The sequence below is a fragment of the Tetrao urogallus genome, assembly GCF_951394365.1.
Source record: "Tetrao urogallus genome assembly, chromosome: 36".
Taxonomy (NCBI): domain Eukaryota; kingdom Metazoa; phylum Chordata; class Aves; order Galliformes; family Phasianidae; genus Tetrao; species Tetrao urogallus.
The window spans coordinates 223,307-293,482 of NC_136849.1; the positions used below are offsets into that span (position 1 = coordinate 223,307).

Genomic DNA, 70,176 nt, shown 5'->3' on the forward strand with positions numbered 1-70,176 from the left:
CTGGCTGGAGGGCAGGGCTCAGAGAGTGGTGGTGAATGGAGTCAAATCCAGCTGGCGACCGGTCGTGAGCGGTGTGCCCCAGGGCTCGGTGCTGGGCCTGTCCTCCTCAAGATCTTTATTGATGGCCTGGAGGAGGGCATCGAGTGCACCCTCAGTACATTCGCAGATGGCACCAAATGGGCTGGAAGTGTGGATCTGCCTGGGGGTGGCGAGGCCCTACAGAGGGATCTGGACAGGCTGGAGAGCTGGGCTGAAGCCCATGGAATGGGTTTCAACAAGGCCAAATGCCGGGTCCTGCACTTTGGCTACAACAACCCCAGGCGACGCTGCAGGCTTGGGGCGGTGTGGCTGGAGGACGGCGTAGAGGAAATGGACCTGGGGGTATGGATGGATGCTCGGCTGAACATGAGCCGACAGTGTGCCCAGGTGGCCAGGAAGGCCAAGGGCAGCCTGGCCTGCATCAGAAACAGCGCTGCCAGCAAGAGAAGAGAGGTGACTGTGCCCCTGTACTCAGCTCTAGTAAGGCCGCACCTCGAGTGCTGTGTCCAGTTTTGGGCCCCTCAGTGCAAGAAAGACGTTGAGGCCCTGGAACGTGTTCAAAGGAGGGCGACAAAGCTGGTGAGGGGTCTGGAGCACAGGGCTGATGAGGAGAGGCTGAAGGAGCTGGGAATGTTCAGCCTGGAGAAGAGGAGCTCAGGGGAGACCTCACTGCTCTCTATGACTGCCTGAAGGGAGGCTGTAGTGAGCTGGGGGTCGGCCTCTGCTCTCGTGTCATCAGGGGTAGGACCAGAGGGAATGGCTTCAAGCTACGGCAGGGGAGTGTCACGGAGTTGACCAGATCAATTGATGTCCGTGACAGGGGCGACAGGCCTCTGCCCTCCCCACCCCCACCGCAGTCCCACAAAAATGGGAAGGAAGGAAGGGAGGAAAAGAGCAGCGGCAACAATCTATGGAGGAAAACTTATTTTACTATAATATTAGAATACAAGATAACACAATATATACAATTTAATTGAAATTGAGATTAATAAATCAGACGAGATAAGAGAGAGAGAGTTCCCGGGACCGAGTCCAACCTGAAAAGCTTGGAACGGCCAGGAAAGCACCTCCAGCACCCACTGCAAGGCAGCAAGAGAGCGCCCCCCCACCCGGAAGGGCCAGATCCCGTGACTGCTGTAATGTACAGGGATAGGTACCTGGGATTGGGCATTAACACTTTAATACCCCGTACACTACATGATGTTTTGATGTGGAATACTGAAACCCAAAGTAAAAACAAACAAACAAACAAACAAGAAACATAGAACCACGACATTCCACCCCTTATTCTACATCGTTACATCATGCTTAATATATATATATACATATATACAAACAAACAACAACAACAACAAAAAAATGATTACAATGCATTACACACACATGGCTATATATATATATATACATATATATATACATAGAGTTAGTAACTGCACTCCCCCGGCATCAAGTTTCCCTGTGGTACACACTGGACATCCCCATTCTTTTGCATTACCCACCAAGTGCATCCTGGTCCCTGGGCAAAAACTGTACCACGGAGAGGTTTGCCCTTTCCAGAAGCTGGAAGAACCCAAACTGCCTTTCCTAACATGTTCTTTACATGTACAACGGGGACTTTATCTCCCTCTACGGTATGTAGGGAACTGGATTGGTTAGGACCATCACGATTAATAGATCCTCTGGTATTGACTAACCAGGTGGCTTCTGCCAAATGCTTCTCCCAGTGCTTAAATGTTCCGCCACCCAATGCTTTTAGCATCGTTTTTAACAATCCATTGTATCGTTCTATTTTACCAGAGGCTGGTGCATGATAGGGAATATGGTAAATCCACTCAATGCCATGATCTTTGGCCCAAGTATTTACAAGAGAATTTTTGAAATGAGTCCCATTATCTGACTCAATTCTTTCCGGGGTGCCATGTCGCCACAGGACTTGTTTCTCGAGACCCAGTATGGTGTTTCGGGCAGTAGCATGGGGTACTGCATATGTTTCAAGCCACCCAGTGGTAAGCACATAATGCTTGCCATTGCGAGATCGTGGCAAGGTGATATAATCAACCTGCCATGCCTCCCCATATTTGTACTTTTGCCATCGCCCTTCTTCCCAGAGAGGTTTCATCCTCTTGGCTTGTTTGATGATGGCACATGTTTCACAGTTATGAATAACCTGTGCAATGGCATCCATAGTTAAGTCCACCCCTCGGTCTCTGGCCCATTTGTATGTTGCATCTCTCCCTTGATGACCTGAGGTCTCATGGGCCCACCGAGCTAGAAATAATTCACCTTTGTTCTGCCAGTCCAGGTCTATTTGAGCCACCTCAATTCTTGCAGCTCGGTCTACCTGATGGTTATTTTGCTGTTCTTCAGTAGCCCGACTCTTGGGCACATGAGCATCTACATGACGCACCTTTACGACTATAGTCTTTGTTCGGGCAGCAATGTCTTTCCACAGTTCAGCAGCCCAAATAGGTTTACCCCTTCTTTGCCAGTTATTTTTCTCCCACTGCTGTAACCACCCCCATAAGGCATTTGCTACCATCCATGAGTCAGTGTAAAGATAGAGCACTGGCCACCTCTCCCCTTCAGCGACATCTAAGGCCAGTTGGACGGCCTTTACCTCTGCAAATTGGCTTGATTCTCCTTTTCCTTCAGTGGCCTCTGCAACTTGTCGTGTGGGGCTCCACACAGCAGATTTCCATCTGCGATGCTTTCCCACAATACGACACGATCCGTCTGTGAACAGGGCATATTTCTTTTCATTCTCTGGTAGTTCATTGTATGGTGGGGCTTCTTTAGCACGTGATACTTCTTCTCCTGGTGGTGTTCCAAACTTTTTACCTTCAGGCCAGTCCATGATGACCTCTAGGATTCCTGGACGGCTGAGGTTCCCCATCCACGCTCGCTGTGTAATCAACGCAATCCACTTACTCCAAGTGGCATCAGTAGCATGATGGGTGGAGGGAACCTTTCCTTTAAACATCCAGTTCAGCACTGGCAGTCGAGGTGCCAGAAGAAGCTGTGTGTCAGTACCGACTACTTTGGAAGCAGCCCGAACCCCCTCATATGCAGCTAAGATCTCCTTTTCAGTTGGAGTGTAATGCTCTTCAGACCCTCTGTACGCCCGACTCCAGAATCCCAGGGGTCGGCCTCGGGTCTCTCCTGAGGCTCTTTGCCACAAACTCCAAGTGGGACCGTTCTCTCCAGCAGCGGTATAGAGGATGTTCTTTATACCCTGTCCTGTCCGTACTGGCCCTAGGGCCACGGCACGGGCTATCTCCTATTTAATCTGTTCAAAAGCTTGCTGCTGCTCAGGGCCCCATATAAACTCATTTCTCATTCGCGTCACATGATAAAGGGGGCTTACGATGAGGCTGTAGTTTGGAACGTGCATTCTCCAAAAGCCCACTGCACCCAGAAAAGATTGTGTCTCTCTTTTGCTAGTGGGTGGAGACATAGCAGTGATTTTGTCGATCACATCTGTCGGGATGTGACGACGGCCATCTTGCCACTTTATACCTAGGAACTGAATCTCCTGGGCAGGTCCTTTCACTTTGCTTCACTTAATAGCAAAACCGGCACTCAGAAGAATTTGGATCATTCGCTCTCCTTTTGTGAAGACTTCTTCTGCTGTATCGCCCCACACAATGATGTCATCAATGTACTGCAGGTGCTCAGGAGCACTGCCCTGTTCCAGTACAGTTTGGATCAACCCATGGCAAATGGTTGGGCTGTGTTTCCACCCCTGGGGCAAACGGTTCCAGGTATACTGAATGCCCCTCCATGTGAAAGCAAATTGTGCCTTACATTCTTTGGCCAAAGGAATGGAAAAGAAGGCATTAGCAATGTCAATGGCGGCATACCATTTGGCCGCTTTTGACTCCAGTTCATACTGGAGTTCTAACATGTCCGGCACAGCAGCACTCAGTGGGGGTGTGACTTCATTCAGGCCACGGTAGTCCACCGTCAGCCTCCATTCTCCACTGGCTTTACGCACTGGCCATATGGGGCTGTTAAAAGGCGAGTGAGTTTTGCTGATCACTCCCTGGCTCTCTAGCTGACGAATTAACTTATGAATGGGGAGCAAAGAATCCCTGTTGGTGCGGTACTGACGCCTGTGCACCACTTTTGTAGCAATCGGTACGTGTTGCTCTTTTACTTGCAGCAGCCCCACAACAGATGGATCTTCTGACAGGCCAGGCAAAACAGACAGCTGCTTAATGTTGTCTGTGTCCACAGTAGCTATTCCAAAGGCCCATCGATACCCCTTAGGATCCTTGAAATGCCCCCTTCTGAGATAATCAATACCTAGTATACATGGAGCCCCTGGGCCCGTCACAATAGGATGTTTTTGCCAGTCCTTACCAGTGAGGCTTATCTCAGCCTCCAACACAGTCAATTCTTGAGAGCCACCGGTCACTCCAGAAATATGGATTGATTCTGTCCCTTGGTGACTCGAGGGCATCAGAGTGCATTGTGCACCAGTGTCCACCAGTGCCTTATATTTCAGTGGTTCTGATGTGCCAGGCCATCAAATCCACACAGTCCAATATACTCTATTATCCCTTTCCCCCCCCTGACTGAGGGCAGGGCCCCTCTATTCATTACCTGTGGTAACTGGAGCAACTGCACTGGTGGTTGATCTGCTTTGTAATTCTTTCACCCGGGCTCGTAGTACAGGAGTAGGTTGGCCGTGCCACTTCCCCATGTCTTCTCCATGGTCACGTAGGTAATACCATAAGGTAATTCGCGGTGTGTTACCCCTTACTTGAGCCGGAGAGCGTTTGCTTCTAACAGCTGAGATCTTTGATGGTGCACGTGAGAAGGAAGGTTCATCGTCTTTAATTAGGTGGGCTCGCATAAATTTCATCATCTCCTTCATCTCCTTCATATCCTTTGCTAGACTCTTTTGATTATCCTGATCTTCATCAAGCGTCTCTGATACTGCTACAGGTTTGTCACGGTTAATCAGTTGAGACACTTGCTCCGTCATCATTCTTGATATAGCAGCAACGGCAGTATGAATTGGGGACAGCAATTGTTCGTAATTTTGGAGCGTAACAATTAATTCATAAACTAAGGGCGTTCTCTGTTGTTCGTTGAATCTGTCACACGCTGACATTAGTGTAGAGGCATATTTGTCCGGTGCTGTTGTCACGATTTTCTGCCATATCTCAGGCGTTGTCCTCACTTTTTCAGGGTTGCGGTTTTGGTGTGGGTGGTTAGGAACGAAGTCAGGGTCATACAACATTTCCACCACGCCTATTTCCCTCAAATACTGGATACCCTTTTCAACTGTATCCCATTTTTTCATCGCAATCTTCAAGCCATTTTTGAAGGGATACTTTTCCTTCACGGCTGTTAACACTCGTTCCCAGAGGGAGGCAGCCTCATCCGAACATCGACTAATTCCTCTATCAATAGCTGGATCTCTGGCAATGGCACCTAGTTGGCGAGCTTCGTTACCATCCAGAGACAAGCTATGGGCCCCACTGTCCCAACAGCGAACCAACCAGGAAACAAGAGTTTCATTCGGGCGCCGTGTAAACTCCTTTCTTGAACCTTGGATTTCAGTCATCTTTAGAGGCCGGCGAGTAGTAATAGAGACTTCCTCTTCATCACTCTCTTCTGCACGTCTCTTAGTTTTCCCTTTTGCCTTTCGCGATGGTGGTGGTTCTGAGGAGGGCCCCTCGCCTGGATCTTCCTCCTCCTCCTCCTCTTCTTCTCTTTTTCGTTCAAGACGCGAAGACACTCGTTTCCATTTCTTGCCATTCCACAGGAGCAACTGGTATTGTTACTGGTGTCTCCCTTAATTGATTAGATTTGACTTGGGGATTTTCCCCTTTGGCTTGAACCTCAGCTCGGAAACTCTCTCTCTCCAGAATGGTATTATATAGGGCACGGTAAGCACAAGCCAAACCCCCAACAAGTTGTACCTCCTTAGATTTATGTAAGCCGCATAGTCCCTGACTCAAATACTGGCTTAGTTTCTCAGGATCCCACAGGTGTTCAAGAGTAAAATCCCATGACACTGCGGGTCCCCATGCTTCTAAAACCTTTCCTAAACCTCTCCATATTCCCTGCCAGTCATCATTCTCTAGTTTTGGAAGAGACTCCTTTCCCTTAATACGAATGCATAGGAATACATTCAGGAAAATTGATGACGCGAACAACAACATGGGTATTAATTCAGGCTTCAAAAAACATTTGACAAACCGAGAAGAAAACCCAGAGACTGGTCTGAACATCGTGTAGTTTGTAAAATTAGCTACTCCATTTGGGATGTAGTTGTTTGTGAAATTAGCCATTCCTTCTGGGATGTAGATGTCAAAGTTCAAATCATACCACATTGCAAGTAGGTAAAACATAGGTGTCTCCATCAGTGCCCTTAGGTAGCTATATATGAATGCAATTCCACAACACACAAGTGTGAGATGGATTATTGGCCAGTAGGTTGTGACTAACACCATTGCTTTAAATCCTTTACCCAGCACCCCCACGATAACGAGTGGGTTCATTGCTGGTGCTTGCTAAAAAAAAGGGTTAATGAATTGAAGCTACCAAGAGGAGGGAAAAAAAAAAAAAAAAGAAAAAAGAAAAAAAGGCACTACTCAGACTAAGTAGTGCTCAAAGTTTACAAATATCCCAGAACACTGGCAGTACGCCTAATCTTTCAAGGTCAGGTTTTCCAGCACAGAAACCTGAACAGCTGATAATGCTCCTTAACGAAGCTCTCTAAGAGCAGAGAGAAAAAGAGATTCGTTCTAAAAGCTAAAAAGCAGTTGTGCCCCACGTTGGGCGCCAAAAATCTGTCACGGAGTTGACCAGATCAATCGATGTCCGTGACAGGGGCGACAGGCCTCTGCCCTCCCCCCCCCCCACCACAGTCCCACAAAAATGGGAAGGAAGGAAGGGAGGAAAAGAGCAGCGGCAACAATCTATGGAGGAAAACTTATTTTACTATAATATTAGAATACAAGATAACACAATATATACAATTTAATTGAAATTGAGATTAATAAATCAGACAAGATGAGAGAGAGAGAGAGAGAGAGTTCCCGGGACCGAGTCCAACCTGAAAAGCTTGGAACGGCTAGGAAAGCACCTCCAGCACCCACTGCAAGGCAGCAAGAGAGCGCCCCCCCACCCGGAAGGGCCAGATCCCGTGACTGCTGTAATGTACAGGGATAGGTACCTGGGATTGGGCATTAACACTTTAATACCCCGTACACTACATGATGTTTTGATGTGGAATACTGAAACCCAAAGTAAAAACAAACAAACAAACAAACAAGAAACATAGAACCATGACAGGGAGATTCAGGCTGGACATCAGGAAGTATTACTTTTTGGAAAGGGCGGTCAGGAACTGCAATGGATGCCCAGGGAGGTGGTGGAGTCACCGAGCCTGGGGGTGTTGAAGGAAAGGCTGGATGTTGTTTTGAGGGACGTGGTTTAGTGGGAGCTGTTGGGAATGGGTGAACGGTTGGGCTGGATGAGCTTTGAGGTCTTTTCCAACATTGGTGATTCTATGATTCTATGATTCAATTGCTTGTGGATGGCATCCACAACAAGCTGCTCGCCTTCCCAGGGACAGAGATGAGGCCGACTGCCCTGCCGTTTCCCAAACCCTTCTTGCCCTTTCTGTAGAACGGAGTGACGCCGATGTAAGGGAACTGTGGAGTCACAGCCTGAACCGCTGGGAAAGGACTCAGCCCTGGGAGCACAGTGAAGGCAGTTCAGCTGTGTGCCAGGACTGCATGCAAGGGCTGAGAGCACCGGGGGAAGGATCTCTGCTTGGAGAATTGTCCCCGTGGGCTCAGAGATGCTCAGAGATGGCCGAGCGCTTTCCATTTCGCTTTGCAGCCCCCTTCCCTTCTGCTAGTCCCTTTGACACCCCCTGTGTCGCCATCCCACCACCTTGGTCTTTCCCGGTGTTACAGCACTGATGCTTCCCTTCCCACCTGCGTCCTGGTGCTGCTCCAGTCCCAATCCTTGCAGCAATGCACGGCTGCTGTTCAGGGTTGAGAAATACAGAATCACAGAATCACAGAATCACAGAATCACAGAACTGTAGGGGTTGGAAGGGACCTCCAGAGATCATCGAGTCCAACCCCCCTGCCAAAGCAGGTTCCCTACACCAGGTCACACAGGTAGGCATCCAGGCAGGTCTTGAACATCTCCAGAGAAGGAGACTCCACCACCTCCCTGGGCAGCCTGTTCCAGTGCTCCGTCACCCTCACTGTAAAGAAGTTCTTGCGCATGTTTGTGCGGAACTTCCTATGCTGCAGTTTCCAGCCGTTTCCCCTTGTCCTGTCTCCACTCACCACTGAAAACAGTCTGGCCTCTCCATTCTGCCTCCCACACCTTAGATATTTATAGACCTGGATCAGGTCCCCTCTCAGTCTTCTCTTCTCAAGGCTGAACAGACCCAGTTCACTCAGCCTTTCCTCATAGCAGAGATGCTCCAGGCCCTTCACCATCTTCGTGGCCCTCCGCTGGACTCTTTCCAAGAGATCCTTGTCTTTTTTGTACTGGGGAGCCCAGAACTGGACGCAGTGCTCCAGATGAGGCCTCACCAGGGCAGAGTAGAGGGGGAGGATCACCTCCCTCGACCTGCTGGACACGCCCTTTTTAATGCACCCCAGGATGCCATTGGCCTTTTTGGCTGCAAGGGCACACTGCTGGCTCATGGCAACCTGTCATCCACCAGGACACCCAGGTCCCTTTCCGCAGAGCTCCCCTCCAGCAGCTCATCCCCCAACCTGTACTGGTGCATGCAATTATTCCTCCCCAGATGCAAGACCCTACACTTGCTTTTGTTAAACCTCATCTGGTTTTTTACTGCCCAGCTCTCCAGCCTATCCAGGTCTTGCTGAATGGCAGCACGGCCTTCAGGCGTGTCAGCCAATCCTCCCAACTTCGTATCATCAGCAAACTTGCTGAGGGTGGCCATTATCCCCTCATCAAGGTCATTGATGAAGATGTTGAACAAGACCGGACCCAGCACAGACCCCTGAGGAACACCGCTGGTTACAGGCCTCCAACCGGACTCTGCACCACCAACAACGACCCTCTGCGCTCTGCCAGTCAGCCAGTTCTCAACCCACCTCACTGTCCACTCATCTATCCCACACTTCCTCAACTTTGTTATAAGGATGTCGTGGGGGACAGTATCAAATGCCTTGCTGAAATCAAGGTAGACTACATCCACTGCTCTCCTCCCATCCACCCAGCCAGAGACAACATCATAGAAGGCTACCAGGTTGGTCAAGCACGACCTCCCCCTGGTGAACCCATGCTGACTATTCCTGATAACCTCCTCTTCTTCCAGTTGTCTGGAGATGACATCCAGTACAAGCTGTTCCATCACCTTTCCAGGGACAGAGGTGAGGCTGACTGGCCTATAATTGCCTGGGTCTTCCTTCTTGCCTCTTTTGAAGACCGGAGTGACATTGGCTATCTTCCAGTCTTCAGGCACCTCCCCCGTCCTCCAAGACTTCTCAAAGATGACAGAAAGCGGTTCAGCAACCACCTCTGCCAGCTCCCTCAGCACCCGTGGAAGAATCCCATCAGGTCCCATGGATTTGTGAACATTGGTGTTGCCAAGGCGCTCCTGGACCACCTCTTCCCTGACTGCAGGGAGGTCTTCCATTCCCCAGAGCCTCTCACTCACCTCCAGGTTCTCAGATTCCCGAGTGGGAGCTTTATCACTGAAGACAGAACCAAAGAAGGCATTCAGTATCTCCGCCTTCTCAGCATCCCCCGTTACCAGCACACCCCCGTCACTTAGCAGGGGAGCCACATTCTCCCTAGTCTTCCTTTTACTGTTAATGTACTTGAAAAAACCTTTTTTATTATCCTTTATCCCCTTTGCCAGATTTAATTCCAGGCGGGCTTTAGCCTTCCTTGTCGCATCCCTGCAGACCCTGACAACATTCCTGTATTCTTCCCAAGTAGTCAGACCCTTTTTCCACATTTCATGGGCTTTCTTCTTTCCTTTGAGTTTGTGCACGAGCTCCTTGCTCATCCACACAGGTCTCCTGCCACCCTTTCCCGATTTCTTCCTCACAGGGACACACCGATCCTGAGCTTGGAAGAAGGAAATACCCAGCCCTGCTGCTGATTTCACAGCCTCTCTCTGCACAGCCTCCCATCCCCCAGCTGCCCTTCAGCCCGGCCCCACTTTCCTTAACGCTCCCATTGCCCTCCTGACCCCCTGCTCTTTCCCACACAGTTTCGCCCCCCCTGCTCCACACAACCTCACACCCCCCTGTCGCACTCAGACCCCCCTGAGCCTCGTCGCAGCCCCCCTGAGCAGGAGCCACAGCAGGTGGGGTCAGAACAAAGCTCCCAGGCACCAAATCAGGAGCCCTGTGAGACCCCATCCGCAGTGCTGCATGCAGGCTTGGGACCCCCAGCACATGGAGCGCTTGGAAAGGGCCCAGAGGAGCCACTAAAATGATGAGAGGGCTGGAGCAGCTCTTCTATGAGCAAAGGCTGAGGGAACTGGGCTTGTTTAGCTTGGAGAAGAGAAGGATCCAGGGGGACCTCATTGAGTCCTTACAGGGCTTGAAGGGAGCGAATAAACAGGAGGGGGAACGGCTGTTTATAAGAGTGGATGGAGATGGGACAAGGGGGAATGGTTTTAAAGTGAGTCGGGGGAGATTTAGGTTAGGCATGAGGAGGAAGTCATGAGGCCTGGGAAGATCACGGGACGGATCCTCCTGGGTGACATGCTTGATCACAGAAGGAATGGACGTGTGATCAGAGACAGCCGGCACGGCTTCACCAGGACATGCCTGACCAACATGGTGGCCTGCTGTGATGGAGGGGCGGCGTTGGTGGACGAGGGAAAGGCGACCGATGTCATTCAGCTGGGCTTGAGCGAGGCCTTGGACTCGGTCCCCCACCACGTCCTTATCTCCAAATCAAAGGGACGTGGATTTGACGGGTGGAGCATGCAATGGATAAGGAACTGGTTGAAAGGCCGCAGAGGATGGTAATGAATGGGTCTACATCCAGGTGGAGGCCGGCACTGAGAGGCGTCTCCCAGGGCTCTGCCTTCGGACTGGTGCTCTTTGACATCTTTATCGATGACAGCGATGACGGAATGGAGTGCAGCCTCAGCAATTTGCTGACAACACCAAGCTGAGCGGTGGAAGGAAGGGATGCCATGCAGAGGGACCTCGAGAGGCTGGAAAGGTGGGGCTGGGTGAACCTGATGGAGTTCAGCACAGCAGAGTTCAAGGTTTTGCACTTGGGCCGGAGGAATCCCAGGCATCCGTACAGACTGGAAGGAGCAGCCCTTGAGAGCAGCCCTGCGGAGAAGGACTGAGGGGTCTTGATAGATGAAAAACTGAACGTGAGCCAGCAGCGTGCTCCTTGGAAAGCAAATGGGATCCTGGGCTCCATCAGCACAGGGGTGGCAGCAGGGACAGCGAGGTGATGGTCCCCCTCTGCTCTGCTCTTGTGAGGCCCCATCTGCAGTGCCGTGCCCAGGGCCGGAGCCCCCAATACAAGAAGGGCAGGGAGCTGTTGGAGAGGGGCCGGAGGAGCCACAAAGACGATCAGGGGCTGCAGCAGCTCCCTGTGAGGACAGGTTGAGGGAGCTGGGCTCGGTCAGCACGGAGAAGAGGAGCTGGGGGCGAGCGCATTGCAGCCTGCAGCACCCGAAGGGAGCCTGCAGCCAGGAGGGGAGTCAGCTCTTGGGAAGGGGAGACGGCAGCAGGACGGGGAACGGCTGGGAGCTGAGGGAGGGCAGCTGGAGGCTGGAAGTGCTGTGCTGTGAGAGCGGGGAGGGGCTGAACAGAGGGGCTGCGATGCCCCGTCCGTCCCTGGAGGCGTTCGGGGCCGTTGAAGGGGCCCTGGGCAGCCTGGGCTGCTGTGAAACATGGAGGTCGGTGGCCCTGCGTGTGGCTGGGGGTTGGAGCTTCGTGATCCTTGAGGTACCTCCCAACCCGGGCTGTTTTGTGACTCTGACATCATCATATCCTGTCTCTTGTGCTTACACTTTCCCTCTGACTCACCGCCATTTCCTGCAGTCGGAGGAGAAGCAGCCTCACCTCCCAGTGCTGCAGAGTCCTGCTCAGTGAGCGGCCGGGGCTGGGTGTGAGGAGGGGGCTGCAGAGGGAGGGGAGAAGGGAGCCTTGCCCGGGTGGTGGGGGGTGGCACAGCCGTGTTCGATGGGATAGGGAAGAAAAACCACCCCGAGGAAACCCTTGGGGACATGGAGGGGAATGGAGGGGGTGCAGTGGGGTGACGCTGGGGCTGTGGGGACCCAACGGGGGCTGGGAGGGTTAGGGTGCCCCTCTTTGCACAGCAGCAGAGCCGCCCTTTTGCCCTGCGGTGCTGCCGCAGGCTGAGAAGGCACGGGGGTACGGAGGGCTGAGCCGGGTTCGGTGCATTTGCAGATGGTTGGTGCCCGGTGAGGTGGGTGCGCGGAGCTCCGCTATGCATTGCTGATTGTTCAGCAGGCATCACTGGGTGATGCTCGGCAAGGCAGAAGTGCAGCTCTGTGCTCGAGGCTGCAGCACCCCTTCCTCCCCTCCCTGAATTGCCCCATCCTCTCCCCAGCCCGAGTTCCCACCAAACCGTCCCAGCAGATACTGGGGTCGGGCAGGAGCCGACCAGAGGATTTTGCCCAGGCTGGGCTCCGGGCAAACTCCTCTCCCCTCTTTGCCTTTCACTTTCACTCTGCCTCACCTACTGCTCTTTGGACGGGGGGCGGAGAGGTTGAGGTGTGAGGCAGCCACACAGGCCGGTGCTGCAGAGCTGTGGGGCTGCAGGTGGGAAGGGGGGAAAGGTCGTGGTTGTCTTTGCAGTGTGCTGCCCAGGAAGGAGCAAATGGAGAAGGAAGGGAGCTGTGCAAAGGAGCAAAGAATGCTCTGCTTGGAGACACAGAGCGGGGTGAATCGGAGCACGGCTGCCGGCGCCCCGTCACAAAGTCTCGCCGTTCCCACTGCAGGCTGTGATGGCAGCCCTGACATCCGCAGCGTCGGTGGTGGAGATGGAGGAGCCCATGTGCCTCGTCGAGAACCACGCAAGGCAGGGGCTGGCGGTGCGGCAGGACGCCCTGCAGGTGTTGGCCAACATCACGCAGCCCGTGGTGGTGGTGGCCATCGCCGGGCTGTACCGCAGCGGCAAATCCTACCTGATGAACCGGCTGGCCGGGAGGAGGACGGGTGAGGGAAGGGCTGGGATGGGCATCGCTGACGCCGTGCGCCCCTGCTTCGGGGATTCTCCTCCTCTGCGCTTCGTCCCCCACGCAGGTTTCTCCCTGGGCTCCAGCGTGCAGGCTCACACCAAAGGAATCTGGATGTGGTGCGTGCCTCACCCCCTCCAGCCCGGACACACGCTGCTGCTGCTGGACACCGAAGGGCTGGGAGACGTGGAGAAGGTCGGGGAGAAGCAGCACCTTCCCTCCACGCAGCCCCACTGCACGCAGAGCTGTGGGCAGAGCTGCCTGCTCCGCCTCCAGCACCGCAGTGCGGAGGGGTCGGGGGCTTGGGTGTCCTCGCATCCGAGCTCGTGGCCGTCGGTGCTCAGAGCGCGGGGCTTCGCTCCCCCCCTGCGCTGCTGTGCTGGAGGGGGACACACCGCGGTGTGCGTTGCAGGGAGACACCAAGAACGACACGTGGATCTTCGTGCTGGCCGTGCTGCTCTCCAGCACCCTGATCTTCAACAGCAAGGGCACCATCGACCAGCAGGCCCTGGAGAGCCTGCAGTATCCTTGGTGGCTGTGGGGGTTCCCCGCTTTGTTCCCGTGGGGCGGTGGGTTTTGCACGACAGAGCTCCTCCGAGAGCCGCCTTCTGTGGGGCATCCACACCCCTGTGGTGCACAGGAGCTGCTCGGGGTCCCGCGTTGCAGGCAGAGCCGAGCTCTCATTTTCCTTACCCAGCCCCACAGCTACGTGCTGACGCTGGCAGAGTGCGTGAAGCTGACAAAGAGCCCCGGGGAGAGCGGAGCCCAGGCACCTGCTGCCGCTGGGTTGGCCCCATTCCTCCCAACCTTTGTGTGGGCAGTGCGGGATTTCATGCTGCGGTTGGAGGCGGATGGGCAGGAGATCTCCGAGGACGAATACTTGGAGAATGCGCTGAAGCTGAGGGGCGGTAGGGATGCTGAGCTGTGGGGCACGGCCGGCGCCGGGTGCTGGCAGGCAGCAGAGAGCTGAGCTGTGGTTGTTCTGTCCCGCAGGCGGCAGCCCGGAGGCCGAACGCTACGACCGCCTGCGGGAATGCATCCGACAGTTCTTCCCCGAGAGAAGGTGCTTCCTTTTCGACCAGCCCGCCAGCAAGAGGGATCTGCAACACCTGGAGGAGCTCCCTGACGATAGGATGGACCCCGAGTTCCTGCGGCAGCTGGAGAAATTCTGCAGCTACATCTGGGAGAGCTCTCCACCAAAGACCATCCCCAGCGGCTGCAAAGTAACGGGGGAGAGTGAGTGACGCTCTGGGGGCAGCGGGGCTCGGAGGAGCTTTTCTGCCTCCGTGTTTGGTGCTCCTGGGTGTTGGGTTGGGTGAGAAGGAGCAGGAGAAGCACGGGGGGATGTCGGGAGGGGCAGCAGGGCTACGGCCGCTCCCAGGGCCAAAAAAGAGAGACCTCTGATCCCCTCCTGCCCGTGGCAGTGCTGGGCACTCTGGCGCAGACCTACGTGGATGCCATCCAGAGCGGGGCTGTGCCGTGCCTGGAGAGCGCGGTGGCGGCCCTGGCAGAGCTGCGCAACTCGGCGGCGGTGCGGGAAGCTGCGGTTCTGTACCGGGAGCTGATGGAGCAGCGGGCAGAGCTGCCCACGGAGACGGCGGAGGAGCTGCTGGAGCTGCACGAGCAGTGCCAGCAGGAGACGCTGCAGCTCTTTGCAGAACGGACGATCACGGACGACGTCGAGCGCTTCCGAGAGGAGCTTCTGGTGGGCGCTCCCCGGTTCGGCCAGCACAGCTCCGCGGCACCGTGCTCGGCTCTGCATCCCCCATGGGAGCTGCATCGTGCTGCTCCTTCCTGCCCCCCGTGTCCCCGACTGATTGCCGCACCTCGCGTCCCCCCACACAGCTGCAGGTGGAGGCAGCCAAGCTGGAGTTCTGCAGCCGCAACGAGGAGGCGTCCCGTGAGAAGTGCGAGGCTGCACTGCAGGAGCTCTACAGAGAGATGGAGCAGCGCATCGATGGCGGTGTCTACTTCGTGCCGGGGGGTCACCAGCTGTTCCTGGGGGACCAACAGGCGCTGGTGGAGCGGTACCGGGCGCTGCCGGGCAAAGGGGTGAAGGTGGGAAGAGGAGCAGCCCCTGCCCAGCACCGCCGCTTCACGCCATGACTGCCACACTCCCGCTGCCCCGCAGGCAGATGCTGTCCTGCAGGAGTTCCTTCGGGACAAGAAGCCTTTGGTCAGGAGCATCTGCAGCACAGACCGTGCCCTGATGGAGAAGGATGAGCAGATCAAAGGTAACGTCTGGGTTGGAGAAATGCTCCCAGCTCTGGAGCAGCGGGGGGCTGGGCAGCGACAGCACTGCCAGGGTGCTGGGGGTCGGATCCTCGTGTGCAGTAAAGTCTGCTTCTGCCACCAGATCTGCAAGCCCAGAACGAGAAGGCTGAGCAGGAGAGGGAGGCTGAGAGGAAGAGGGAGGCGGAACGACTGCGGCGGATGGAGGATCGGATTCGTGGGTATGAGAAGGCAGAGAAGGAGTGGGAGGCTGAGAGGGAGAGGGCGGCAGAAAAACTGCAGAAGATGGAGAACCGGGCTCGCCGCTGTGAAGAGGAAGCGCTTCGGCTGAGAAAGGCACTGTGGCCAGATGAGGGCAAGCAGAAATCTCATTCCGAGGTACGGAGCAGCACCGTGTGTGCGCAGTCATGGTGCGAGTGCACATCAGTCTTTGAAGGTGCCTACAAGTTCTGCTTCTCATCCCCAGGGTGGGCACTGCGGAGGTGGCTCCCAGCAGCAGCAGGACACCAGGAGAAACTGGGCAACCTACATCCTGGCAGTAGTGCTGGCTGTACTGTTTTCACTTCGGTGTGCCATATTTGGGTTTCCATATGAAGAATTGCGAGTCATGTTTTTGCTTCTGCTTCGACGATTCTTCACTTAGAACCACTGACGTTTCCCACAGTCACCTCAACAGCAGCAAATGCTTTTGTAATTGAGAAGAAATGGTGTCTTCTGGATGTAACTGTTGGGTGATCGGGCCAACTTCTGATCATCTTCCTGGGGAAATGCTGTTCATCGACTTAGGGAATCGCACGCCTTGGCCTTCCTTTGCTCAGAATGTGCACTGCTTTGTACAGAGGCTTTTAAAAGAGTGACCTTCATGTTTCTGTAATCTCGGCATTTCTGCATAGTCATGCTTTGCTTCTGAAAATGCTAAGCATAAAGCAATTAAAAAAATAATAATAATAATTAAAATAGCACACTAAGAGCACTCACACTTTCTGCTGAGCAGTGACCATTTCAGCCCGGAGTGAAGGAGCAGCACTCGGCCTGGGCCGGCTCTGCCCTCCTGGGGGGAAGTCAGACACAGGAAGCAGGATGAATCTCCAACCCCCTGCCACACGCAGGGCCACCAACCGCCCCATTTCATAACAGAGCAGGCAGCCCAGGGCCCCATCCAGCCTGGCCTCAAACACCTCCAGGGATGGACGGGGCATCCCAGCCCCTCTGGGCAGCAAGAAGTCTATGGGGCCGGATGGCTGCATCCCAGGGCTCTGGAGGAGCTGGCTGAGGTGGTTGCCGAGCCGCTCTCCATCATATTTGAAAAGTTGTGAACCTGATGGAGTTCAGCACAGCAGAGTTCAAGGTTTTGCACTTGGGCCGGAGGAATCCCAGGCATCCGTACAGACTGGAAGGAGCAGCCCTTGAGAGCAGCCCTGCGGAGAAGGACTGAGGGGTCTTGATAGATGGAAAACTGAACGTGAGCCAGCAGCGTGCTCCTTGGAAAGCAAATGGGATCCTGGGCTCCATCAGCACAGGGGTGGCAGCAGGGACAGCGAGGTGATGGTCCCCCTCTGCTCTGCTCTTGTGAGGCCCCATCTACAGTGCTGTGCCCAGGGCCGGAGCCCCCAATACAAGAAGGGGCAGGGAGCTGTTGGAGAGGGGCCGGAGGAGCCACAAAGACGATCAGGGGCTGCAGCAGCTCCCTGTGAGGACAGGCTGAGGGAGCTGGGCTCGGTCAGCACGGAGAAGAGGAGCTGGGGGCGAGCGCATTGCAGCCTGCAGCGCCTGAAGGGAGCCTGCAGCCAGGAGGGGAGTCAGCTCTTGGGAAGGGGAGACGGCAGCAGGACGGGGAACGGCTGGGAGCTGAGGGAGGGCAGCTGGAGGCTGGAAGTGCTGTGCTGTGAGAGCGGGGAGGGGCTGAACAGAGGGGCTGCGATGCCCCGTCCGTCCCTGGAGGCGTTCGGGGCCGTTGAAGGGGCCCTGGGCAGCCTGGGCTGCTGTGAAACATGGAGGTCGGTGGCCCTGCGTGTGGCTGGGGGTTGGAGCTTCGTGATCCTTGAGGCACCTCCCAACCCGGGCCGTTTTGTGACTCTGACATCATCATATCCTGTCTCTTGTGCTTTCACTTTCCCTCTGACTCACCGCCATTTCCTGCAGTCGGAGGAGAAGCAGCCTCACCTCCCAGTGCTGCAGAGTCCTGCTCAGTGAGCGGCCGGGGCTGGGTGTGAGGAGGGGGCTGCAGAGGGAGGGGAGAAGGGAGCCTTGCCCGGGTGGTGGGGGGTGGCACAGCCGTGTTCGATGGGATAGGGAAGAAAAACCACCCCGAGGAAACCCTTGGGGACATGGAGGGGAATGGAGGGGGTGCAGTGGGGTGACGCTGGGGCTGTGGGGACCCAACGGGGGCTGGGAGGGTTAGGGTGCCCCTCTTTGCACAGCAGCAGAGCAGCCCTTTTGCCCTGCGGTGCTGCCGCAGGCTGAGAAGGCACGGGGGTACGGAGGGCTGAGCCGGGTTCGGTGCATTTGCAGATGGTTGGTGCCCGGTGAGGTGGGTGCGCGGAGCTCCGCTATGCATTGCTGATTGTTCAGCAGGCATCACTGGGTGATGCTCGGCAAGGCAGAAGTGCAGCTCTGTATGGTATTTCTCGGTATGAGAAGGCAGAGAAGGAGTGGGAGGCTGTGAGGGAGAGAGTGGCAGAAAAACTGCAGAAGATGGAGAACCGGGCTCGCCGCTTTGAAGAGAAAGTGCTTCGTCGGAGAAAGAGACTGGATGAGGGCAAGCAGCAATCTCATTCCGAGGTACGGAGCAGCACCGCGTGTGCGCTGATCTGCAGCATCAACAGAGGGGTCTCAAACAGGTTTGCTTCTCATCCCCAGGGTGGGCACTGCGGAGGTGGTTTCCAGCAGCAGAACACCAGGAGAAACTGGGCTGCTGCTCTACTGCCAGTGCTGGGTACTGCACTAGTAGTGGCATTTTTCGCAGTCAGACTTGTGGTTTTACATCAGTGATGCTTCACTCAGAACATTGGCAGTACCTGTGGTTGCATCACTGCCAGGAAGTGTTTTTGTGCTCTTGTAATTGGGAAGGGATGGGATCTTCTGGTGGGATGTAACTACTGGTGAATGTGTCAAATTTCTGACCATCTACTCAACGAATTGCTGTTCATCTACTTAGGGAATCGCACTCTTTGCTTTGCTCAGGCACAGGAGTCAACAGTAGCTTTGAAAAGAGTGACCTTCATGTTTCTGTACTCTTTGCATTTCTTTGGAGTCGTGCTTTGCTTCTGAAAATGCTAGGTTAAGAAGAAAATAAAAAAGATGCCTAATATGAACTGGTGTCTAAAGCAGCCGAGTGTTTTGCCACCACTGACATTGCCAATGCCTTCTTTTCCATTCCTTTGACCGCAGAACGTAGGTCACAGTTTGCTTTCCCTTGGAGGGGCATTCGGTACGCCTGAAATCATTTGCCCCAGGGGTGGAAACGCAGCCCCAATCATTTGCCAAGGGCAACTGAACAACAACGAAAAAGCCATCAGGTAGATGGAGCTGCCAGAATTGAGGTGGCTCAAATAGACCTGGGCTGGCAGAACAAAAGCTCGGTGGGCCCGTGAGACCTCGGGCCATCAAGGAAGAGATGCAGCATATAAGTGGGCTGGAGACCGAGGGGTGGACTGAACTATGGGCGCTATTGCACAGGTTATTCATGACTGTGACACAATCAAACAAGGCGAGAGGATGAAACCTCTGTGGGTGGAAGGGCGATGGCGAAAGTAGAAACGTGGGGAGTTGTGGCAGGTTGGTTCCATCGCCTTGCCACGATCTCGCAGTGGTGCTGTGTGCTCACCATGGTGGAGGCAACCGCTGGCTACGCAGTTACCCCAGGCTACCGCCCGAAACACCATGTTGGGTCTGGAGAGGCAAATCCTGCGGCGACACGGCACTCCAGAAAGAACTGAGTCACGTAACTCGTGTCAAAAATTCTCTTGTGGATATTGGGGCCAAAGGCGATGGCATCGAGTGGGTTTATCACATCCCCCATCGTGCACCAGCCTCTGGTAAAATCCAACGCTACAACGGGGTGTTAAAAGCCATGTTGAAAGCAATGGGTGGCAGAACGTTTGAGCACTGGGAGAAGTATTTGGCAGAAGCCACTTGGTTGGTCAGCACTCAAGGATCAATCAGTGACAATGGTCCTACCCAGCCCAGCTCCCTGCATGCTGTAGAGGGAGACGAGGTCCCTGCAAGATGTGTAAGAAGTTGGGAAAAGCAGTTTGGGTCCTTCCAGCCTCTGGAAAGGGAAAGCCTCTCCGTGGAAATGCTTTTGCCCAGGGAGCTGGGTGCACTTGGTGGGGGATGGAGATAAGTGGGGATGTTCGGTGTGTACCACAAGGGGATCTGGTGCTGGGGGAGCACAGTGAGTAATTCCATGTATGTGTGTGGATACAGACGTGTGTGTGCAATGCCTGTTAATTACTGCTCGTTTGTGTATTTGTATTTATATGAAGCAGGATGTATGATGTAGAATAAGGGGTGGAATGTCATGGTTTTATGATTTATCAGCATTCCAAATCATAACTTCATGTGGGGTTAAAGAGTTAACAGCCCACTTCCATGGATGGCTGATTTTCCCAGTACCTGGCTCTAAGAACTGCACTCCAGAGCAGTGATGACTTGGAGTTGGTTGGTTGCCCTGTTCCCTATTGCATCCATTTGTCCTGCCATGTTTTGTTCCATAGACAGAGCTCTGGCTGCAGATGTTACGGCAGATGAGGTCCTACTTGATAGAAAGATGTGTCAACCCAAATAACTTTCTCCAAAATACAGATGTTTCTTCGACAGGGGGCTCCTCACGCCCCCGAGAGGACAGCACACCTCTCCTTACCAACAGACATCTCTAGAAGTGCTAGATTTCACGCCTAGAAATTTGGCCAGAAAGCCAAAGCAGTGGATCTACTGCCCCCCGAGCCTTTGGAAAACCATGAAGCTGAGTGATGACTTTATCTTTAAAGTATATTTACTCAAACTTCTCAGTCAGGACAGAATTCACGTCCTCCTTTCACTCCTCCCTCCTTTGGCCCCAGGAGCCTCCAGGTGAGAGATTTCCTTGGAGAGGGTTGAAGAGAGGAACTTAAATGGTTTTCTTCTCAGAGCTGCTTTCTGCTGTGGGGCTGTGAGCACGCCGCTCTGTGCACCCATTACCCAGGCAGAGCAGTTCTCACTTAGGCAGGGAATAGCTAGACAGGACTGGACAGCATTATACAGAGCAAGTGTTGGAAGCTCTACATTCGACGTTTCTTCTGAAGTCTGTGCCCTAACACATCCCTACTGGGCAACGCAGATACTGAGGAGATAAAATCATACAGCTCTTCCATAAAAAAAAATTAGACCTGCAAATACAGAAGAGGTAATTTTTACAGCTTATTTGGATTCCTTCTTTTTTTTCTTATGCCCCTTCCCCCTTCCCCTTCCCTTCCCTTCCCTTCCCTTCCCTTCCCTTCCCTTCCCTTCCCTTCCCTTCCCTTCCCTTCCCTTCCCTTCCCTTCCCTTCCCTTCCCTTCCCTTCCCTTCCCTTCCCTTCCCTTCCCTTCCCTTCCCTTCCCTTCCCTTCCCTTCCCTTCCCTTCCCTTCCCTTCCCTTCCCTTCCCTTCCCTTCCCTTCCCTTCCCTTCCCATTCCCTCCCCTTCCCCATCCCTTTCCCCATCCCTTTTCTCTTCCCCTTCCCCTTCTTTCCCCTTCCCCCTTCTCCCTTCCCTTCTTTCCCCTTTTCCCCCTTTCCCTCAAACAGATGTGAAAATAAAAAAAGCAACTTTCACAACTGTTATTAACTCTCTGCCATCTTTCACCAGAGCCATGCATGTGCAGGGCTGGTCCTGCAACCCTGCTCAGACCATTTGGGTTTTGTCCTTTTGTTGGCCACGAATCCCATAAGGTTTTAGGGAAGAATGCATGCAATAAGGGGAAGGTAAACATTTTTAATCCTCTCTGAAACGTCAGCAGTTCCATGTTGTGTTTATTTCGTTTTGCAGGTGGTTGAATTACATCATCCGCCAGTGACATCCTGGAAAAGATTCTTGAAGGGGTAGGACATAACTTTTGGGAGTCCTGTACTGAATTTGTCATTTCTGGTTCTGTAATGTCAGCGGTGCTGCAGAGGTTGAGTTCACTGCATCGTTCCATGCTCAGGGCTCACCTGCACACTCAGGGGGGGGCGACTGTGGTTTGATGCTCATTTTGAACACCAGCTGACTTAGGAATGTCAGCAAAATAAATGCATCCGATTCAGACAATAATTTACTTCTAAGATGTCTATTTCTGGGTAAATTCCACAAAGAGTTTGCATCTACTGGTTTCTAGGGCTGAAGGAACTCTGATGGAGCTGGAAATATTAATGCCTTTTTTTAAGATGACGTTTACTTCTTTACTGCTGGGGGGCAATGATTGGAACCAACAGAAGCAAAGGAGCCCCACCTTCTGGAAAGAGAACCTGCAGAGATTCACAGGTGCCTGCAAACATGGAATTCAACCACAACACAAAGAATAGAGTGGCATCAGTGACTTCCAGGGCATGAAAATGGTTATTTCTCTGAAGCTGGCTTTACCTGGCGACAGTTGAACCCCTCCTGGTCAGTGCAAAAAGAAGTGGTTCGGTAAAGGAGCCGAGCTCAGCCACTCTGCCTCTGCAGAGGGATCTGTCCTGACTTCTCCTAGATGCCTGCATTCAGCAGACACGAACCTGTGATAATGCCCCCGGAGCTCAGCAACAGGTGAAATGCACGCAGCGCTGGTCAGACGGCCTGAAAAGATCCTTTTGTCCCTCCTTCCTCACGAGAAGCAAGATCAGTACTGAGATTTAGAGTAAAATAAATGCTGAAGTGGTGACTAAATAATTTTTTGACGTTTCCTCCATGACAGATAACTCCCCCAGAACTCATTTTTTCAGCCCATGACATTGCAATTTTTTTTCCCCCAAAATGTGTATATGTAAGAGAGATTTTTTTCCCCCTGCGTAGTTTCATTTCCCTTCTAAACAACAATTCAAAGACTATTTATTCTTACAGAATAAATTGGTGTTCCAAGTGGTATTTCCAGTCCTCACGAAGGCATTCTCCTTACAAGGGTTGTAATCATAACCTTGGGCTATAATGGGGGAAAGCATCCTGCCCTGCACCCCTGTTGTGCCTCACACTGTCTTTCCTGTAGTACAAAGTAGGCTCAGTCCTTCGCAACCCCAAAGCACCAGGACGAAGCAGCACGGTGACAGCAGCACAGTGGCAGCCACGGCCGAAGTTTCACTCGAGGAGAATGAAATACCCAGGGGAAAAAAACAGGGAAAGCCAATCATTTTGTAGGGTTCATAGTAATCCTGTGTGCTTCCTGGAGCACAGGGCTGATGAGGAGAGGCTGAAGGAGCTGGGAATGTTCAGCCTGGAGAAGAGGAGCTCAGGGGAGACCTCACTGCTCTCTATGACTGCCTGAAGGGAGGCTGTAGTGAGCTGGGGGTCGGCCTCTGCTCTCGTGTCATTAGTGATAGCAGCAGAGGGAATGGTTTCAAGCTACGGCAGGGGAGATTCAGGCTGGACATGAGGAAGTATTACTTTTTGGAAAGGGTGGTCAGGCACTGCAATGGATGCCCAGGGAGGTGGTGGAGTCACCGAGCCTGGGGGTGTTGAAGGAAAGGCTGGATGTTGTGCTGAGGGACGTGGTTCAGTGGGAGCTGTTGGGAATGGGTGAACGGTTGGGCTGGATGAGCTTTGAGGTCTTTTCCAACCTTGGTGATTCTATGATTCTATGATTCTATGATTCTAGTCTCTGGTACAGAATTTGTGGTGGTGATGACGATGATGATGGATCACCTGACCTTGCTTTTCCTTGTGCACAGGTTGCGTGCTGTGTATGGCTGCCCAACTGACCAACGTGGGGAATGCAAGCGGTGTGAAGGAGTTCGTCCTCATCGGCCTCCCTGGGAGCCAAGGCGTGCAGGAGGTTTGCTTTGTGATGTTTCTTTGCTTCTACACCATTAACGTGGCGGGAAATCTGCTCATTATTGTCACCGTGATCAGCAGCCAGCGTCTGAACTCCCCCATGTACTTCTTCCTTGGCTACCTGTCCTTTGTAGACATCTGTTACTCCTCCGTCACGGCTCCCAAAATGCTTGCCGACTTCCTTGAGGAAAACAAATCCATCTCCTTTGTGGGCTGCATAGCACAGCTCTTCGGGGCCCATTTCTTTGGCTGCACGGAGATCTTCATCCTCACAGCGATGGCCTACGATCGCTACACGGCCATCTGCAGACCTCTCCACTACAGCGCGCTGATGAGCCGGCGCGCGTGCGGCCGCATGGTGCTGGGCTCGTGGCTGGGAGGCTGCCTGCATTCCGTCCTGCAGACTCTGCTGGTCGCTCGGCTCCCCTTCTGTGGCCCCAACAAAGTTGACCACTACTTCTGCGATGTCCACCCCCTGCTACGGCTGGCCTGTGCTGACACCTACGCCGTCGGCCTCGGCGTCACCGCCAACAGCGGGACGATAGTTCTGAGCTCTTTCTCCGTCCTGGTTGTGTCTTACGCCGTGATCTTGGTCTCCTTGAGAAGTCACACATCGGAAGGACGGCGCAAGGCTCTCTCCACCTGTGGGTCCCACATCGCCGTGGTGGTTCTGTTCTTCGGGCTGTGCACCTTCACCTACGTACGTCCATCCAGTGACCTCTCGGAGGACAAGATCGTGGCGCTGTTTTACACCATCGTCGCCCCCATGCTGAACCCCCTCATCTACGCTCTGAGGAATAAAGAGGTCAAGAGTGCCGTGAGAAAACTGTGGGGTGGAAGAGTAGAAAGTGAAGAGGGAAAGGTGTAGAACCGTTTCCCGAAGGATCTTTCACCATAATGTATTTGGTCATTGCCACAAAAAATGGTGCGTGCTGTGCATGGCTGCCCAACAGACCAACGTGGGGAATGCAAGCGGTGTGAAGGAGTTCGTCCTCATCGGCCTCCCTGGGAGCCAAGGCGTGCAGGAGGTTTGCTTTGTGATGTTTCTTTGCTTCTACACCATTAGCGTGGCACAAGGTATTTGGTCAGCATTGCCACAAAATGCCTTTTGAATAAAAGCTTGTTGTTCACTCACACCGAAGGCTCGTCTTTGGGTTTGGAGGGCATTGCAAACCCTGTGGCAAGTTGACATTTCCCCTCTGTTCTCTCGTCCTTGACCACAGGCCCCCAGTGGGGCTCCTGGGCACAACCTGAAACACCAGCAAATAGATAAACGCTATCAGAAATACTGAGCATGCTGTAGGATCTCAATGGGCTCTCAGTTAAAGCTCTGACACGAGGTGCCAGCAGGGTCATTTGCTGAGGCAGTGATGGGAATGAAGGCTTTTCCCTTTCCTCTGCAGTGCACCAACTCTTTTCCTCAGTGCCCCACGTGGCACTGATGCCGCCCTTCCCACCACCATCTCTACCCTTCAGCTCCAGCTCAGATTCTTTCTTTTAATTATGGGCAAATAAAGTAATTAAACAAAGTCACAGATCTACTGCAGGATGTCTTGCTGACTGCAGAAAATGAAGTAACTGCCAAAGAAGGCAGAGGAGACACAGCTTCATGTCTCAGTGGTTTGGAAACCTCTCCCACAGACGGGGTGATTCCTACCCACATTTACACACAGCAGGAAGGGGCACATTGTGCACGGAACAGCGGCTGCCCCGCTGCTGCAGGAGGGAAGAGGAAAGATGTGAGGACAAAAGACCAAAGCTGTCACAAAGTGATGAGCTGCAGCCGCTTGACACCCCAACACAAGTGGGATTTCAGGTTACCAGGGGTTCCTATCCCAAGCAGGGGGTTATAACTTAATACTATATATTTTTTAATTGCTTTGTGATGAACAACACCAGGAGCATTCTGGATGTCCCACTTTTGGGTACTGCTGGACAAAAGCTCATCCCTTTCAGAAAGTGAAAATAGCATTTACTCCTCTGCATGTTGCTGAGGATCCTTACAAGAGCCTGAAAGGCCGGACAGCTCTGCGTTTTGCACTGAGTTGAAATACCCACTGAGCAGCAAGGGCTAACCTCAAGCCTTTCTAAAATTTGGAATTATTTCCTGCTTTACTTCTTTTCAGTTTTTCCTTCCAAATTTGTACAGGCTGGACGTCCAAGGGATGGCAGCTCGTAGCACAGTGGTGATACTGATTTGTTCTGTTAGCAGGCAGTGGTAAGAACAAGGTAATAAGGAAATATTAAGTCAGGACTGAAAGTAGAACTTCATGTCACGTTTATGGGACTCCTTTGCTACAAGAGCAAAGCTAGGATAAATAAAACTCTTGCACACAACTGTGAGGTTTATCTGAACCACAAATGCTTCCAGTCGAGGTGACCACGCTCCAGCACTGCCCTCACTGCAATCTGTTGCACACTTTTATCTCCTTGTCCACCCATAACCCCCAGCAAAGAAATCTCCTGGGATCCCATTGCTCCTGGCAGTCTTGTGCTTCTCCTGCATTGTTTGAAATATTTCCACAGCAGTTTTCCCATCTTGCAGCGGAGATCTGCTCTGCAAGTTGGGTCCTGCAGGAAGATGAGAAGCGAGGAAGGCAGGGGCGAGCTGCTCCTTCCAGCTGCCAGTTTGTAGTGTTGCAGGTCTAAGAGCAGCGTGCAGCTGGGCCGTTTGGATGGAAGTGGTCAGGAGTCATCAGAGGAGCAAGTGAACGCGTAGGGTCTGACAAATACAAACTGTGTGAGCTCTCTAACTGCTCAAGCACAGCCGTGAAATTCTGCCTTTAGAAGCAGACAGTTGGGTTGGATGACTTTTGTGCGGTCTGCTGTATGAATTAGAAGGAACCTCCACTGCAGTTTCTTTACCCCTTGTGTTGTTTGGGTGGTTTGGGCTGCAAGTCAATTCCCCCACAATCATTTCCATGGTGCCAAAAGCACTCAGAGGTTAACGAGTCCTGCACTGTATCACAGTCAGACAGACAACAAGGAGCTGCTGCACCACGTTGGAGGACTGAGAAGGACAGTACATCTCTTTGGGCTGGGACCTCCCTTGGGACACACCAAAAATGGTGGGAGCTGAGTTGTAGCTGCACCATCCCTTCTGGTCAACTTGTCTCCAAATTGACATTATGGTCAAAAGCAGGGAGCTAGTAGTCTTTTTCAGGAAAGGTGAAATGAGGAGGATTCCTGAAGGTGCTGTTTCTACCACTGTGCTCAGAGAAGCAGTCTGAGCTTTCTATTATGCGCTTCAGTAACACATCCTGAGTCGGACATCAGCAGCTATTCCCCAAGAGAAGCATTGATTTTAAATGGAAACTGTCCCAAAAAGGCATCAAAGGAAGACCTGCTGTAGGGAACCTGCTTTGGCAGGGGGTTGGACTCAATGATCTCTGGAGGTCCCTTCCAACCCCTACAATTCTGTGATTCTGTGAAGAATGATTCGTATTTAACATATGGGTGATGAATATGTCTGTGTGGGGATAACGCCCCTCATCGAACACCGCTGCTGGCAGCTCCTTTCTGTGCCTCAGGCCCTGTTTATTTGGTGTCTATAGAGAACAAACCCACTGATGGAGTTCACCCCGTTGGACTCAAGCACGATAAGGCAGTGGCAAAAGCACACTCCTCATTCTGCCCTCTCTTCTCTACTGTTTGTGGATCCCTGCTCATCACCATCACTGTGACGACCGTGAGCAGCTGGACTCTCCCACGTCCGTCTTGCTGAGCTGCTTGTGCTTACAGACATGTTCTGCTGTAAGAGCTCCCAGACTCATCCATGACCTTCTTGTTGATAGCAGGACCGTCTCTTTTGTGGGCTGCCTTGCTCAATGCTTGTTCTCAATGCTATTTCTTTGAGGTCTTCCTTCCAACGGTGACGGTCCACGAGTGCTGCATTGCTGCACATGAGCTGCTTCATTTCACAGATAAACACATTTCATACAATAGAGAAAAGGAAGGGGGGAGAAGAAGGATAATAGTTATGATCATCATAAATCCGTATGTGTATAATGTGTATATATACAAAACCAGTGATGCAGGAGCAATGTTCAGCAGCTCCCTGAGCTGTGGACACCCCCAGGCCAAAGCCCCTGAGTTTTACAGCCCCTCACATGGCACCATAGGAGATCTGAGATCCCTCTGGCCAGTTCAGCCTCAGCACACTGTGCCCTGTGCCTTTCACGTCACTGCTGCCACTGCTGGGACCGTGTGCCTCCATCCCTGTGCACCCATCAGGCACCTTCTCTGTGCACCCATCTTCTCAGCAGACAGATGATCTCCGTGTTCTGCCTTCTCACAGATAAACACTGTCATACGCAGAATCCTGCAATAAAATCTGCTATCCGGTGTGAGTTTCATCATTTGCTGATGCTGATGGCAGGAGCAGAATCTTTCCTCCTTCCCTTGCTGCTGCAATTTCCAGTAATATTACTTACTATTATTATTGCTTGGTGTCAGGACCATGATTTGAATTCTTACCAGGGTGACAGCTCACAGCTTTCCTACCATAGCAAGTCTGAACTCTCCCATTTGGATTTGGTGCTTCCCCATAAAGGTGCAAAAGGAGGCAGTGCTGTTAAGAACAGTTTTCCCAGCTTTATTCAGACACTGGATGGAGTTGTTTAGACACTGGATGCAGTTTGGAGCCTTGGCTGGTGCTCTGGAGCCACGACACAAGCGCTGTCGCTGGGAGAGGCGTCTCGGTGGCAATACGGGGGTTCAGCCTCTCTGCACTCCAACGAATCCCCCTGAATGCTGGCAGCATTTCTCACCTTCTTAATAAAAAACATCACAGTTGGGCTTTTCCTCTGCTCTTTCCAGCAATGAGACCCAAGCATCTCTAACAGGGATAGAGCCACCTGCCCGCCTAGGCACAGAAGTAAGCCTCTAAGTGCTGGAGTTCAAGGAAACAAGCTCGAGCTGACTTGTATGTAAGCCCTCAGTGGCACATCACCACCCCCAGCTTTGGTCTGCCCAGACCTTTCCCCGTCCTGAGGAACGGATGCTCAGATTGCTGTATCTTCCTATCCCACCCCGTTCACCCAGTCTGTCCTTGGGAAATCCCAGTGTCCCACGATGGCAACCCGCCTTAGCCCTGCAGCTTCTCTGATCCAAGCAGTGTTTCCCATTGCCTGCCATGCCCCAGCTTGTTTGATTTAACACAAAGGGCTTTGGGGTGCATAGAGGTTTGTGGTGCTCTGTCCCTTCTCATCAGCCTTCAATGCTCCAGCCTTCCCAGACAAGAGAAATTGCTAGAAAGTCTCCCAAATTCTTTGCAACGAGAAACTTGAGCTAGAGCAGGATATGGCAAAGCAAGCAGGAGGAAGAAAGGAACGATGCCCTGGGGGGTGAAAAACGTGGAACAAATTTGGGGGGGATGATTTAAAATGCTTTCAGGTGCCTTGTACAGCTCAGACTTGGGAGTTCATGTTGTACTGAGATTTAGTAACTGGGGTCGTGGTTGAGTTCACCTGAATTTGTGTTCAGCTGTACTTGTGGTTGCATTCATCCATGCCCGTGGATGTGTTCACCCGTATTTGTGATTTAGCTCATTACTTTTTGGGGTTGTGTTCATTTTGTGGTGGTGTTCATCCGTGTGAAAGGCTGAGCAAAATGCTCAGCAATTCACTGAAAAAGATACAGAAAATTTGAAATACAAGAGTGACATTTTGGATGGCTGGATCCTTGAGGGCAGCTTCAGTCAATACTGATCACGTTGCAGTCACCAAGCATGGCACTGGGCTTCTGTTCTTCATTTATACTCAAAGTCATGGGGCTACGTTCTCTGATCTAAGCACCTCTGCAGTGCAATGATCTAAGCAAAGCAAACTGAGTCGTGCCTTCATGGCGTTGGTTCTTCTTCACCGACAGAACATTGGTGCTGATGTATTCTGCATTACGAATGGTGGAAAAGAAGAACACTGCAAAGTGGTGGAGAACAGGGCAGGATCCAAAGAATTGCCCAGATATGAGCAGAAGGTGAGAGGCGCGCACAAAAAGCATGAGGTGCTTTCCTAGCAGTGATCTCCTCCTTGCTGACTCGTCAACCCTAAGAGACAAATGAGAAATTGGAGATTTTCCTGGCCTAATTGCAAACAAAAACGAGCTTTTCTCTGTGGGTCACATTTAACCTCCATCCAACAGAACTTTGAAGACGTCTCTGAGGAACACAAAGATGGCATAGAAAGCATGCAGTGCTTTTCACCTTCTGCTATGTCAGAAAGCACGCATTCTTCAGAAGAGCATGTTCCATTGGCTACTCTAAATCTCAGTACTGATCTTGCTTCTCGTGAGGAAGGAGGGACAAAAGGATCTTTTCAGGCCGTCTGACCAGCGCTGCGTGCATTTCACCTGTTGCTGAGCTCCGGGGGCATTATCATAGGTTCGTGTCTGCTGAATGCAGGCATCTAGGAGGAGTCAGGACAGATCCCTCTGCAGAGGCAGAGTGGCTGAGCTGGGCTCCTTTACCGAACCACTTCTTTTTGCACTGACCAGGAGGGGTTTGACCATCACCAGTGACACAGAGGTGTCACTTGTCCTCATAGGGAGACACCAGAGCTGATCCTTGGGGACATCAGGGTGCCCTCGTCCCCTTGGAGACACCAGGATTGGTCCTCGGGGACATGGAGGTGTCCCTTGTCCCCTTTGGGGCACCACAGCTGATCTCTGGGGACACCAGAGCGGGTCCTTGGGGACATGGGGCTTAGACAGTGATCATCTACCAGATGTTCACCAGCTCAACGGAACGGAATAACAGTGAAGGAATTCCCAAACCAGCCTCTAGTTTCAGAGCTGGCCAGTATCTCGAGAGCCCTTCTGTCAATTTAAATGAATGCAATTAGGGAACAGCCCATGGATGAGCCATATGTTGTGATGCCTGGACATGGGGAGCATCTGCTTTCCATCACGTGCCTCATGCTGAACTTGCTGCTGGGTGCTACCACAAAATAAATCAGCGCAGGAATGTTTTTAAAGAAGGAAGAATGCAAAAGGGAAATAAAAAAGCGGGATTTAAATGGATGACCAACACTTAGTTTTGCATTGATGTCACACCAAACTTTAAGCACACGAGATTTGTCAACTGAGAATAGGAAAGAAAGAGATGGGTTTGCAGGAAGGATGTCCACGTAGCTGCGTGTGGGTGAGGGCAGGCTGTGGGGTCAAGCTGGGATCTGCCAGGAAAAGTCACGGGGTGGCAATGAATAAATCCAGGGGCAGCACCGTCCAACCTTCACCTGTGTATGGGGGCTGATACACATGGGGACATGGGATAAAGACACACTTGTGCTCCAAAACAGTAGGGAAAATGGGAGAAGAAATCAGGATTTGGGAGCCCTGGTGGAGCTCTGGATGCTTAAGGGGCAACGCCTGGGGTATGAGCTGCACTACCAGCTTTGAATGTCCTTGAGGATAAGCAAAATCTAGGCATGATCATAGAAACACAGAAAAGAATCACAGAATCGTTCTGGTTGGAAAAGACCTCTAAGATCATCCGGCCCAACCACTGACCCACCCCACCATGTCCTCCGAACCACAGAGTCCCTTTGTGTCTCCACGTTTCTTGGATGCCTCCAGGAACGGCGACTCCACCACCTCCATGGGAGCCCTTCCACCACCTGACACCCGACCCGAACCTCCCTGGCTCATTCCCTCTCATTCTATTGCTGTTTCCTAGAAGAAGAGGCCAACCCCACCTTATCCCAACCTCCTCTCAGGCAGTTGTAGAGGGCCGTACGGTCTCTCCCGAGCCTGCTCTTCTCCAGGCTGACCCATCCCAGCTCTCTCAGCTCACTCGGAGATCCCTAAGGCCCCCTCCAACCTAAGCCACTCTATGATTCCATTGGCTGCCATCATTGATCCGCTGCTTGAGGCAACTTCACTGCTCTGACACCCCAGAAGAGGTGGCAGGAAGGAGACCAAAGCACGCAGATGGACACGTTGGCCATGGAGGGGGTCCCTGGGGCTGGTAAGCAGGGGGGTTTCAGGTAAGTGTGTGCCCTTGTGGATTGACTTTTCTTGTCAGCAGTTGTTTCAGTCTCTATTTTAGTGCAGCTGTCTGAGACCGTGGAGAAATGTCAAGGTCTTGAAAGTTCCCTTATGCTTTATGTCCTGCTGTAGGGAACTGCTTTGGCAGGGGGTTGGACTCGATGATCTCTGGAGGTCCCTTCCAACCCCTACAATTCTGTGATTCTGTGATGTCATGAGGCCGTGGGTCAAACCCCATGGATTTCAAAGCTCGAAGAGACAAAAAGATCTGTTTGTTTGTAGTGCAAGCTGTGGGACCAAGGACCTCCTTCGGGATACAACTCTGCCACACTTCAAAAACTTTACTGTGAAAGTTTTTGTGAAAGTTTGAAAGTTTGTGAAAGTTTGGGGTTTTTCTCAGTTAACATCAATCACAGACGGTGTCAGTGACTGACGTTTGAGCTCAAAACAGAATCCCTCAATTGCCACTTGTTTGCTGGGGCTGTCAAGGCAATGCCCCTCGTGGAGTCATTTCTGCTGGGAGCAGAAGGGAGGCGCTGCCAGATGGGGCTGACGACTTTTAATGGACAACTGAAATTTTTGTTGGATGGTGATGCGTCCATGAGAGCCAGGAGTGCTGAATTTCTGTTGTTTCTTTGGTCTGTAATTGCCCAACTGTCATTTTCTTCTCTCTTTTTTTTTTTTTTTCCTATTTCTTAAGCCCCACATTTCCTCTTGGGGAATTTTCTGCTATTATCTTTGCCGCAAGGAAACACAACACAAATCAACGCGGAAACTAGAAATAATTACTCTGAAGCCAAACACAAATTGCATTCAGCTTTTGACCACCTGTATCCCAAAGCAAACTATTTAATGACATCGTTTTGTTCCTCTGGGTAATTACTCAGGATGGTTTTTATGAGGTCTCGGTAGATGTGGTTAAAAAGTTGATGGCTGAGTTTAAGTGTGTTTAAATTGGTTCCGCTGTGCATCGTTAGAGTCTCGAGGTTTCTCTCCTTGAAATTAGCAGCTCTCTAATTAGGCATCCAGGCTTGATTACAGCTCTATTCTAGGGGACAGCAAGAGGCTGCCCCAAAAGAAAAATGGCCTATGAGAAGTGGAACGATCCACAGTGCTTTAGTTTGACCCCAAGAAAAGTGAAGGTGCTCTTCTCTAATCAGAGCCGTTTGTCAGCGATGGGTCGAGCAGAGCCAGCTGCATGCTGGGGCTGCTCCAATGCTGCTTGGCGTGGGCTGGTTTCAAACAGCTCCCAACTCTCCTAATCTCAGCAATGGTTCTTGATGAAGATGAGGCCAATTCAGTGCAGAACTGGTCCCCCCCAGCTGCACCAGGGCTCCTGTTCTGCAGAGCTCTCATGGCCGTGCCTTCTTCCCAGACCCTGCTCAGCACGGCTCAGTGTTTTGAACAGAATTGCTAATTCTGAGTTTCATAAGGGAGGACACTGCTGGAAAGAGCGACGCCGAACACGAGTAAGATTCACACCAACTAGTTTCTGCTGTACTACAGATAAGCAACAGCTTAGGTGCATGGGAGATCCACCACACACGTACCTCCAGGTGGCTTTGAGGCACGATGAGGTGAGGAAAACTGCCTGGGAAATCTGAATTTGACTGGAGGTTGAATAATGCCCGCTCTACAGGCAACACGTGATGCGCAGGCATTTGGACTTAAGGCCTCATCTTTTTTTCTGAGCAGCATTTCGGGGTTGCTGCAATTACTGCACATTACAGAGTATTTCAGAGGTGAGCTGGTCCAGCCTTGTGACACACTGATGTTCACTAGGCCTTGGCGCGCATGTAGCTAATAAAACTGATTAAAATAATTGCACGACGCAGTTGAGGAAACATTTGGTTACTGATGACATTCACAAGAGTTCAAGGGCCCTGTTTTCACACGGCAGATAGGAGTGGTGTGTGCAGTTCATTACGATCTTGGGAATTAGTACCTGATTTGCAAACCTAGCTATTTGCAGTCTTGTGCTAACAGCATGGCAAGTAAATTCTGCTTCTGCTGGTGGGTGAGGCTTCATCCTCTGGCTACAAGCAGCTACTGGGGCCTTCCTTTGATGGACTTAGTGGAAGTCCATATCTTGCAGCCAAAGGAGTCAGCAAGTTTAGCCAGCTGACCAAGTCACGTTATGCTCTGGGTAAGTGTTACAATAGGATGCCTTTGTAAGCTTTGGTTTGCAGCTCACTTTGAACCCCAAATGGCCAAAGTCTTATTGGGTTGCTTCCCCTTACGATCAGTTTTAAGGTTTTTTCATCAAGTGGAAGGACGATCGGAGACAAAACAATCACATCATTCCCAAGCATTTGTAACTCCTCGATTTGCTGGAGTTGCTGTGCCCAGCTGAGAGCACCACGATCATCATTGAAACAATGCAAGGAAAGCCCTCCAGCACAGCAGAGCCTGGAGCACAGGACCATTGGTGACGGGTGGCCTGGCTGATCCTGGAGGCCTTTTCCAACCCTGGAGATTCAATGATTCCATCAACAAATCATTCAGCTCAATCACTGAGAATATTTTTAGCGGAGTCACTCCGAAAACATGGCATGAATACGTTAAAAAATAAAATCAAATCTCACGCTCTGGAATCGAAACGTTGCAAAAGCAATTGTAGCTTTTCCTGTAGGTGAGGATAGAATGGATCTCTGCTGTAGGTGCTGCCAACCTCCGGGGTTGCTGAGCTGGCAGCTGTGCAGGGGGGATGGAGTGGACCAGGAGGGCGAACTGCAAAGGTCTGCATAACCACAGCAGGACAGGCCTGTGGTTTGTCAACCTAATTCTGCAGAGAAGCTGTTGCCAAAGTTATTTTTGCCCCGTTACGTGTAGGTGCCAGACCAAGGAAAGGTGGTTGGAAAACACTGGTAAAGGTTTTGTAAAGGTGACAGAAGTGTGGCTTAAAGAAATCAGAACTCAGGACTCGCGTGACGTACAAAAATCCCACAGTCTGGATGGTGCCTGAGTAGGACCTAGGGAGAAGAAAGCCTTCGATCTCCTTTCCCTGAGGGTAGACTTGGGTTCTGAACCACAGCTCAGTGGGAAGGTTCTCAACACAAAAGTGGCCGGAATCCAAAGATTCGGGGCGAGGAAGTCGTTTTATTGCATTGCCGTCTCCTTGCGACTCTTTCACTGCACTCAAAGTGCCTCATGCCCAAGAAAACCTCAGAGACACCCCTCCCTTGGTATGCCCACAGCACATAATTATGACACCTTGCTGATGAAGAGGCACTCCTGCGTCTGGTGTTCTAGCTGGCGCTCGTGTGTCTTTCAAGGTCTTTTCCAACACGAATCCATCTCTGCGTGAAAATTCTTTTGCTGTTAAATCAGGACCCATTTTTTCCTGAATAAATCGGTGCTCTTGGAGCTCCTGCGGGCTCTTTTTGCTGTCAGCAGATCTTCTGATCGGACGTAAAAGGGAAGAAGGGCAGGCAGGTTTCCTGGAGGCGCAGGCTGCAGCGCGTCGCCAGTAACGAGCTCCTCGCCGCAGTGAGTGTTTCCTCTGCTTCCTGCTGTGCTCCACCTGAATCATTTCCCATCTTCCCAAGTGATGCCGTGATTTAAACACCATGTGCCTTTTACTGCTGCTGAAGCATTTCTTGCAGCACTTTGAGGAATTTGCTCAGTAAGGAAGGAGGTGCTGGTACTGCACTTAATCTCCCCCTACAACGGCTGCTGAAGTTGCTATAAGCCGTGTTAATGCTGCAGAATGTGCCAAGTCTCCACGGAGGCCTTTGAGCTGGAAGAGAGAAACAGGATGCCCAGCCATGTCCTAAAGTGCTCCTGCTGTTGTGTCTTTGTATTCAACTTTTCTCCCTCCAATCTGAGAAAAGTTAAACTTTTGGATTCATCACCATTAAGCTTAATGCGATTTTTATTTTTTTCTTTCTCACTTTTCTTTTAGTTGATGCAAACTTGGAATTGTTTTTAAACCTCAACGCAGACCAAAACATCACCTTATTAAGAAGGAAAATTGGATTTTGACTGTTCCTTTTTTTTTTTTTCCCCAGGTACACTCGTGACGTTTCCACAAGGAAAGATAAGATGCAGAGGATCAACACGTCGACAGTATCTGAGTTTATTCTCGTAGGCCTTTCTGACGCTCCGGAGGTGCGAGTTCTTCTCTTTGTGCTGTTCCTGAGCATCTATTTGGCCACTGTGGCAGGCAACATCACAATCCTCGTTGCCATTAGGACAGATGCTCACCTGCACAGCCCCATGTACTTCTTCCTCGGCAACTTGTCCTTACTGGACATCCTATGTCCCACCATCACTGTGCCGAAGATGCTGCAGGCCTTGCTGTTTGGGAGCAAGGCGATCTCGTTCGCTGGTTGCATGCTCCAGCTGTTCCTCCTCATTGACGTCGTGGGCACAGAGATTTTCCTCCTGGCTGTGATGGCATACGACCGCTACGTCGCCATCTGCCACCCGCTGCAGTACGTGAACATGGTGAGCACGAGGCTGTGCGCTCACCTCGCCATCGGCACTTGGGTGGTCGGATTTCTTAATTCTCTGTTACACACCTCTCTGATTTGTACGCTCTTGTTTTGTGACTCTAACAAGGTTGACCAATATTACTGTGACATACCCCCTGTTCTGGCGCTGTCCTGCTCACCCACTGCCGGCAGGGAGCTGGTGACCCTCACAGTTGCTGGGGTCCTCGGAAGCAGCGCCTTCGCGGTCACTCTGATCTCATATATCCGCATCCTCCTCGCTGTCCTGTGCATGAACTCTGCTGAGAGCAGGCACAAAGCTTTCTCCACGTGCGGTGCTCACTTGACAGTGGTGAGCCTTTTCTATGGGACCACCATCTGCACGTACGTACGGCCTTCCTCCACCTACTCACCCCATCAGGACAGGGTAGTTTCCATGCTATACGGGATCCTCACCCCCCTGCTGAACCCCATAATTTACAGCCTGAGGAACAAAGAAGTCCAAGGTGCCCTAGGGAGAGCGGTGAGCCAGATGAGAACCACTGTAATGAAATGAGGGCATCCCTCTCCTGGAGCCTGAGCAGTAGGGTAGGCACTGCCGGTTAGGACTTCTCTCCTCTTGCTTTCATCATCCAGAAATTAGAGCCTGGAATGGAAATCCCTGCTCTGAGCTTTACCTTCACAGGTAGAAAAAAGGGAGAGTTGTGCACCTCCGGAAAGCCAGCAGTGGCACAACTTGGGTCACCATCACAGGAGGGGGGAACCTCCGCTGGTCACCGTTGAGCACAGAGGAAGCTTGGATCTGAACCTTGGTCCTAGACACAGGTGTCGAACGTTTCTCTCAACGTATGAAATGCCAGTAGATGATACTGGAGGCATCCTTACAGATGCACAGCCTCTGTGTTAAAGCTGCTTATAGGACTGGTTCTTACTGACCGTATCACTGCTGTGGACAAGAAGACAAGCACAGCCTTTGTGGGAGTCTGACTGGAGGGAAGCTCCTGTGCTTTCACATGAGTTCACCCACTGACATGCCAAGGATCCGGCCGCAGTGCCAAGAAGCACAGCTGGGCACAGTTTGTGCCACGTTTCTCAGTCTGCCAGGCTCTGATTCACCTCCCACACTTGTGGGGTGTCAGTGATGATGTCTCTGTGTTGGAACGAATACTGGAAAATGCTTTAAAGTGGGGTGACAGGGAGGTTTTCCAGTCCTGCTCTTCGTGTCACCTGCTGCTGAATAACTGATGTGTTTTTCCTTGTTTGCACGTGGCTCCTTACTAAAAAGCAAATACCAAATATGTTTTTAGTTGCCTTTTCTGTGATTTCTGTCTTGGCAGGAAGGCTAAGCTAAGGATTTTCCTGTAGAAACTCAGACCTTAGTGGTAACAGATGCACATTCTGAATATTATATATGAGGAGCAAATTTAAGCTTCATCCTCAGCCATAGGTCACGTCGGCAATGGGTGCAAAGATCAACCACGACGACCCAAAGAGCTTTTGCCTGGGATAGCTTGCTCTCTAGACCCTTCCCCAGCTTCACTGCCCTTCTTTGAATAAACTCCAGTGCCTCAGTGCCCTTGTAGAGAGTTCCTCTGAAGTGAATGCGATATTTGAGATGTAGTTTCACCAGAGCCGAGTAGAGGGGGAAAGTCACTGCTCCTGATGGCTACGCTATTCCTGATGCAAGCCAAGATGCTGCTGGACATCTTGGCCACCTGGGCAGCTTTCCAGTCACTCTTCCCCCAGCCTGTAGCACTGTACAGGGTTGCTGCGACCCAGCAGCATGACCTGGTAATTAGTCTATTGGATTCCATATAATTGCTCTTGGCCCATTGATCCAGCCTGTCCAGATCCCTCTGCAGAGCTTTCCTGTCCTCAAGCAGGTCAACGCTCCCTCCTAAGTTGGTATCATCTCCTGAATTCATGAGAGTGAATTCATAAATTCATAGTTCCTTTGTCCAGATCATTGGAATCACAGCACCATCCAGACTGGAAAACGTCTCCATATACAACCATGCACCAATATAGCCCCACTAAACCACGTCCCTCAGCACAACATCTGGGTGTCCCTTGGACACCTCCAGGGACGGTGACTCCTCCACCTCCCTGGGCATTGCGTCCCACCACTCTTTTGGAAAAGAAATTTTTCTTAATACTGAACCTGAACCTCCCCTGGAACAACTTGAGGCCATTCCCTCTATGCCTATCACTAACGGCACGGGAGAAAAGGCCAGTGCCCACCTTGCCACAACCTCCCTTCAGGTTGTTGTAGGGAGTGATAAAGACTCCCCTGAGCCGCCCCTTTTCCAGACCAAACAACCCCAGTTTCCTCAGCTGCTGCTCATAAGGCCTGTGCTCCAGACCCCTCCCCAGCTTTGTTGTTCTTCTCTGGACACGCTCCAGGGCCTCCATTTCCTTCTTGTAGTAAGGAGCCCAAAACTGAAAATTCAAGCTGTGGCCTCACCGGTGCCAAATACAGCTGAATTATCTTCTTCCTTACCTTGTTAGCTGCACAATTTCTGATACAAGCCAGGATGCCATTGGCCTTCTTGGCCACACCACTGGCTCACGTTCAGCTGAGTATCAACCAACGCCTCCAGCCCTTTTCTTCCATGCAGTCTTCCTCCCACTCTGCCCCAGGCCTGTAGCTCTGCCTGCATTTGCTGTCACCAAAGTGCAGGACCTGGGCATTTGGTTCTGTTGAACTTCATCCCGTTGGACTCAGCTCAGCAATCCATCCCATGCAGATCCCTCTGCAGGATGCTCCTACCTCCAGACAGATCAGCACTTGCTGACAGTTTGCTGCCATCTGCAAGCTTGCTGAGGGTGCACTCAATCCCCTCATCTAAGTCATCAGTAAAGATATTAAACAGGACAGGACCAACCCTGAGGAACGCTGATGAAGACAGTAAAGAGAACCGGCCCCAGTACTGAAAGCTGGGGAATACCAGCTCTGAACGGCCTCCAGCTGGGATAACTCCATTCACCACAAGTCCTTGGTCGCAGTCACCCCCCCAGAGAAGCACACACACATCCAAGCCATGGGCAGACAGTTTCTCCAGGAGAACTCTGTGGGGAACGGTGTCAAAAGCTTTATTAAAGTCTAGTAGGCAACATCCCCAGCACTTTCCCTCAGCCAAATGGGCCACCTTGCCATGGTCAGAGACCAGGTCGGTAAAGCAGGACTCGCCCTTCATAATCTCGTGTTGACTGGTCCCAGTCGCTTGGTTGTCCCATACGTGCTGTGTTGTGACACTCAGGATGATCTGCTCCATAACCTTCCTGGCACCAAGGTCAGGTTGACAGGCCTGTAGTTCTCTGGATGCTCCACCTGATCCTTCTTGTTGATGGACATCACGTCTGTTGGTCAACTGGGACCTCTCCTTTTTGCCTTGACTGCTGATAAGTGGTGCAAAGTGGCTTGGCGAGCGCTTCCACTGTCTCCCTCCCTAAAATTGGGTGGATCTCAGCTGGAGATCCAAGACTTGTGTGCATCTAACTGGTGTAGCAGGTCACTAAACATTTCTTCTTAGATTATGAGGGCTTCATTCTGCTCCACATCCCTGCCTTCCAGCTCGGGGGGCTCAGCACCAAGGTTCAAACTGGCCAAACTACTACAGACGAGGCAAGGAAGGCAGAGATACCTCAACCTTTTCCACTTCCTTTGTCACTCTTTCCCCCCACTTCCAAAAAAAGGATGAGATTCTTCTTAGCCTTCTAATTTCTGATGTACTTATTGAAGAAGTTTTTATTGTAAGCTGGGCTTTGATCCTTCTAACTTCCTCCCTGTGTAGCCTCATGGCGTCTTCGTAGCCCTCGTGAAGAGCTTTCCCCTTCACCCAAAGGTCTCTGTCATCTGAAATTCAGGAATAGAATTCCAAGTCCAATGCTGTGTTAGAAAGCAGCATTCTTTTGTTCACACGACGCACTGTGGGCAACTTGAGAAGCACACCCTCAGAGAGCTGAGGTTCCACGTCTGAACAGCTCAGGCACAGGTAAGCAGTGCATGGGCTTCAATCAGCATTCGTTCTTTCCCAAGAACTCGTTCCTACGTGCCAATGTCCTGCTGGGCTGCGCGCTGCCATCAAGGCTGGTCGCACGATCATTGCCTTCATCCCCATTTTTCCACCATCACCTTCAGCACAGACACTTTTGGCGACCTTCAGCTGCTTTTCCCCAGTTTGGTGCATTTCCATGGCTTGTTACGTCCCACAACGAGCAACTTTCCATCTTGGTGCACCGCAGTGCAAAGCAATCTGTGAGAAACCCGAGCAAGAAGCCCTTGCACCTGGGGGGTGCGAGGATCAAAGCCGTCTGTTATGACTCCAGTGCATCTTGTGAAGCAGAACTGGTGAGAAAAACGGGGCTGTGCACACATCAAGCAACGCTGAAATGTAAAGTTTCAGAACTAGCACTCATTTTGCAGAGTTCATCATCCCAGTAGGCATCCTGGGCACCTGGGTGGGTTCAGCTTCAGCCAAAGGGCACGAAGGACACGAACCAAAAGATGCAGGTAAATTCATGGTGCAAAGCAGGGCCGGCAGGAGCTAGCACATCTGCTGCAGTGTCTGTGGGCAAAAGCCGTCCTGCCCTGCCGTGCTGCCTGTGGGGACGAACGCTAAAGCACTGCGGAACGCTGCCCAGAGTCTGTGGCACAAAACCCACCGTGGAGCCTTCAGATACAAACAGTGTGGGCTCCTGCTCCAAACACCAACAGGTATCCTGACATGTTCACAAACCGTTCCGTGCAATGCTGCTGCTGTCACCGTCACCGTCGCTGCCACTGTCTGTCACTGTCCGATCACACTCACAATCACACTCACAATCACACTCACAATCACACACTCACAATCACGATCACACGCACAATCGCACTCACACTCACAATCAGAATCACACACACACTAACACACAATCACACAATCACACTCACTCATTGATTCCTTTTGCTTAACAAAGATATTGGTCATAAATTCGTATACTGACCCCTGCTGCCAAACAAACCAGTCTGCATCAGTACGAATGGAGTGGATTTACGTGGGAAGAAGAAAACCAACACACACAAAGAACAAAACAAACAAAAAGCACCCAACCCCCCAAAAACCCAAAACACACCCCAAAATACCCAGAGTAAGGCAAGAGAAGTATATGCATACATAAACACGACTAGGCTACTGCAAATATTGGGCTATCTTGCTCATAGCAGGTATGAAGAACTTCTTAATGACTTATTCGGAGTGCTAATTGCTTCAGTCCCTAGAGACGAAGGCGTTTTCAGATCTGTTCAGAGCACATATATTCATGGGCTGCAGTTGTGCCTGCTGGCATTTACTGGTGGCACGGAGAACCGCAGCAGCAGGCGGCTTCAATTAGGTCAGCAGTTTGTTTTATGGGGGAGACGGCAGGCGAGGAGCCGGGCCTGCAGCTGGAGCTGGAGGCAGCTGCGTGCTGAGCTGAGAACAGGGGCATTCAGTGTGAGTGTGAGTGTGAGTGAGACTGTGTGTGTGTGAGTGTGACTGTGTGATTGTGTGAGTGTGTGTGATTGTGAGTGTGTGTGTGTGATTGTGAGTGTGTGTCTAAGTGTGACTGTGTGTGTGGTTATGTGATTGTGAGTGTGAGTGTGAGTGCGTGATTGAGTGTGATTGTGAGTGTCATTGTGTGTGTGACTGTGTGTGATTGTGTGATTGTGATTGTGAGTGTGATTGTGAGTGTGGGTGTGATTGAGTGTGAGTGTGTGATTGTGAATGTGTGCGTGATTGTGATTGTGTGATTGTGAGTGTGACTGTGAGTGTGATTGTGAGTGTGTGATTGTGACTGTGACTGTGTGATTGTGATTGTGAGAGCAAGTGTGATTGAGTGTGATTGTGAGTGTGATTGAGTGTGATTGTGTGATTGTGAGTGTGTGACTGTGATTGTGAGTGTGAGTGCAAGTGTGATTGAGTGATTGTGAGTGTGTGATTGTGAGTGTGAGTGCAATTGTGTGTGACTGTGTGTGTGATTGTGTGAGTGTGTGATTGAGTGTGTGTGTGTGATTGTGATTGAGTGTGATTGTGTGTGGGTGTGATCATGGTTGTGAGTGTGTGATTGTGTGATTGTGTGTGATTGTGTGTGAGTGTGATTGTGTGATTGTGAGTGTGATTGAGTGTGAGTGTGTGTGTGATTCTGATTGTGAGTGAGAGTGCGATTGTGCGTGTGATCGTGATTGTGAGTGTGATTGTGAGTGTGATTGTGAGTGTGATCGGACAGTGACAGACAATGGCAGCGACGGTGACGGTGACAGCAGCAGCATTGCACGGAACGGTTTGTGAACATGTCAGGATACCTGTTGCTGTTTGGAGCAGGAGCCCACACTGTTTATATCTGAAGGCTCCACGGTAGGTTTTGTGCCACAGACTCTGGGCAGCGTTGCGCAGTGCTTTAGCGTTCGTCCCCACAGGCAGCACGGCAGGGCAGGACGGCTTTTGCCCACAGACACTGCAGCAGATGTGCTAGCTCCTGCCGGCCCTGCTTTGCACCATGAATTTACCTGCATCTTTTGGTTCGTGTCCTTCGTGCCCTTTGGCTGAAGCTGAACCCACCCAGGTGCCCAGGATGCCTACTGGGATGATGAACTCTGCAAAATGAGTGCTAGTTCTGAAACTTTACATTTCAGCGTTGCTTGATGTGTGCACAGCCCCGTTTTTCTCACCAGTTCTGCTTCACAAGATGCACTGGAGTCATAACAGACGGCTTTGATCCTCGCACCCCCCAGGTGCAAGGGCTTCTTGCTCGGGTTTCTCACAGATTGCTTTGCACTGCGGTGCACCAAGATGGAAAGTTGCTCGTTGTGGGACGTAACAAGCCATGGAAATGCACCAAACTGGGGAAAAGCAGCTGAAGGTCGCCAAAAGTGTCTGTGCTGAAGGTGATGGTGGAAAAATGGGGATGAAGGCAATGATCGTGCGACCAGCCTTGATGGCAGCGCGCAGCCCAGCAGGACATTGGCACGTAGGAACGAGTTCTTGGGAAAGAACGAATGCTGATTGAAGCCCATGCACTGCTTACCTGTGCCTGAGCTGTTCAGACGTGGAACCTGAACTTTGAGAGAGCGTGCTTGCTTCTCAAGTGTCCGGGGAATGAAGGAATTCTGCTTTGTAACACAACGTTGGGGTTAGAGAGTTTTATTCCCAGATTTCGGATGACGGAACATAAATACCTCCCAAGGGTTATAGAAGCCATTATGTTTTCTTTTTCTCTTTTTTTTTTTTTTTTTTGGATTGTATTTAGGGCCATTCCTGATTCTGATCAATTTCTGTACGGCAGCAGATGTCTGTCTCATTTCAGTGCTGCTCAGGACTGTTCCTCACCATTCAGGCGCCTCCAGCCCTGTCTTGGTGCACCTTTGCACTTTTCCCTGAGATCTGCTCCAGGCCAACATGGGACAAAGGAGGAGAGGAAGTGAGGAAGGATGTGGTGGGGAGACCTCGTAGGGAATGAATGCAAAGAGTGAGGGAGAGGAAGTCCAGCTGCAGCGACCGGCGCTCATCCTGAAATGCAGTCTGAGCAGCTGGTCAGAAAACAGCGCTGCTTTCCAATTCCAGCTGTGGAAGGGCTGTAGGGTCTGGACTTCTTCAAGCTTTTCCACCTCGGAGCACTGTGCTATACGTCAGAATGAGGCTGAGATTCTTGTCAGCTGCCTTCCTCTGAGTCGATCTCCGTGACAGCTTTACAGGGCGTTCGCGTGGTCGCTTTTGATGTGAAATCCCTACAACTCCCAAAGAGGTGACGAGTCATCCAGCAAGTGTGAGCTCACCCCAGCTGCTGGAACACCGTGTCCTGAGGGAAAGAATTTTCTGAAACGCATTTCATTGTCCATCCCCACAAGATGGAAAGAAGATAGGAAGAAAGAAGACAGGAAGAAAGCAGACAGGAAGAAAGAAGACAGGAAGAAAGAAGACAGGAAGAAAGAAGACAGGAAGAAAGGACAGGAAGAAAGAAGACAGGAAGAAAGAAGACAGGAGAACTTTTTTTCTTTTTTTTACCCCACCTGCACACTTTCTAGTGCCAGAGGTCTCTGTTTATTTACTTTGCTGTCAAAGAGTAAAACTTGAGATAAGGGCTGTTCTACTTTGCTCACTGGTGTGTCTGCTTGCTTGCAGCTGCATATGGTTCTCCTGAGAGGGATGCTGGAGGGAAATCTCACCGAGGTGACAGAGTTTGTCCTCCGAGGCTTCACTGACAGCCCTCAGCTACGAGCCTTCCTCTTCACCCTGCTGCTCCTCATTTACACCGCCAGCCTGGTGGGGAATCTCACCATCATCACGTTAACCCGAGTTGACTCTCGCCTGCAGACCCCCATGTACTTTTTCCTCTGCAACCTGGCCCTCATTGACATCACCTACTCCTCTGCAATCGCTCCCAAGACGCTGACGAATCTGTTAGCAAAGAAGAAGGTAATTTCACGTCCGGGCTGCGCTGCACAGTTTTTTCTTCACTCTTTTTCCATCAATGCTGAAGTCGTGCTCCTAGCCGTGATGGCGTACGACCGGTTCGTGTCTGTCTGCAACCCACTGCGCTATGCGCTGCTCGTGTCCAGACAGCAGTGCTGCCGGCTGGTCTGTGTCTCGTACCTGTGTGGATGCATCAATTCAGTCGCCCACACGGCTTCCCTGTTCAGCCTGTCGTTCTGCAGGTCCCGTGTCATCGATCACTTCTTCTGCGACATCCCGGCGCTGCAGCAGCTCTCCTGCTCCGACACGCGCTTTGCTCACGGGCTGCAAGTGGCCTTGGCTGCAGCTGCAGGCTCAGGCACCGTCGGCGCCGTCCTCATCTCTTACCTGTGCATCATCTTTGCCGTCCTGCAGATTCGCGCTGCCCAAGACAGGTGGAAAGCTTTTTCCACCTGTGCCTCCCACCTATCTGCTGTCACCCTGTTTTATGGCACCCTCTTCTTCATCTACTTGAGACCCAGCAGCTCTGCTGACCAGTGCAAAGCGGCGGCTGTGTTTTACACGCTGGTGATCCCTGCGGTGAACCCCCTGATTTACAGCCTGAGGAACAGGGAGGTGAAGGATGCCCTGATGAGGGTGATACTGAAAGCATTTGTTAATAGGTAAAATCCTCTCACGGAACAGCTCTGAAGGTGCGTAAGATCACTACACAGAGCACAGCTCGCGGCTTGTCAAAAACAGCAGGGATCCTCAACGAGATGGCACACTGCTCTTTCGTTTTCCCTGGCTTAGAGCTTAGGAAGTAAGTCAGCAGAGGGAAAATCCAACCACAGTATTTTCAGCCACCATGAAAACGTGAGTCGGGGTCCTGAGAGACAGATCCCGGCCTCCCCCCGCAGACTCACTGTGGTCTCCACGACTCCCGCAGGCTGCCGACCGTCCAGCTGTGCTCCTGAGAAGTGCAGGAGAAATAAGACTTGGGGTGAAAAACCTTCCTGATGTCTTATTGCGAACCAGATGATGTGATATCCGGTGTCACCAAGCATCTTTGAGGTGAAGGGCTGGGAAGGAGGGCATTTCTGAAGTCATCCAAAGCAGAGAAAGATATGTTGGGAAAACAGAGTTGATTTTCTTGTACTTAGAAGAAATCGTGTATAGGATATGGCAGAATTTCACAGAAAATCATCAGGCAACTGTAGCAATAAGGCAAAAGTCCACTCTTAACGTGAGACTGTGACCCCCATCGCTGTGGTCTGCTTTGTGAGGAACGTTCCAAAAACTAATAATGTAAGAATGGTGAATTGTACCAAGACGTCGCATCACCAGACCAAATGAAACAGCACCCAACCTTTGCAGGAGCAGTTCCTTCTGGATTTGTGTGGCCTCATCCACCAAATGCCCAGGTCCAGCCAGCCGTCTGGGCTTCCTCACGGGTTGTGTAGGAAGAAATGTGTCTCTTGAGAATTCCTCTCTGTCCTTAGGCATCTATCTTAGCAAAGGAGCTTGTTCAATAGGAAAAAAGATTGAGGGCTTCTGCTTGCCACAGAATGTGAGCAATGACAAGTGCAGGGTAGAACACGTGTCACTCAGCTTTGTTTTTCCTGAGAGAAACAATGCAATGCTCACATTCCTCATTTCCAAGCTCTGCTTAATGGGTTCCATTTGTCCCTGTGTAATCCTTTCACCTTTGCACATCAGTTATGCCTCTCCCAGCCAGTAGAAATAACAGAAAAAACAGAAATAAAAGATAAACTTGTGTGGAATTTATGTTCAGAGCTCACTGTGTCAGCTGTGATTTCAGAGGTGTTTCAGGTAGCCTGCTCTGCAGGCAGTACAAATGTTTTAAACTGGGCTGTTGCTAATGAATTACAGACATTCCAGAAATCCCCTCCCCTCCCCTCCCCTCCCCTCCCCTCCCCTCCCCTCGCTTCCTCTCCTCTCCTCTCCTCTCCTCTCCTCTCCTCTCCTCTCCTCTCCTCTCCTCTCCTCTCCTCTCCTCTCCTCTCCTCTCCTCTCCTCTCCTCTCCTCTCCTCTCCTCTCCTCTCCTCTCCTCTCCTCTCCTCTCCTCTCCTCTCCTCTCCTCTCCTCTCCTCTCCTCTCCTCTCCTCTCCTCGAGGCTGCACGGCCCCAGCTCTCAGCCTGTCTGCACAGCAGAGGTGTTCCACCCCTGGGATCCCTTTTGTGGCCCTCTTCTGCATGTGCTCCAACAGCTCCATATCTCTCCTGTGCTGAGGACTCCACGCCTGGACACGGTGCTGCAGGGGAAGCCTCACCTTCCAAAGCAAAGCAAAGCAGAGGGGAAGATCCCCTCCCTCTCTCTGCTGAGACAAGCTCACCCACCTTGTTACCAAGGGAAGCCTGCTGGAGGCCGTGGCCCCAGGCTGCTGGAGATGAAAAGCACTTGGAACACGCTCTCAGAGGTTTGATTTGATATTTGAGTGGTCCTGCACGGAGCCAGGACAGGCAATCAATGATCCCTGTGGGTCCCTTCCAGTTCAGGATATACTATGATTTTGTGATTCCACAGACTTGCAGGACATCACGTGTTCTCGGGACTGCTGCCAGGTTACATGGGCTTTCTGGCTGTGGTAATGAGCTACAAGAGGAATTTTGGCCCCAGGAGAGGCAGAGCTGCTGGCAGGAGTCACTGCCCAGCCAGGGGGGATGCTCAGCGCCTGACCCATCCCAGCTGAGCACAGTCCTTTGCCAAGGCAGCCCGTGGGGCCTCTGGCCCAGGCCGCAGCTTTCTCAGTCTGCTGGAGGATGTTTGAGCCTTTTCTCTGTACCTCTGCTGGATCCAGGGCTTGAGATGGACCTGCAGAGCCCCTGTGGGTGCTGTGTTTGAATCCAGCAGGTGCCTGAGTGCCACACGCTCATTTGTTCACTCCTCACTCTTCCTATAGTGGGATGGGGGGAGAGAATCAGAAAAAAAGAACAAAGTAGAACTTATGGTTAAATAAAACTATTTACTAAGACAGAGAAAAAGAAAAGGATAATAATTATGACAAATATATGAATGTACGGAACAAGTGATGCACACGAAATTGTCCACCACCCCCCAGGTGATGCCCAGCACCCCCCCAAGCAGTAGAAGTGAGAGAGATGAACTCCCACCCCCTTCAGAACTCCTTCCACATGACGTCATATGGTATGGAAAATCCCTTTGGCCAGTTTCAGCCAGCTATTCTAATTCTGTTCCCTCCCAGCTTCTTGGGCCCTTTGCTGAGAATGGCCTTGGCTCTGCACAACACTGCTAAGAAGCACCTAGAAACGTTGGTGGACCAGACACTCTGAAGAAAACGATCCTGTCCCATTGGAAACAAAGACAATATGCACCCCTTACTCCACAGCATTTGCTAAGGTAGCATTTCAGGCAGTGGCAAGGGGCGCAGGATTTGTTTCCAGCCATCCGGTGGTTGCTTCCAGCACTGCGTACATGGCAAGCTTGTCAGTGACGATCCACCTGCCAGGTCCCCCCATGTTTACATTTCAGCCATCGTCCTCTATACTAAAGGAGCTTCATCTGCCTTGGAGAAACAGTTCCTCCTGCCTGAAACTAAAACAAACATCTTCACCAGTTGAGGTGAGGAATCAAACGCTGTAACCCAAGTAAGATTACAAAGCAGGGATGGTTTGTTCAGTGCTCTGCAGACACCTGGTGCAGGGGGAATAAATCAGCCTCACTTGTGCACCGTCTGAAAAAACTGTGCTACAGATACAAGCGAAACTAAAACATCATCAGTAGTTCTCCTGGAATTCAGATAAACATTCATTACACCCCGAGAGTTCATTAGCATGCAGACCCTCCCTTCTTGGCGTGCGTAGCGGGTCGTGGGATGAAGATCTGCTGTTTTCCTCATGAAGGTTCTGACCGTTTTTGCCATGAACTCCTGGCCTCTGCTTGCTGTGTCTTTAGCTCTCCACCCCATGATGGCACTTCTCCATTCCTCATCCATCTTCTTGGAGCTTCACATTTTGCTCCCTTTACTCAGCCCAGGTCTTCTTGGCCTTTGGCTCCTGCTTGGGCCTGCAGCTCTCAGGTCACTGGCTGCTTTTGGGCTTCAGACACTCCCAGGGTCACTGGCAGGAGACAGAAAGGACAGAGCGTGAGCTGCCTGCCTCAGGGGATGATGGCCTTGGGGCAGCATCCTGCAACCCTCAGCCAGAACCCTTGGCTGCAACACGGCCTTCCCCCAGGGGTCAAACCTGTGAACTGGGGTCCCCATCCCAACACTCCAGGTGCTGTGTTCAGCACTGCTGGGTGGCCACAAAGAGTGACTCTTTGGGGTTGGGGCATGGGCACCTTTCTGGGGTCACATCCTACTTGGAGCCTCCAGCCTCACCTGGGCCAAAGCTCTCCGTCTGTTGTCAGCTTCTTTCTGAAGCATCCTCCATCCCTGCTGTACCTGCAGCACTCAAGTGCCTGTTGAAAGCCAACGCTTTAGAAAATCTCACTGGAATTGGGAAGACAGAGGAGATCCACAGTAAAACTTCAGATCAGTGACAAGGATGCAGATGGATATGAACAATAAAAACAGAGGTAGAGAAAAGAAGAGCACGGTTTGCAATGATGAACACTTGTCTGTAACTTCCACAGCCGTAACTCATCCCATATCAGACCCAGAACACCACAACTTTAAAGTAACGCTCTAACTGACCTGTACTGTATCGAGCCTCCAAGGTGCCTTTGCTTCTCTGATTCTGGAATATAAGTTTATTTTGTCTTTCTACTTAGTAGGCAGAGCTCACCGTAAGAAGAAAGCAATATTTTGCTATGGGTGAAGTATGTATGTAGCCAAATGGGTACAAATTCTTTCAATACGGGACAAAAAAACATATGTGAGACCATACTGTCTGATTTGGAACCATGCTGACTTTAATAAACCTGCCAAAAGGCCAGAAACTGATTTTTTACCATATTTGAGCATTTCCTTATTGCATAACTTCAACTGCGTGGGAAACTCCAGGCTGCCACACGAACCAGCAGGCACCTCCAACCCATCCAATGGCATTGCACCAAAGGAAAAGTAAAACTAACGTCATGATACGACAGATGTCATGCATGCACTGCTGAGATGAGCAGCAGAGGAGAGGGCAGCCTTGGGAATTGCAAGCAAGTTGATCTTTCCTTCAGAATGGAAAATGGAAACAGAATCACAGAATTGATCATTGAGTCCAACCCCCTGCCAAAGCAGTTCCCTACACCAGGTCACACATCCAGGCAGGTCTTGAACATCTCCAGAGAAGGAGACTCCACCACCTCCCTGGGCAGCTCTTCTGAAGCACACAGTTCTTCTCTTCTGAGAATCAGGTACCCAGAAATCTGGCAGTCTCCCCAACTCCCAGTGCTGCACATAATGTTACGATGCGGAATCCCCACCACAAAAATCGTAAAACCACGACGACCACAAACAAAAAAGTATTTCTAAATAATTCAACCTGAAATTCTTCACATAGTAATAGCAACCCAAGGAGCCGAGGCTCTCCGGAAGAATGACCATTTTGCTAAGGACGTGCAGTTTGGGATGGGGACTCTGCACAACTCAAGGCAGAAGGGGCTCTCACGTCACTCTGCTCCCAGGCAGGGTTCCCAGTTCACTGCAGAGACTCACCACGATTTGCATTTCTCTTTTGCCACCTTGCCAGCACACCAACTTCAGGGCACAACTCATCCCGCTGTCAGTCCTTGTGAGAAAGGGTTAGCCATGGCAAATCCTCCTGCAGAAAACACTGCCATTCCCTTCAGTCACAAAGACACCACTCTGCCCTTGCTCCTGACCTCCCTGCCTCCACCTGCACTCCTGGGGCACTAGAATATATCCAGAAAACAGAGACAAAAAGGGACAGACAGAGGAGTGGCACTAATACTTCTTGACTGGTGAGAATCTCAAAGGAAAGCTGTGAGGTTAAGGGAACATCCCTCTCAAGACAAAAGTCTTAGTATGGAAGTCTTCATGGTATTCTGACTAGAAGAAAAAAAATGACTGTTACCTCATACTTTTTTTCTTTCCGTCTCTCTCATCATGCAGATCTGAGGATGACCAAAGCCTGTTGTCCTGAGCATTGCTGAACCCATCAAAACTGTGGCTCAGGGGTATTCCACCTGGACATGGGAGAACTTAAGCACCAAGGGAAGAAGAAAGGGGAACTGTTGACATCCGTTACCTCCTGCAAACTGAGAGTCACTGGCTTCTTGTCCCATCCAAATCCTGTAAAGCAGGACAACAAAGATTTAGTGATGCTTAGGCCTCACCTCTGCGCCTGGGAAGATCATGGAGCAGATCCTCCTCGAAGCTGTGTTAAGACACATAGGAGATAAAGAGGTGATTGGAGACAGCCAGCATGGCTTCACCAAGGGCAGCATAGCCCCATAGTACCCTACAGCCCCCCAGTAACCCCTCAAAGCCCCCTGAAGCCCCAGAATACTCTATATGGACGTGGCTTCAGGCCACGGGGCCATGTCTGCCTGCGGCTCCAGTGCCGGTCAATAGGAAAAACTTCTCTGAAAGAGTGGTCAGGCACTGGGATGGGCTGCCCAGGGAGGGACCGGAGTCAGCGTTCCCAGAGGTGCTCAGGAAACATTCAGATGTGGCACTGAAGGACACGGCTTAGTGGGAAATAGTGGTGGTAGGCGGACGGTTGGACGGGATGATCTTGGAGGTCTTTTCCAACCTCGGTGACTGTACGATTCCGTGCGTTTTGGTGCTGAGGATTTTGCCTCTCTTATTTCTAAGCAAAAGCACAAGACTCCTTGCTGTCTGCTCTTTACTGTGAGGTGACGGATCTTCAGAGCACGCTGCACCAGGCTGCCCTTCTGCTGCCATCTGCAGCCCCTCGGACCTTGAGATCGCTCGCTCCAGTTCTGGCCAGGCCGGTCCAAAGCAGCTGCTCTCTGAGCATGTGCTCAGTACTGGATGCTCAGCGCTCAGCTGCCCAGGGCAGCTCCTGCACAGCTCACGTTTCCAGGCCTCTGTCCTTCTCCTTCTTGCATCTGAAACGTTCCCATAAGCCCACCTTGTTCTTGGAGCGACGCTCGCACAGCAGGGCTCAGAAGAGGCGCCTGTTGCAGCCCTTAGCCAGGAGCCCTGGCTGTGACACAGCCTTTCCCACACACGGCTCTCCGGTTGAGCTGGGCTCTGCTGAGGGCTGGAGAGGGGACAGAGGGGGCAGCCCTGTGAAGTGGGGGCTCCCGGCAGCCCCATCCCAGCCCTGCTGGTGCCACGCTCAGCGCTGGCTGTGAGCCACTGGAGGAGCGCCCTGCGCCCTTAGAAATGGCCGGCCGAGGGTGGCAGAGAGAAGCAACGTTCCAGGGAGTCGGGGAGCAGACTGCGGCTTCTCTTTTGCTTCTAAAGCCAGGGTTTGGATTTTCAATTGCAACACGGTACCTTAACCACCTGTTTGGGCACGGGACTGGTTTTTACTCAAAACACAGTTTGGAAGGGAATGCAAATATTTCTATTGAATGAGGAACTGCATTTGTTTCCCCTGGGGAGAAAGAGCGATCCTGTTCCGTGCACAATGACCAGAACAGTGCAGAAGACCATTTTCTGCAAGACCTTTCTTGTATTTTCCTCCATCTCTTTCCATGCGGTCTGACAACCGATGGATTTCTGTACAAGAGACTCTTGCCAAAAACAGGGCAGTTCTCTTCCCTCACGCATAGCCCTGGGGTGGCGTCAGGACAGAACGCCGAGGGGAGGCAGCCATTTCTCTCTTCAGCTTCTCACAAAGCCCTTCTCTTCCCACCGGGAATCTAAAAGAGCAGCGAGCTGGAAGGAAACAGTCTCCTCTTGGCCCAGGCCCAGCCTCACGCATGGCTACGCCTTTCAAATGCTGCCAAATCCTGGGCTTTGGTGTGCTCTGTGTGCCACCAGAAGGGAGTGGGACTTTGGAAATTGAGGAGATCCCAAGGCTGCAAGGAATGCAGGCTGTCAGAGCCAAGGGGTCTTGGAAGGAAGAGTTCCCCACTGTCCTTCTAGCTCTGCTTTTCTTCACGGAGACAGCACTGTCTCGCTGCCATTGTCAGAGCAAGGGGAGGTTCTTTCACTGTAGGTACAGCTGACAGAGAGATGAAGACACAGCGGGTTAGATGTCAGCCCGTCCAGTTTATTACACATCCAAGCTGTTTAGGGAGATGGTGAAGACGGGCGATAGAAAGATGGGAAATGAAAGCAAGCAGTCTCTGTAGCAAGCAAGAGAGAGGTGGTCACCACCACGGGTCCAGCTTGGTTCGTAGTTCAGCCCTTGATGATCAGTAGTGATGGGTCATCAGGGGCTGTTGTTCGGTTGGTGACACAGCACCAGAAAGTCCAAAAGGGGCCACAAGGCAGAGTCAGCTCTCTTTGGAGTGACAGTTCAAATCCAAAGCGGTTGAGTCAGCTCTCTTTGGAGCGGCAGCCGCTGGCTTTGGGATCTCAGCAGAAACTCCTTTGCTCCCATCTCCCGGGCCTTGCCAGCAGATAAGGAAGCAGGGAGGTGCCCACCTGTATCCTGTTTTTCACTGGATAGGACGGTATTGTTCCCCAGTTCTCCCAAACCAAGCTGGAGTTTTTGGTCACAGGCCAGATCTTTAGCCAGTAAACAGTCCTGAGCAATCTCTTCCAAAGGCAAACAGCTCCGAATAAATGCTTTCCAACGTATAACTGCCCACCAAGTGATGTTGGTTGCCGCACCCACCTCTCATCTCCTAGATTAAGTCAGTCTTATGGCAAGCAGTGCCTCAGAAAGCAAACCGGGAGCCAAAACCAGAGAAGGCTTCAGACAGGCACCCAGGAATGGCATTCCCAGATGGGAATCGTGCACCTGCTTTGCAGCCTCAGGTGGAGCTCTGCTTCTCCTGGGCACCCCATGGACAGGCCGTCCGCCGCCTGGGGAGCCCCGCTTTGCTCTTTGGTGGCTGACTCTGCATAGATCTGGTCCCCTTGTGCGTCCGTGGCACCACAGCAGAGGCGTTGCAGCTGCGCTCCTCGGGCAGGCTGCTCTCGGAGCTCGAGGACCGTAGGGCTGCCAGCGGTGTTTGGTGCAGGGCTGGGGCTCCGCAGTGCTTTCTGAGCTTGGCCTGTGCCTTTTCTGTCACTCCTCCTCTACTGGGGGCTTTCACCGCACCGCGTTCTTCTTCTTTGCCACTTGGAGGCGGCACCGCGTGTGCCGGACGCATCTCTGTTGCTTTGCTTTTGGTAGAGCATTTTCCCTTCTTTTTGTTCTGAGGCTGCTTTTTGGCAGAAGGTGCCCCCGGGACCGCTGGCAGCTGACTGAAAGGACAGAGTGGGAGGGGTCTGCCTGAGTGAGTTACAGCTTTGGGGCCGTATCCTGCAACCCCAAGCCAGGACCCTTGGCTGCAACACAGCCTTCCCCACACACAGCTCTCGGGTTGCGCTGGCGCTTTCCTGAGGGCTGGAGAGGGGCAGCTGTGTGAAATGGGGGCTCCCAGCAGCCCCACGCCACCCCTCGTGTGCTGCACTCAGCGCCACTGGGCGGCCCTGAACGGTGACTGCCTGGGGTTGGGCAATGGGCTCTTGCCGGGTCAGGGAAACACCCCGTGCAGATCCCGACCTTGAGCCTGCAGTCTCACCTGCTCTTCTTCTTGACATCGCTTGTTCTCTTCTTCGGGCTGTTTTTCACCAGAAAGGTGACATGGATCCAGCTGGGCAGGGGTGGCAATTCAGGACATTCCTCTGGAATTGGGAAGGAGAGATCTCGTCAGAGGAGACTGTGAACCTGCTGGCCGGTGACACACAGGCTGCTCAGGTGTGTCCCAAAGCACCCAAGAGGGCCGCTCTGCTGCCCCTGCAGACGCAGAGACCGCGGGCCCTCTGTGCCTCGTGCCCAGCTCCACCTCTCCGGGCTGCAGCTCTGTTTTGGGCCTGCATTAGTGGCATTTGCTTTGGGAAAGAGGAGCTGGGTGCGCAAGCTAGGAGGGGTTACCCTGTTTGCATCCAGCGTGCGCGCAGTGCTGATAAACATCCCTGCTTTTGTCGCTCCTTTGTGGTCATGGAGTTTCCGCAAGTCAGCTGGGCTCGTGACTGTGCTTGAGGTTCAGCTTGGAGTTCTGGTTATGGCTGGGGACACGGTTTGCTTTGGGGCTGTGGTTGCTCTTCGGGTTGGCATTCGTGTGGCAGTGAGGAGCAGAATGCAACACCTCCAAACCCTTTGGACTGGCACTACTCCTGCTTCCTCTGGAACCACTGGAGCGACGCTCTGCCCCTAGGCCTGGTGGGCGGCACATCTTTCTTCTGGCAGAGGATCAGCAGCGTCTGCTGCACCAGGGAGTTCACAGCCAGATCCCTGTCCCCCTTGGCACCCTGCAGGGCTGCAATGGAGCGGGGCTGTGTCACCACGTGGGCCCCACACGGTGCTTCCTGGGCGCGGGGCGGGGGGGGATGGCTCACCTTTACAGATGTCCAACACCATCTCCTCGTTCTTATTCTTCAGCTTCTGTGCCAGCATCCCTGCACACACAGTCTCCGTCAGCACTCGCCCGGCCCCATGGTGCCCGGGAACCCCACAGCACCCAGGGACCCCCATGAGGCCCCAAGGATCTCCAGAAACTCCACAGTACCCCAGTAGCGTTCCCATCATTCCCAAAGACCCTACAGTGTCCCAGGGACCCTATGGTACCCCAATGACCCCCATGGTGCCCCAACTGCCCCCAAGGATCTCCAGAGACCCTACACAGTGCCCCGCTGAGCCCCATAATGCCCCAGTGATCCCACTGTTGCCTCAATAACCCCCAAGAACACCATCGGTTCCCCAGTGATCCCCCAGGGCCTCCCCCGCACAGTGACCCCACAGCATTCAGACAGGGGTGGGGGCAGAGGGATGGGGACCCATCAGGACCGGGACTCACCCAGGAAGCGCACGGCCGCCTCCCTCAAAGCTGCCTGCGGGCTGTTCAGGTGCAGCATGGTCTGCTTCACATACAGCTCCGCATCTCCTTCCCTCTCCTGAAGCTGCAGAGAACAGCATGGTGGAGGAGGCACCCGCACAGCTGCCCACCCCCCTTTCTGCCGGAGCAGGGCGGGTCCCGGGGTGGGGGAGAGGGGTTGAAAGGTGGGGGAGCTTACCAGGCAGTTAGCGATCATCCAGACCTCCGCTTTACTGGCCAAGCGTTGCAGTCGCTGCCAGCCCAGGAGCTTGGCGGCACGGATCAGAGCAATCTGAGCAGCCTGGGGACAGCGACACAGTTGGGGGGGGTTGGCAAGAGAGCCTGGGGGGCCACCACCATCCCCACCCTGGGGTGGCACCGCAGCTGGTTTCACCCGCAGGATCTGGGGGAACGGCGGCGGGGATCTGGGAGGGTTTTCCTAAGCATAATGACTGTATGGGTGCGTGTGGCGGAGCAGGGGGACGAGGAGGACTGTATGGGTACACATAAGTGGGGGATCTGGTATCTAGGAGGGCTGTATGAGTGAACAAGGGAGAAGGATCTGGCAAGACTGTATGAGCGGGCACGGAGCGGGTTGTTGTTCAGAGCCGGTGACCTCCAAGTCCTTTCCCAGCGTTCACAATGCAGTGAATCAGCAGTGTGGGCTGTGGTCACGCCGGGTGACCCCGCGACCCCATGACTCCACGAGCTGCGCCCACCTGGGCCACGTTGGTGATGTCCTCATTCATGTGGATGAAGAGCGGCAGCAGACTCTTCTCCGCCTCTGGCAGCAGCTGCTTCCTGCCCGGCGCCTTCAGCAGCAGCGCAAAGAGCTCCATGGAGAGCCAGCGCATCTCTGCCTTTTCCTGGAAGGGGACACACAGGGAGTGGTGCTGAGCTCTGCACGGTGCGGGGAACGGGACGTTTGGCTGCTCCCCGCTGCCCCGCGCCCCTCACCTCGTTGAAGTAGGACAGCAGCAGCACGGCCAGCTGGCCGAGCACACCTTGGACTCTGGCGGGGCGCTCTGCCAGGATGCAGTGCAGTATGTACATGGCCTGCTGCTTGACGTCAGCCCGCACGTCCTGCAGCCACAGCAGCACGTCAGGCAGCAGAAGCTGCATCCTCTCATCGTAAAGGTACCGCAGCCCAAGCAGCGCCAGCTCTCTGCTCCTGAGCTGTTCACTGGGGACGTGTTTCCTGAAGATCTTCTCTGCGTGGTAGTCATCGTCCAGGAACCCGATGAGGATCCACATCTGTGATGAGTGGCGGTCAGCAGGCGGGAGGGGGCTCAGGCCCCCATCGCCTCGAGGGGACCCCCACACCATCCCCACACCCACCTCGAAGTAGAGCGCCATGGCCGGGACCTCCCTCCACTGCAGCTGGTGGTTCTGCAGCAGCTTCTGCAGGTGGATGAAGATGGGCCTGCACTGACTCTGGCATCCCCCCATCAGCACCCTGTGGGATGGGGGGAGAGCTGAGCCCGTGTTGGGGGCTGACCCTACCAGGTCCGAGCTGGGGGGGGGGGACCGGAACAGCTCATCCTGCCCCACAGTGTGCTCCTCCATCTGCACACCACGCCTTGGCACCCCTGAGCACTCCCCATCTTGATCCCTACTTCTTTCAAGAGGGCAGCACGTGGGGCAGCGCATGGGGCACCATGTGAGGCAGTGTGGGGCAGCACGTGGAGGGGGTTGGGGCCGTACTTGGCAAAGTTGGACAGGCCATTCTGCCACTGGGCAGCGCCAGGCAGCCGCACCCACAGGTTGTAGGTCTCCATGAAGAGCGCCAGGTCCTCCATATCAGAGCACAGCAGCAAAAGGTGCAACGTCTCCATCACCATCCTGCATGGAAATGGGGCAGCGTAGGGTCAGGGGTCAGCGCGGGGCCAGGGGTCAGTGTGAGTGGTGGCACCAGGCCACGGCGGTGCTACCTGACGGCAGAGGTGGGTGAAGCTGGGCCGAACGGCTCCTCCGTGACGGCGATGACCTCCAGCGAACAGAGCTCCTCACAGGACACCAACTGGAGGACGAGCGCCACAAAGAGCTCCGGGAAAAGCTGCCGCACCTGCGGGCCGTACTCCAGGTTCTGCAGGAGCTTATAGAGCGCTGCCACCGCCTGCGGAAAGCACCCGCACAGCGCTCAGCACCGAGCTGCTCCCCTGGGTTGGGGGCAGGGAGGAGGGAGCATTCCCGGGAGACCCCAAACTCACGGCCAGGCTAAGGGTGCTGGACTCGGTCTCCAGGCCCAGCGGCGCGATCTCCAGCAGACGCAGCAGCTCCTGCATCATCTTTGGCATCGCGTCCTCTGAGGACAGCGCCAACTCCCACAGCTCCCGTGCGTCCCTGCGGCACAGAGCCATCCTCAGCGGGAGCCCCTCTAAGCGTGGGCTGGGGGTTTCTCTCTGCGTAGGGTGGGGGTCCTTCTATGGGTGGGGTGAGAGTCTCCCCAGGTGTGGGCTGATGATCCCTCTCTGCATCGGGTGAGGGTCCCTGTCCACGTGTGGTGGGCATCCTTCCCCACAGGGGGTGGTCTCCCTCTCCGTGTGGAGTGGGGGCCTCTCTTGTTTGGGATGGGATTCCCTCTCCATGTGGGGTGGGGGTCTCTCTCTACAGGGGGTGGGGGCAGCGCACTTGTCACAGGTGGGGGAGCAGCGCAGCAGGCTGAGTGTCACTGTATGAGGGTTGGCGGCGGCCAGCCTGGGGAAGATGCCACGGATGTGCTTCAGTGCCTTTTCCTCTGTGATCAGCTTCCTGCTCCTGTAGATGGCTGTCACGATGCGCTGCACCTGGAAGGGTCACGGGGACAGCAGAACTTCACTCCAGACGTCCCCAAGAGGGGCCAAGTGCCCTGAAGTCTCAAATCAGACCGAGGCCGTGCAGGACAACCCAACACAGCCTTCCAGCAGCCAACCCAATCCCACTCTATACATCACGACCCAACCCAAAACAAACCCAATCCCCAGCAAACCCAACCCTACCTCACCCCACCATCCAGCACCCATCCCAACACCCAGCACCCATCCCAACCCAAACCCAACGTCCAGAACCCAACCCAACTCCAACCCAACCCCCAGCCTCCACTTCAACCCCACCCCCCATGGGCTCAGTCCCCCAGTAAGCAGCTGCCGGTTGCTCACATCGTTGGGCGTGGGCTTGAAGTCATCCATCAGCACACCCATCAAGTTGGAAGCAGCCTGGGCGTTGCAGTTGCTGCAGTCCTTCATGCCCTGCAGCATCACGAGGATGAGGTCGGTTGTCTCCCAAGAGTGGAAGTGCTTTGCAAAGCGCTGGGGAGGAACAAACACAGAGGGGAGAAGGAACATCAGCTGTGTTCCCCCCATCCCCACAGACCCTGCAGCCACGAGTCCTGGCGCGGCGATCCCTCCTCACCAGCAAAATCTCTGAAGTGTTGGTGGTCCAGGTGAGGGAGAACTCGTGCTCATCTTCCCACTGCTCCTGCTTCCCCTGCTCTTCCGGCTGCACTTCCCAGCCTGGAAAGGAAAGCGAGGCGAGGGTGTGTGAGCGGTGGGAGCCCTGCAGGGAGCTGGACAGCTGCCCCCACCCCGAGCGCGGGGCCGTGGGGCACAGCTCCCCAATGCAATGGGGTTCCTCACTGCTCGGAGCGGCAGCTGACGCAGCGCCATCCACGCTCGGCCCCGTGGGACGTCTGCAATGGATGGAGGCAGTCAGCGGCCGTCTTCTTACGGCTTCTCCACAGGATGAATTTGTAGAGGTGATGGAGAGCGCTCAAAGCACAGCGTTGCGTTTTGTCCTCCTGGCAGGCGCAGCACAGGATGAGGCTTCCCACCAGCTGCCCCAGCACGGGCAGGCGGAACTTGTCACAGCAGATGGGTCTGAATCGTCCCGAGGAGTGATGGGGCTGTGTGTGGAGAGCAGAACGTTGAGCGCACGCCCAGAGAGGGGAGAGCGGGGACAAGGAGGGACAAAGACCCCATGCCATGGGCGTCGGGCCCTTACCCTCTCCTGGCAGTAATACGCCAGTGAATGGCACAGCTTCCAGATGCGCCCCACTGTCCTCTGGCACGCAGCTGAGTTCTGAGTGGAGGTGAAGGGCAGCAGCACCTGTGGGAAGAGGAGCTCTGTCTCTGCCCTGCGGCCCCCCGGATCACCGCAAAAGGTTTTGGGGTGGTGGGAATGGCGGAGGAACAGCCCTCCTCTGTGCGGCCCCTGTGGGCACAGCTCACCTGGAAGGCGTTTTTCAACTCCTCTCCGATGCCTGCAGTGGGGTGGACGAACACCAAGGTGTCCAGCATCTCATCCAGAGCCCTGAGAGTCTGTAGGATGGACAGAGTGGAGGGAGATCAGAGGGGAGGGGACGGGGGAGGCACAACAAGAGCCTGTCCTGCAAGGCGGGGGGGCCCTGCAGCTCCCCAGCACCCACCTTGGAGTAAAGGCTCACGTCCAGGTCCTGCTCCGAGGGAAGCAGGAGGATGCTTTGGAAGCACACATCAAAGAGAGGGATCTTCTCCTCCAGCAACCCCTCCACCTTGCTGCAGAAACAAGAACTGCAAAGCTGGGAGCGCTGCGCTGCAGAATGGGGAGTGGACCCCTGCCATGGGCAGCACTCTGCAGAGCGAGGGGGGCAACGTGGGGAGGAAGCCCCTCCTCCATGGGGATGCGAGGGGCAGAGGGAGTCCTGAGCGCTGCTGTGGTGGGTGTGGGTTAGAATCATAGAATCACAAGGTTGGAAACGACCTATAAGATCATCTAGTCCAACCGTCTCCTCATCACCATGGCCACCACCAGCACTCAAGTGTTGGTTGGGGTCAGGGCTGGGTTTGGGTTTGGGGTTAGAGCTAGGGTTAGGACTAGAGTTAGGGTTAGGGTTTAGGTTGTGGTTAGTGTTAGGCTTAGGACGAGGGTCAGGTTACGGTCAGCGTTCGAGCTGAGGCCCAGCAGGGCTGCAGGACTCCCTCAGCTCTTTGGCCAGCCCCGATGCGGGAGAGCAGCAGCCCAGCACGGCCAGGATCGTCCCCTGGGGCTGCGGGGCTGTACAGGCCGTGTGGGGCCGTCTGAATGCTGCGGGGCCAAGCCGGCAGCAGCGGGGCACTACCTGAGGGCGGTGATGGTGGCCATCGCTTGCAGCCACAGTTCGGAGCTCAGCTTTTTGTGCGGCTCCTCCGCCAGCAGCACCTGCAGCACAGCGGGATGGCACCGGGCACTCAGTGCTCGCAGCGCCGGGCAGAGCGGAGCCGCCCGCTGCCTCCCTCCAGCACCCAGCGCCCCTCACCATGATGTTCTCCACAAGATTGTTCCGGCGGCAGAAGATGCGCAGTTCCTGCGCCGCGTCCCTCTCCGCCGCGCGGCTGCAGATGGTGTGGATGCTCTGCAGGAACTTCATCTTCTGCTCCTCGTTCTGAGGCTGTCAGAGAGTGGGGGGAGCGTGAGCAGGGGGGCACAGCCCTCCTGTGGCTGAATTGGGTCCGGGGGTGCGGATGGGGCACCGCCGCGATGGCAGCAGCCGCAGTCACCTCTGTTCTCTGGACAAAGGCCTTGATGTTGTCCATCACGTAACGCTCCGCGTCACACACGGGCATCCCAGGGGTGTCCGAGGGGGGAGCTGGAATTGGGAGTGCAGGGGGGGTTGGAATTAGAGTTGTGTCTAGGGTTGTGGTTAGTGTTAGGATTGAGGTTGGGATTGGGGTTCAAGTTAGGGTTGAAGCTGGAGTTGAGGTTGGGGTTGGGTTTAGGGTTAAGTTTAAGGTTCGGGTTGAGGTTGGGTAACCTGTAAGAGACCCCAAAATGTAAACAAATACCAGGATACGCTTAGAAAGGCCACGCTACCTCACAGCCAAACTCTCAAGCACACACGCTGCACTCACCTCTTAGATCAAGCACCGCCAACTCACCCGACCAAGCACCCGAGCCTCTGCAGGACGTGGGACTCGCGGTTGCATCCCAGATTCCAGAACAGCCGCAAACATCACCAGGCTGCTCGGTAATTCTCCAGAACCGCCTGCAGAACGCCGTGAAACAGAAACAACGCAGCACACGGCGGCCAAGCTTGCCCCCCTTTCACAAACGGGCTCCGCAGGGCTCCCGTCTGAAAACGACATCCCTGCATCCTACCCCCAAAGCAGCCGATGGCTGAACTCACCGCAGCGATGCTGATGTGAACGCTCAGCACGCGTTGCTCATCTTCACAGAGTCAAACTGCAACCTTATGTCTGTTCACTAAGAACACAGACTTGCCCTTCTCTTCTTATAAAGCAAATTGGAAGCACTTCGCAGTCATTTTGGGACACTGAACCACAGGCTCCACTTGCAACCCACGTGCAGAAAATACCAAGTGAGGGACAGTGCTCCCTCTTCACCTGAGACAACGATGAACGCCGTTCTGCCCTGAAAACAAAAAATCATGGAACAGAAGAAAACAGGGGAAAAGAGTCAGAAAAAAAAAAAAACACCCGCACACAAAAAAGAAAAAATTCTAATGCAAAGCAAAAATTGCAATCAGCAAAAAGCAGAGGGAGTCCTGACAGCTGCTCTGGTGGGGGTGGGTTGGGGTTGGACTTGACTCTCATGCAGCCCAGCAGAAACCAGTAATGACCAGTATGGCCACCCATGGTCAATGGAGTCCCAGAGGAACCAGAAGGATCCAGAAGGTGCGCGCACCTGTACGGACCAGAAAAGACCAGGATGGACTCCTAGTGGTCAGCAGAGACCCATAGGAACAGTAGGAGCAAACCAGTCTGGACCCATATACAAAAGTCCCATAGGGATCAGTAGGAACGCACAGCTGTATGCCTGGTGCCGGCCTCTCTGGAGGTGGCTTCAGGCCCCATGGCCGGTGCCGCTCAGGCTGGGGCTGAGGCTTCAGGCCTCATGGGCAATGCCAGCCTAACGATGGCCGTGGCTTTACGACCCAGGACTGGGGCCGGCCTTCCTGGCTGTGGCTTCAGGCCTGGGGACCAGTGCCGGTGTCTCTGGCTGCGGCCACAGCTTTAGGGACAGTGCCAGCCTCTCTGGTGCTGTGGCTGCAGTTTTAGGTCCAAGTTTAGGAACTAGGAGAGGAAAAGAGAAGCATCAGGTCATAAAAGGGCATAAAAGATGGAACGCTGACTGCAAACGTGCTTCTGCTTGCGGGACGCCCCGCCACTGAATTGCAAATAAAATCTGCTATATCACAGAATCACAGAATCACAGAATTGTAGGGGTCGGAAGGGACCTCCAGAGATCATCGAGTCCAACCCCCCTGCCAAAGCAGGTGGGCAAGAGGGCAGATATCAGAGGGCAAGAAATGCACATGCTTAAAGAACGAGCTGCTTACATGTGCATTAGGTGTCCAAGCAAAGGCGGGGTTATTACAGTGAGTCCCCAGAATGAATGACTGACATTCCCCCCCTCGAACCATGCCTCAGCTTTTACCCCTCCTCCTCTCCTCTCCTCTCCTCTCCTCTCCTCTCCTCTCCTCTCCTCTCCTCTCCTCTCCTCTCCTCTCCTCTCCTCTCCTCTCCTCTCCTCTCCTCTCCTCTCCTCTCCTCTCCTCTCCTCTCCTCTCCTCTCCTCTCCTCTCCTCTCCTCTCCTCTCCTCTCCTCTCCTCTCCTCTCCTCTCCTCTCCTCTCCACCACCATTAAACCCAGCAGAGCTGTGCAATGTGCCGCCATGAAACCCAGCAGAGCTGTGCCATTGCTGCAGCAGTGAACTCAGGACTGCTCCTGGCCCTGCACTCAGGGCTGATCGTGGCTTTCTGCTGCAGCACACTTGACACGCAGAGCCCCCCCAGCTGAGAGTTAAGGAGCCTTAACGAGAATTGCAGCCTTTGCCTCCAGATGGGCCCAATTTCTCCGTTCTTTGGACTAAATCTGTGCTGCTTGGCCCAGCTCCCAGATTGTCGCCATCTCATTGCTATGGCAATGGTGACGTCATCAAGCTGCGCCGGGAGGCGGCAGCAGCCAGGAGGAAAAACGATGCGGGAGCGCCCTGCTGTGACGTCATCACCCTGCGCCGCGAGGAGGAGGTGGCCATGCGGAAGCGGTGCGGGGCCCCGCGCTGCTCCAACGCTGCGGGGCAGCCCCGGGTCTCCCAGCGCCGCCTTGGCGACTACAAATGGGTGTTCGGATGGGGCACCGGGGCAGGGGGCCGCGTGCCGCCCCGATTTGGCCCCGTGGGGCTTCTGTGTGACTCGGGGCCTCCGCTCGGCGGCAGGAGGTGCTCTGTGTGATCCCAACGGTTCGCCCACAACCCCCCCAGCCCCTCTTTCTGACCCGCAGGGTCTCACCCTTCCCCGCGGTCCCCCTCCCATCTGCCCAGCCCCCCCACTTCCCCTCCAGTTCCCCCATTCTGATCTCTGCAGTCCTCCTCTACCCCCCACCTCATTTACCCCCCTCGTTCCCCTTTCTGACCCTCAGGGTCCCTTTCCTCCTTCCCTTCCGCCCCCCCCGTCCCACCCCTCGCTTCCCCCCTGATCCTCTTTACCACTCCACCCAGGACTCCCCCTCAGTCCCCCATTCTGACCCCTCGAATCCCCTCTCCACCCCCCCTCCTTTCCTCCCCCATGAGACTCACCATTCTGACTACCAGGGGCTTCTTTCCTCCCCTCCCCCCAAGCGACTCCCCCTATTCTTACCCTAAGCGTCCCTTCTCCCCTCCACCCCGTCCCACCGCTCCTATTCCCCCATTCTGATCCTCCTTCCCCCCCCTTTGGAGCTGCAGAATTGACTGCACACAGAAGTGCTGAAAAACGAACGCTAAACATTTAATCATTTAACCATTTAACACAGAAGCAATAAACAGAGAAATGACCGTATTCCCAACCAGCTCCCACCCGAACAATCATCCCCCCTCACGGCTTCCCTCCTCGGGGCCAACACGAAGCGGCTCCACGTCGGCTTCACGCGGCTCCGGAGCTCCGCACGGGGACGCACAGATGGAAACCAGCCCTTGGGGACTGCGGCTGCGGGGCAGCAGCTCAGCACAGCGCCGCCGATGATTGGAACCGGGCGAGAGCCGCTCCCGGACACCGGCCTGGTCCCGCCGCTTCTCGCAGCCCGGTGGCGCTCCGCCGCAACGACGAAGGACGGCTCGGTTCCGACGGGGGAAGAGCGGGGCCGGCGGCGGTGCTCCCGCGCCGCCTTCCCCTGACCGCCCGGCGTCCCCGAGGCACGGGGCGGGCTGCGGCGGGGACGCGGGGCGATGCAGCGTCACATGCTCCATCACGGCGGCTCCGCGTCCGCCATTGGTGGAGAGCCCGCGCTCTGTCCCGCCTCCTTCGCTCTCCCATTGGTCGGTCCGCTGAATGGGGCGGGCACTCCGCGCAGGGTTCTTCCTGTCCGCGGTCGCGCCGTCATTGCGTCATCACCGCGCGCGTCCCGCACGGCCTCGGCCCGGCTGCCCGCGGCGCCGCCCCGCGCCGTGCACCCACTCCGCTTCCGGTGCCCGGGAGGTTCGGGCCCCGGCTGGAGCTGCGGGAGGACGATGTGGAGGGCGGAGACGTGGGGGACCGCAGCGAGGCTGAGCCCGCTCCGCCCCGACCCGCCCCGCTCCGTGCGGGCCTCTTCCTGGGAAGAGGAAGGTGTGGGAGTCCTGGGGGGTGCAGAATGTCACCATGAGCGGCAGGATCGGCTGCTTCCTCCTCTGCTCCTGACGCCATGCGCTGGTTTCCTTTGAGAAGCACCCCAGAAGCCAGAGCCCATTGTCACACCTGTGGGTTCCACAGGACGCGCAGACGTGGGTTAAGTTGAGGTTGGATATCAGGACAAACTTCTGTACGGTAAGGGTTGTTAAGCACTGCAATGCCCAGGGAGGGGGTTGAGTCACCATCCCTGACTGTGTTTAAAAACCATTTGTTGTGGTGCTCAGGGCCGTGATTTGGAGGAGGGTTGTCAGTTGGGGCACTGTGGTCAGGTCATGGTTGGACTCGGTGATCTTTAAGGTCACTTTTCCAACCCGTGTAATTCTCCAACAGGGCCATCAGAATTGGTGCCCAGGACCACGTCCAGGTGGGTTTGGAGATCTCCAAGAGCAGACACTGCAGCCTCTCTGGGTCCCTGTGCCAGTGCTGCAGCGCTTACAGTGCAGGAGTGCTCCTGATGTTTGGTGGCAACCTCTGCTCCTGGCACTGGGCTCCACGGGATGCAGCCTGGCTCCGTCCTGTCTGCCCCTCCCTGCAGGGATTGATGGCCGTGGGTGGGATTGTCCTGAGCTGCCCTTCTGCAGGCTGAGCAGCCCCTTCTCTCTCAACCTCTTGTCCTAGAAGAGGTGTTGCAGTCCCTTCACCATCTTGGTAGCCCTCCATTGGTCTCTTTCCAGTATGTCCAGCTGTCTCTTGTACTGGGAGCCCAGACCTGGACGCTGTTCTCTAGGTGCAGCATCACAGAGCAAAAGTAATGGTGCAGAATAAAGCTGCTACAAGAGAAGTCAGGACTGGGGCTGTGATGGGAGTGCACTGCTTTGTGACTGACATGGAGAACTGCTAGGAAGAAGGCCTGGTGGGCCTGAACACAGATGCCAGGTGGTCCAGCTGTTGTTTCACTGGAAACCAGGATTAAAATCTGGCGAAGGGGATAAAGGATAATAAAAAAGGCTTTTTTAAGTACGTTAACAGTAAAAGAAAGATGAGGGAGAATGTGGCTCCCCTGCTAAGTGACGGGGGTGTGCTGGTAACGGGGGATGCTGAGAAGGCGGAGATACTGAATGCCTTCTTTGGTTCTGTCTTCAGTGATAAAGCTCCCCCTCGGGAATCCGAGACCCTGGAGGTGAGTGAGAGGCTCTGGGGAATGGAAGACCTCCCTGCAGTCAGGGAAGAGGTGGTCCGGGAGCGCCTAGGCAGCACCAATGTTCACCAATCCATGGGAGCCGATGGGATGCATCCACGGGAGCTGAGGGAGCTGGCAGAGGTGATTGCTGAGCCGCTTTCGGTCATCTTTGGGAGGTGTTGGAGGACGGAGGAGGTGCCTGAAGACTGGAGGAGAGCCAATGTCACTGCGGTCTTCAAAAAGGGCAAGAAGGAAGAGCCGGGCAATTATAGGCCAGTCAGCCTCACCTCTGTCCCTGGAAAGGTGATGGAACAGCTGTGCTGGATGCCATCTCCAGACAACTGGAAGAAAAGGAGGTGATGAGGAGCAGTCAGCACGGGTTCACCAGGGGGAGGTCGTGCTCCACCAACCTGGTGGCCTTCTGTGATGTTGTCTCTGGCTGGGTGGATGGGGGGAGAGCAGTGGATGTAGCCTACCTTGATTTCAGCAAGGCATTTGATGCTGTCCCCCACCACATCCTTATAACAAAGCTGAGGAAGTGTGGGATAGATGAGTGGACAGTGAGGTGGGTTGAGAACTGGCTGACTGGCAGAGCGCAGAGGGTCGTCGTTGGCGGTGCAGAGTCCGGTTGGAGGCCTGTAACCAGCGGTGTTCCTCAGGGGTCTGTGCTGGGTCCGGTCTTGTTCAACATCTTCATCAGTGACCTTGATGAGGGGATGGTGGCCACCCTCAGCAAGTTTGCTGATGATACGAAGTTGGGAGGATTGGCTGACAGCCTGAAGGCCGTGCTGCCATTCAGCGAGACCTGGACAGGCTGAGAGCTGGGCAGCAAGAAACCGGATGAGGTTTAACAGAAGCAAGTGTAGAGTCTTGCATCTGGGGAGGAATAATTGCATGCACCAGTACAGGTTGGGGGATGAGCTGCTGGAGGGGAGCTCTGCAGAGAGGGACCTGGGTGTCCTGGTGGATGACAGGTCGGCCATGAGCCAGCAGTGTGCCCTCGTGGCCAAGAGGGCCAATGGCTTCCTGGGGTGCATTGCATGGCCAGCAGGTCGAGGGAGGCGATCCTCCCCCTCTGCTCTGCCCTGCTGAGACCTCATCTGGAGCACTGCGTCCAGTTCTGGGCTCCCCAGCACAAAACAGACAAGGATCTCTTGGGAAGAGGCCACAAAGATGGTGAGGGGCCTGGAGCATCTCTGCTATGGAGAAAGGCTGAGTGAACTGGGTCTGTTCAGCCTGGAGAAAAGAAGGCTGAGAGGGGAGCTGATCCAGGTCTATCAGTATCTGACGTGTGGGGGGCAGAATGGCGAGGCCGGACTCTTTTGAGTGGGGAGTGGAGACAGGAGGAGGGGAAACGGCCGGAAACTGCAGCATAGGAAGTTGTGCAGCAATGTGCGAAGGAACGGCTGTGCAGTGAGGGGAGGAGTGCTGGAACAGGCTGCAGGGAGGTGGTGGAGTCTCCTGCTCTGCAGATGTTCCAGACCTGCCTGGATGCCGACCTGTGTGACCTGCTGTAGGAACGGCTGGGGCAGGGGGTTGGACTCCGTGAGCTCTGCAGCTCCCTGCCAACCCCTACAATTCTGTGATTCTGTGTGAGAGATACAGGGGGCTGACGGGGAAATAGAGGCGGGCTAGGAAGCTGTGGGGAGGGCTGCGGGGGGCTGCAGAAGGCTTTTGGGGTATAGGGAGGCATATGGGGCTGAAGTGGGCTGTGGTAGGGGATTGGGGAATATGGGACTCCAGGGGTGGGTCTAGGGGGATTTGGGGCAATAGAGGGCCGTGAGGAGGTTAGGGGGGATACGGTGCTATAGGGAGCCTTGGAGGGGGTTTGTGGAGGGGCTCCAAGGGCTGGGGAGCGATATAAGAGGCTAGGGGAGGATATTAGAGAATGTGGTTGTATAGATGTCTGTAGGGGGCAAATAGGTGGGCTAGAAGGGGATATGGGGCTAGATGGGGCTATAGGTGTGATATGGAGAAGCAGGTGCAATAGGGGTCTGTGGAGGGGTAGAGGTGGGACATAGGGAGATATGAGGTTATAAAAGGCTGTAGGGGAGCTAAAGGAGGCTTGCATAGGCTCTAGTAAAGTATAGGGTAATATGGGGCTACGGGGGGGCTATAGGGTAATGTGGGGAGAGGAGGCATAGGTAAAGGCCCAGATATGGAAACGATAAGGGGGATAAAGGGGGCCAACGGGTGGATATAAAGTAACTTCAGGGGGTTGAAAGAAAAAGTAATCAAATAAAAAGTAAGAAAAGATAAAAAGACTAAAAAAGAAAAACCAACCAAGAAACAAACAAGCAACAACAACAAAAAAAATGGGGAGGGTTGTAAGGAAAATAGAGGAAAGAAAGAGAATAAAAAGTGAAAAGCAATGCATGTAAATGTAGAGAAAACAAGTAGGAAAGCTAACCATAGCACAGCAAAGCAAGGCAAGACAAAGAATGAAACAATGCAACCTTGCAGGAATGGAGGAATGGGGAAGAGCTGAGCCCTGGCTTGCCGCAGGAGCTGCGCGGAAGGAGAAGAAGCTGGGCCCAAAGGTAAGAGGAGCTGCTTTGGGTTGTGGGCTTGAAGCCAAGCTGAGAAGCCGTGCTGGGAGGAGGTGTGGGCAGCTGCAGGCCACCTTGCCATCTCCCCAAGAGATGCGGGCTGTGGGCCGGCAGCAGGCAGCAGTGCGGGCCAGAAGCAGGCATCTCTTGGAGGAAGGCAAAGTGCAGAGGAGGTTGAAGGGGAGCTACTGGGCATGGCCTCGCTCAGCAAGGGGAGGAAAGCCTGAAGGGAAGAGAGAAGGGCAGGCAGGCGGCATGAAGCTTGAGCAGAGCTGAGAGGCCCCGGGCAGAGCAGCAAGCAGAGGAGGCAAGTGTTGGGAGTTGGTGTGAGCAGCAGCAAAAGCCAAGAGCATGAAGAAGGAGGAAGTGAGGAGAAGGTAAGTGAATGGCAGGCAAGGTAATGGTAGGGGGAAGGGGAGGAGCAAGGGAGAAAAGAGGGGGTGGGAGAAGAGGAGAGGGGAGGGGGGTTGAGGGGAGGGTTATAGGAAAACCTATGATTAAAATCAGAAAAAAAGAGAGAAAAAGGTAAAAGAGAAAAATGAGGAAAAAATGAGAAAAAAGAGGGGAAAAAAAGGAAAAAAGATTAAAGCAAATGAAAAATAAAAGAGGAAAAAGAAAAAGAGAGAAAAGACAAAAAAGAAAAAAGATAAAAGAAAAAAGATGAAAAATAGAAAAAAGGAAAAAAGCTCTGTGCCGTGAGCTCACAATGCTCAGCCTGGTGCCGTGAGCTCACAATGCTCAGCCTGGTGCCATGAGCTCACAATGCTCAGCCTCGTGCCGTGAGCTCACAATGCTCAGCCCACACCCCAGGTGTTCCGTGCCGGCCGGCGGCACTCACTTGGCTGCAGCACTGGTGGTGGCAGCATGGCACGAGTGTGGGGGGCCGCGGCCCCCGCCCGCCTTGCTCTCCTCCTCCTACTGGCGGCCACGTGTTCCCAGTTGACTGGTGCTGCTCCGTGGCGAGCACCAGCAGGTGGGTGGGCAGAGATGGGGCCGAAATCGAGCAGCGGCGAGGGCGAGAGGTCCGGGCTCTCGTCCCCTTGTGCCCCGGGGCCGCCTGCCGTGGGGCTGTTGGGGTGGGGGGACGGGTGGCACTGCAGGAGCCGGGCGAGGGCGTGAGGCAGCGATGCTCTGCAGGCCATGCCGGGCCGTGGCTCTGTGCTGGCTGAGCGGCTCTTCGCCCGGGGTGTCCTGGGGGAGCTCAGCAGATGTGTGCTGGGAACAGCGGGAGCGTTTCTGCTCCGGCTTCCTGCTGGTCCCCGCAGACAAATCCCAGCTCCCAACAGAGCCTGCTGGCCGGAGCCCAGAGCAACAAACAGGCATCGTTTCCTCCAGTGCTTTAGTGTGAGATACAGCAGGGATTTCCCAGTACGAAAGCCCTGATGGGTGTGTGTCCTTCCGTGCGGTCCCAGCGGCGCGTTGCATGTGGCCTGCAGAGAGCATTTGGAAAGCTGCCCAGTGCCAGGCTCCAAGTCGCCCTGGCCGCTCTGCAGCCTTGGCAATCACAGCCTGGGTCTCCCATCCCGTTACCTGGCCCCTCCCAGTCACTAGGGGAAAAGGAGATCTTGACATGCAATGGGGACGAGTCTCATCTGTTCTTGATTCTAGATTATGGCACTGATGCTCCTTATGCAGAGGATTGGGTGGACACTGCTTTTGTGCCTCAGGGGAACCCCAGAGGTAAGTTGTGTCTGTTTCCTTGAAGGCAGAAAAAGTAGCGCTGTCGTAGTTTATGCAGGTACTTAAGAGCCTCCAAAGGTCT

General features: G+C 53.6%; 3 protein-coding genes across 3 annotated transcripts; all 3 read left to right on the plus strand.

Annotated features, from left to right (window-relative positions):
• Positions 1–13,009: 13,009 nt before the first annotated feature.
• LOC306956687 (guanylate-binding protein 1-like) lies at positions 13,010–19,065 on the plus strand (the record flags this gene model as incomplete). The annotated part of the gene is made up of 12 exons (XM_079547967.1): positions 13,010–13,220; positions 13,308–13,435; positions 13,653–13,762; positions 13,946–14,148; positions 14,234–14,476; positions 14,665–14,945; positions 15,086–15,298; positions 15,372–15,474; positions 15,597–15,850; positions 15,939–16,022; positions 18,047–18,253; positions 18,928–19,065. The coding sequence occupies 12 exons, from the start codon at positions 13,010–13,012 to the stop codon at positions 19,063–19,065; spliced, it is 2,175 nt and encodes a 724-aa protein (XP_079404093.1).
• A 150-nt stretch (positions 19,066–19,215) lies between these two features.
• LOC306956688 (uncharacterized protein) lies at positions 19,216–36,408 on the plus strand (the record flags this gene model as incomplete). Its single annotated transcript, XM_079547968.1, has 5 exons — positions 19,216–19,249; positions 23,334–24,298; positions 24,390–24,513; positions 34,816–34,888; positions 35,430–36,408. The coding sequence occupies 5 exons, from the start codon at positions 19,216–19,218 to the stop codon at positions 36,406–36,408; spliced, it is 2,175 nt and encodes a 724-aa protein (XP_079404094.1).
• Positions 36,409–44,014: 7,606 nt separating this feature from the next.
• LOC306956689 (olfactory receptor 5AP2-like) lies at positions 44,015–44,947 on the plus strand (the record flags this gene model as incomplete). Its single annotated transcript, XM_079547969.1, has 1 exon — positions 44,015–44,947. One exon carries the CDS (start codon positions 44,015–44,017, stop codon positions 44,945–44,947), a length of 933 nt encoding a protein of 310 aa, XP_079404095.1.
• Between the last annotated feature and the right edge of the window lie 25,229 nt (positions 44,948–70,176).